Genomic DNA, 72,089 nt, shown 5'->3' on the forward strand with positions numbered 1-72,089 from the left:
ACAAACTAGAACAGAACTAGAACAGAACTAGAACAGAACTAGAACAGAACTTAAACAGAAGAACAGCTATAACAAACTAGAACAGAACTGAACAGAACTAGAACAGAACTAACTAGAACAGAACTAGAACAGAACTAGAACAGAACTATAACAGAACTAGAACAGACTAGAACAGAACTAGAACTAGAACATTTGAACAGAACTTGAACATAACTTGAACAGAACTAGAACAGAACTAGAACAGAACTAAACAGAACTAGAACAGAACTAGAACAGAACTAGAACAGAACTAGAGCAGAACTAGAACAAACTAGAACAGAACTAGAACAGAACTAGAACAGAACTAGAACAGAACTAGAACAGAACTAGAACAGAACTAGAACAGAACTAGAACAAAACTAGAACATAACTAGAACAGAACTAGAACAGAACTAGAACAGAACTAGACAGAACTAGAACAGAACTAGAACAGAACTAAAAGAATAGAACAGACTAGAACAGAACTAGAAACAACTAGAACAGAACTAGAACAGAACTAGGAACAGAACTAGAACAGAACTAGACAGAACTAGAACAGAACTAGAACAAACTAGACAGAACGAACAGAACTAGAACAGAACTAGAACAGAACTAGAACAGAACTAGAACAAACTAGAACAGAACTAGAACAGAACTAGAACAGAACTAGAACAGAACTAGAAACAGAACTAGAACAGAACTAGAACAGAACTAGAACAGAACTAGAACGGAACTAGAACAGAACTAGAACAGAACTAGAACAGACTAGAACGGAACTAGAACAGAACTAGAACAGAACTAGAACAGAACTAGAACAGAACTAGAACAGAACTAGAACAGAACTAACAAAGAACTAGAACAGAACTAGAACAGAACTAGAACAGAAACTAGAACAGAACTAGAACAGAACTAGAACAGAACTAGAACAGAACTAGAACAGAACTAGAACAGAACTAGAACAGAACTAGAACAGAACTAGAACAGAACTAGAACAGACTAGAACAGAACTAGAACAGAACTAGAACAGAACTAGAACAGAACTAGAACAGAACTAGAACAGAACTAGAAACAGAACTAGAACAGAACTAGAAAGAACTAGAACAGAACTAGAACAGAACTAGAACAGAACTAGAACAGAACTAGAACAGAACTAGAACAGAACAGAACTAGAACAGAACTAGAACAGAACTAGAACAGAACTAGAACGAAACTAGAACAGAACTAGAACAGAACTAGAACAGAACTAGAACAGAACTAGAACAGAACTAGAACAGAACTAGAACAGAACTAGAACAGAACTAGAACAGAACAAAAAAATCTAGAACAAAAAATCTAGATCTGAATTTTAGCTCTTGTGCCAGTCTGTTTTCACTAATTTCTAAGCTCTAATCCAATATTTTGTTACTATTTTGTTTGTTTGTCTTTCGCAGTTGTTATTAAAGAAAAAAATATAAAATGGTGGAAAAGAAAATATTTTTGAAATATATTTCATCTTCGTTCGTGTTACCCTTTCTTTTTTACTGACTTATTTTCTTATTTTCATATTTTTCTAAGGCAACGAAACTCATCATCAACAACGCATTTTGAAAGTGAAATACAGGAATGTGGAGGCTGTTAAATGTCTAGTGAGGTAGAGTAAATATTTGCATATTTTTGAGTTTAAATTAAATTTGGGAAAAAGAAAATCTTATTGCCAACAATATAGCAAATTGTAAGACAGAGAAATGAAAACATTATGGTATTTAACTTGCATAAAAGAAATAGAAAAATCAAGGCCATTTGAAAAGCTTTAATATTTATTTTACAACTTTAGTAAATTTTAAGCAAATAAATAAATTTTTGGGCATATTGTTTTAAATTTTGTTATATTAAATAATTAAAAAAATATTTTACTAGAAAAAGGAATGTTTTTTATAATGAGCATTTTCTATAGAATTATAAAATATAAATTTTTTGTTAATATTTTCTTATATAAACTCTTTAATTGCAGAATTTATCCACAGCTCAGTGCGCTACATTGAAATGTCGAATACTCATTTACAGAGTGTGGACGATGAAACGTTTCAGGGACTTAGGTTGAAACTTTAAAATTAATCGACAACGAATTACAGGATATATCGGAAAGGAGTTTTAGGTAAGTGGAAATGAAAATTACCGGATTTAGCAGAAATACTGCATAAATATTATATATATATATATATATCTGTATAAATATTTCTTGATAACATTGTTTGTGAAAAAAAAATTTTTCCTAAATGATTTTCTTCTCCATTATAATGGGTTTAGATTCTCACAGCGTATACTTAATATTTATGATAGTATATAAATAAAAAATAATCATACGTACCGTGTTATGATAACTTTCTAAACTTTGGTACTAGTTCAGTTCTAGTTCAGTTCTAGTTCAGTTCTAGTTCAGTTCTAGTTCAGTTCTAGTTCAGTTCTAGTTCAGTTCTAGTTCAGTTCTAGTTCAGTTCTAGTTCAGTTCTAGTTCAGTTCTAGTTCAGTCTAGTTCAGTTTGTTCAGTTCTAGTTCAGTTCTAGTTCAGTTCTAGTTCAGTTCTAGTTCAGTTCTAGATCAGTTCTAGTTCAGTTCTAGTTCAGTTCTAGTTCAGTTCTAGTTCAGTTCTAGTTCAGTTCTAGTTCAGTTCTAGTTCAGTTCTAGTTCAGTTCTAGTTCAGTTCTAGTCAGTTAGTTCAGTTCTAGTTCAGTTCTAGTTCAGGTCTAGTTCAGTTCTAGTTCAGTTCTAGTTCAGTTCTAGTTCAGTTCTAGTTCAGTTCTAGTTCAGTCTAGTTCAGTTCTAGTTCAGTTCTAGTTCAGTTCTAGTTCAGTTAGTTCAGTTCTAGTTCAGTTCTAGTTCAGTTCTAGTTCAGTTCTAGTTCAGTTCTAGTTCAGTTCAGTTCAGTTTTAGTTCAGTTCTAGTTCAGTTCTAGTTCAGTTCTAGTTCAGTTCTAGTTCAGTTCTAGTTCAGTTCTAGTTCAGTTCTAGTTCAGTCTAGTTCAGTTCTAGTTCAGTTCTAGTTCAGTCTAGTTCAGTTCTAGTTCAGTTCTAGTTCAGTTCTAGTTCAGTCTAGTTCAGTTCTAGTTCAGTTCTAGTTCCGTTCTAGTTCAGTTCTAGTTCAGTTCTAGTTCAGTTCTAGTTCAGTTCTAGTCAGTTCTAGCAGTTCTAGTTCAGTTCTAGTTCAGTTCTAGTTCAGTTCTAGTTCAGTTCTAGTTCAGTTCTAGTTCAGTTCTAGTTCAGTTCTAGTTCAGTTTCTAGTTCAGTTCTAGTTCAGTTCTAGTTCAGTTCTAGTTCAGTTCTAGTTCAGTTCTAGTTAAGTTCTAGTTCAGTTCTAGTTCAGTTCTAGTTCAGTTCTAGTTCAGTTCTAGTTCAGTTCTAGTTCAGTTCTAGTTCAGTTCTAGTTCAGTCTAGTTCAGTTCTAGTTCAGTCTAGTTCAGTTCGTTCAGTTCAGTTCTAGTTCAGTTCTAGTTCAGTTCTAGTTTAGTTCTAGTTCAGTTCTAGTTCAGTTCTAGTTCAGTTCTAGTTCAGTTCTAGTTCAGTTCTAGTTCAGTTCTAGTTCAGTTCTAGTTCAGTTCTAGTTCAGTTATAGTTCTAGTTCAGTTCTAGTTCAGTTCTAGTTCTGTTCTAGTTCGTTCTAGTTCTGTTTCTAGTTCTGTTCTAGTTCTGTTCTAGTTCTGTTCTAGTTCAGTTCTAGTTCAGTTCTAGTTCAGTCTAGTTCAGTTCTAGTTCAGTTCTAGTTCAGTTCTAGTTCAGTTCTAGTTCAGTTCTAGTTCAGTTTTCCACAAAATAGCTGATATTTCATAAAAAATACTGTTTTCGTTCTAGTCAAGTTCTTGTTCAGTACTATTTCAGCTCTAGTTCTAGTGTGCTTGTCAAAAATATGTCCTAAATGATTTTTTTCTCCATTATAAATATGTATATTTATGGAGTTAGAATCTCACTGCGTACCGGGGTATGAAACATTATAAACAGCAATTCTAGTTCGGTTAACTTTTATTTTCTGATTTTACAAAAATACCGATTTGACAAAAACACTGATTTGATCTTTGGATTTTCCAAAAAAAAAAAAAAATACAGTTTTTTGACAAAGATACTGGTTTTCCACAAAAAAAGCTGCATTTTCCAAAAAAGAAAACTGGTTGCAAAGAAAATGCTGTTTTTTGACAAATTACTATTTTTTCACAAAAATGTACTTTTTCCAAATTTAAACAAAAATACCGTATTTTCACAAAAAAAAAAAATTATTTTTTTCCCAAAAATATTTTTTTTTTTTTTTTCAAAAATAGTGGCTTTCACAAAAATACTGGTTCTTGAGAAGAAATCCTAGTTTTGCAAAAAAACTGGGATTTCAAATAATACAGTTTTTCACAACAAATACTGGTTTCTCACAAAAATATTTATTTTTCACTTTGTGCCGCGAAATCAGCTGTTTAATCATAATTTTGTATATTTCTGAACTAAAACAATTGCATTCTTAAAAATTTAATCATTTATCAGCACATTTGTACCGCTTATTGATTTCTTAAACAAGAAGATATAACTACTTTTTTACACATTTTTTCAATTTAGTTTTATTTTATACATTTCTCCCCACCGAAAATTTTTCACTCTCTAAGTAACATTACTTATATCTTATATTTTCCTTCTTTGGTTTAGAGTTAATAGAAAATTGCAAGTATTATCCTTTTAGTTTTTCAATGATCAAATTTAAGTCATGTTATTTTGTTGGTTGGTTACTTGGACCATTGGTGTAATAGTTTTTTTCTTTTTGTTTGCTGCTCGTTTGCCGCCCGGTTGCTTGGTACTTGGTCTCTATATTTTGGAAAGATGTGTGTTTAGGATTTTTGTGTCCGTCGCACAAGTTTTAAGAAAATGTTGTTCGTTAAATCCCATTAATATTTATAAGCTGCTTTATGGCTTTATATATAGTATATGTATGTATATAGTTTTTTCGACTTTTTCCTCTGCTTCTGTTTTCTTATTCAATGTATTATTTTTAGGTCACTGTGTGTAGCATTTTTTGGGTGTGTGTTTTTTCCGTCTACATATTTCTCTTTTTGTGGTTAAACAGTTTTTTTTGGTTATGTGTGTGTTTAGTTAGTTGATTTTCTTGTTTGATTTAAGTTTATTATCTATAAATTTTTATAATATTTATTTACTGGCAATAAATTGTGCTAGAAAATTGTATAATCGTGTCCTGATTTTTGTCTAATTAAGGATGCTTGTTAAGCAGAATGTTAAGAAAGAAAAGTATTAAAGTTTTTAATAGGTTCAGAAGATTTCTTTTTAAATTGACGATTTAAACAAATTAGTAAATAATTGGTTTAAGATATTTTGTTATACTTTGTTAACAAGATTCTAGATTTTGTAAATTAAATTACAGAAAAAAAATTTTAAAATTAAATAATTGGTTTAAGATCTTCTGTATAATTTGTTAACAAGGTTTAGATTTTGTAAATTAAATAACAGAAAAAGTTTTTAAAATACATTTTTGGCGGAAAAAATTATTTTTTGTGGAAAAATCAGCATATTTATAAGGTAAATTTTGCTATACATAGTTCAGTTCTAGTTCAGTTCTAGTTCAGTTCTAGTTCAGTTCTAGTTCAGTTCTAGTTCAGTTCTAGTTCAGTTCTAGTTCAGTTCTAGTTCAGTTCTAGTTCAGTTCTAGTTCAGTTCTAGTTCAGTTCTAGTTCAGTTCTAGTTCAGTTCTAGTTCAGTTCTTCAGTTCTAGTTCAGTTCTAGTTCAGTTCTAGTTCAGTTATTTCAGTTCTAGTTCAGTTCTAGTTCAGTTCTAGTTCAGTTCTAGTTCAGTTCTAGTTCAGTTCTAGTTCAGTTCTAGTTCAGTTCTAGTTCAGTTCTAGTTCAGTTCTAGTTCAGTTCTAGTTCAGTTCTAGTTCAGTTCTAGTTCAGTTCTAGTTCAGTTCTAGTTCAGTTCTAGTTCAGTTCTAGTTCAGTTCTAGTTCAGTTCTAGTTCAGTTCTAGTTCAGTTCTTGTTCTTCTAGTTCAGTTCTAGTTCAGTTCTAGTTCAGTTCTAGTTCAGTTCTAGTTCAGTTCTAGTTCAGTTCTAGTTCAGTTCTAGTTCAGTTCTAGTTCAGTTCTAGTTCAGTTCTAGTTCAGTTCTAGTTCAGTTCTAGTTCAGTTCTAGTTCAGTTCTAGTTCAGTTCTAGTTCAGTTCTAGTTCAGTTCTAGTTCAGTTCTAGTTCAGTTCTAGTTCAGTTCTAGTTCAGTTCTAGTTCAGTTCTAGTTCAGTTCTAGTTCAGTTCTAGTTCAGTTCTAGTTCAGTTCTAGTTCAGTTCTAGTTCAGTTCTAGTTCAGTTCTAGTTCAGTTCTAGTTCAGTTCTAGTTCAGTTCTAGTTCAGTTCTAGTTCAGTTCTAGTTCAGTTCTAGTTCAGTTCTAGTTCAGTTCTAGTTCAGTTCTAGTTCAGTTCTAGTTCAGTTCTAGTTCAGTTCTAGTTCAGTCTTGTTCAGTTCTAGTTCAGTTCTAGTTCAGTTCTAGTTCAGTTCTAGTTCAGTTCTAGTTCAGTTCTAGTTCAGTTCTAGTTCAGTTCTAGTTCAGTTCTAGTTCAGTTCTAGTTCAGTTCTAGTTCAGTTCTAGTTCAGTTCTAGTTCAGTTCTAGTTCAGTTCTAGTTCAGTTCTAGTTCAGTTCTAGTTCAGTTCTAGTTCAGTTCTAGTCAGTTCTAGTTCAGTTCTAGTTCAGTTCTAGTTCAGTTCTAGTTCAGTTCTAGTTCAGTTCTAGTTCAGTTCTAGTTCAGTTCTAGTTCAGTTCTAGTTCAGTTCTAGTTCAGTTCTAGTTCAGTTCTAGTTCAGTTCTAGTTCAGTTCTAGTTCAGTTCTAGTTCAGTTCTGGTCAGTTCTAGTTCAGTTCTAGTTCAGTTCTAGTTCTGTTCTAGTTCAGTTCTAGTTCAGTTCTAGTTCAGTTCTAGTTTATGTTTAGTTTCTAGCGCAAATTCTATTTTTTATTTTTAAGTACACGTACTGTCTATAAAATTTTAGTTAAATGAGCAATAGTTGTTCTCGTTTTCCTTTTTTGCACTAAAACCATATGCATGTATGTGTGTGCAAATACACTGCCGAATGTCTGTGTTACATTCACGCAAGTAGAAAATCGCTTATATCTCTATTTGCTTGTCTGTGTGTGGAACTGTTGAGGAAAAGCTTTTTCAGCATCTATCTACTCTATGGTATATTTAGTTTAGTCAAGTGGAAACAAACATTTCGTTATTGAATTCTTACCGGATCAGTTATTTGCAAGTTGCAGAAAATGTATCCCTTATGTACATAGTATGTATGTACAGATGTAGGTAAAATTCTGGTATTCTTGTATTTTGTGGAATTTTAATATCAAGTTGTTGCGACTTAAATGATGTTAATTAGTATGAAATATTGAATGCTGTAATGACTGAGGGTTTTAAAAATTACCTTTATGTGAAAAGTTACAGAGTAAAATATGTATACATATATGTAAGTAAATGATTTAATGATTTTCGTTAGTAAGACCTGGTTATTTAAGGGCTTTTGTGGTAGGAGTTAGAGCTTATAGTATTTGTCTCGATAAGTACTTAATTAGGGATTAATATGTTCAGTCACAATTCAATAATTTTTCAGTTTTTGTTTGGGTCTGCTATCCTCATCAAGGTAACTCGACAAAACTGAATAGATGATGACGAACAAATAAAAAATTTTTTAAATTATAGTAACAATATTCTATTTTAATTTTGCTTAAAAATTGTAAATAAAAATTTTATAATTTGTTGAACAAAAAACCGCCAAACAAAAAGTTATTTAAACAACTGTCATAACCATAAGTCTACAGTCTATTGTAAATGATATTTTTTAAACATCAACTAACTTTTCAATTAAATTAATTCATTAAACAAACAAATTTTCCAACTTAATTATGGGCTTAAAAAAGAATAAAAACAAGTAAGAAATTATAGTCGGGCGGGGCCGACCATATGATACCCTACACCAGTTATGAATATTAAATGTGATTTATTTTTCATAATAAAGCATTTATCTTCAATATTCCCTTGTTCCGATACATTTAAGCAATTTATGGATGAAAAACTAATTTTCTGAAAGAGGCTTTATATGGGGGCTAGGGGCAAATATGGACCAAGCCCGATAAAATTTTGTGAATATATTTATATTGACATAATATTTTATTGTGCTGAATTTCATCGCGATATTTGTGTTTATAAGCTAATTTGGGACATTCAAGTAATTTTCTGAAGGGGACTTTGTATGGGAGCTAGGGTCAAATGTGGCCCGATCTTTATGAAATTTGGCAGGGTCATCAAGACTTCTATAAAACTTAGTTGTGCCGTATTTTACCGATATATCTGTATATTTAACATAATTATGAGCTCAGAAGCCCTTTCGGGGGGTTCTGTTCTATGGGGGCTAGGTGAAATAATGGACCGATTTTAACCATTTTCAATAGGCTTCGTCCTTAGGTCAAATTAAACGTGCGTGCCAAATTTCATCCAATTATCTTGAAAATTGCGACCTGTACCTTGCGCACAAGGTTTACATGGACAGCCAGCCAGCCAGCCAGCCAGACGGACGGACATGGCTTAATCGACTCAGAAAACGATTCTAAGCCGATTGGTATACTTTAAGGTGGGTCTAGGACGAATATTTTTGTATGTTACAAACATCAGCACAAATCCAATATACCCTCCCCACTAAAGTGGTGTAGGGTATAAATATAATTCACTAAAATTCCAACGAAATTTTTACAAAAATTTTCTGAAAAAAAAAAAATCAGTGATTTACACTATTTAACAGAAAATCTCAAAAACAGAATACAAAATTGTGACAAAATTATTAAAAACTAATTTTCACTTCAACAAATTTTGTACGAAATCAAATAAAACCAATTTCTGAATGATGGACTAAATGCTTGACTGCTTGTTTGAGCAAAGTCCAAAACAATAACACACCACATTCAATGTTATTTAAACTACAACAATTAAAATGATAATAACAATTATTATGATTTTGCCCTAAAGGTCGATGCTATTACTAATAAAAGTTTGTGTAAATGTATTTTAAAATTAAACAATGTTCGAACTATGTACACTCATACATTCACTTGTCTAATCAAAGAACAATCAAATGATCCCAAATTATGGGTTTCAAATTATAATAATAACAATGCATTTGAAAAAGTCAACACGTTCTAATGTACAGTTTATCTGACAGTTCATCTAGTCTGTTATTTTGCAACAATTAATTTTCATTATTAAAATACAATAGAAAGTTGAATATTATTACATTTGAAATTATACATTTGTATGTATGTAAGTAAATGAATATGAACAGCACATACATGACTGAATTCGTATTCATGTATTAGCAATAATAACTATAAAATCATGTTGTAAATACATTTTACAGAAAAACTGATTAAATTTAATTTGTCTATTATTATCATAAATTTAATGTAAACATTTGCCATTGTTCTTTAAATACGAACAGTTTTGGGTTTGTATGCTGATATGAAAATTGTTATCTTTAATAAACAAGATTTCTGATTCTTGACTTTAGTCGGAAACGGAAAATAATGTTAGAATTTTGTGTATTGTTTTACAGTAATTCCTGCCATGAATGTCAAACAAGTTCAATAAAATATAAACAAACAATTTTTTTATAATAATGAACTAAAACTTTAGTAGAACTGAACTAGAACTGAAACTAGAACTGAACTAGAACTGAACTAGAACTGAACTAGAACTGAACTAGAACTGAAACTAGAACTGAACTAGAACTGAACTAGAACTGAACAAGAACGAACTAGAACTGAAACAAGAATGCACTGACACGAACTGAACTAGACTGAACTAGAACTGAACTAGAACGAAACTAGAACTGAACGAACTAGAACTGAACTAGAACTGAACTAGAACTGAACTAGAACTGAACTAGAACTGAACTAGAACTGAACTAGAACTGAACTAGAACTGAACTAGAATGAACTAGAACTGAACTAGAACTGAACTAAACTGAACTAGAACTGAACTAGAACTGAAAAGAACTGAACTAGACTGAACTAGAACTGAACTAGAACTGAACTAGAACTGAACTAGAACTGAACTAGAACTGAACTAGAACTGAACTAGAACTGAACTAGAACTGAACTAGAACTGAACTAGAACTGAACTAGAACTGAACTAGAACTGAACTAGAACTGAACTAGAACTGAACTAGAAAACTGAACTAGAACTGAACTAGAACTGAACTAGAACTGAACTAGAACTGAACTAGAACTGAACTAGAACTGAACTAGAACTGAACTAGAACTGAACTAGAACTGAACTAGAACTGAACTAGAACTGAACTAGAACTGAACTAGAACTGAACTAGAACTGAACTAGAACTGAACTAGAACTGAACTAGAACTGAACTAGAACTGAACTAGAACTGAAACTAGACTGAACTAGAACTGAACTAGAACTGAACTAGAACTGACTAGAACTGAACTAGAACTGAACTAGAACTGAACTAGAACTGAACTAGAACTGAACTAGAACTGAACTAGAAACTGAACTAGAACTGAACTAGAACTGAACTAGAACTGAACTAGAACTGAACTAGAACTGAACTAGAACTGAACTAGAACTGAACTAGAACTGAACTAGAACTGAACTAGAACTGAACTAGAACTGAACTAGAACTGAACTAGAACTGAACTAGAACTGAACTAGAACTGAACTAGAACTGAACTAGAACTGAACTAGAACTGAACTAGAACTGAACTAGAACTGAACTAGAACTGAACTAGAACTGAACTAGAACTGAACTAGAACTGAACTAGAACTGAACTAGAACTGAACTAGAACTGAACTAGAACTGAACTAGAACTGAACTAGAACTGAACTAGAACTGAACTAGAACTGAACTAGAACTGAACTAGAACTGAACTAGAACTGAACTAGAACTGAACTAGAACTGAACTAGAACTGAACTAGAACTGAACTAGAACTGAACTAGAACTGAACTAGAACTGAACTAGAACTGAACTAGAACTGAACTAGAACTGAACTAGAACTGAACTAGAACTGAACTAGAACTGAACTAGAACTGAACTAGAACTGAACTAGAACTGAACTAGAACTGAACTAGAACTGAACTGAACTAGAACTGAACTAGAACCTGAACTAGAACTGAACTAGAACTGAACTAGAACTGAACTAGAACTGAACTAGAACTGAACTAGAACTGAACTAGAACTGAACTAGAACTGAACTAGAACTGAACTAGAACTGAACTAGAACTGAACTAGAACTGAACTAGAACTGAACTAGAACTGAACTAGAACTGAACTAGAACTGAACTAGAACTGAACTAGAACTGAACTACTAGAACTGAACTAGAACTGAACTAGAACTGAACTAGAACTGAACTAGAACTGAACTAGAACTGAACTAGAACTGAACTAGAACTGAACTAGAACTGAACTAGAACTGAACTAGAACTGAACTAGAACTGAACTAGAACTGAACTAGAACTGAACTAGAGAACTGAACTAGAACTGAACTAGAACTGAACTAGAACTGAACTAGAACTGAACTAGAACTGAACTAGAACTGAACTAGAACTGAACTAGAACTGAACTAGAACTGAACTAGAACTGAACTAGAACTGAACTAGAACTGAACTAGAACTGAACTAGAACTGAACTAGAACTGAACTAGAAACTGAACTAGAACTGAACTAGAACTGAACTAGAACTGAACTAGAACTGAACTAGAACTGAACTAGAACTGAACTAGAACTGAACTAGAACTGAACTAGAACTGAACTAGAACTGAACTAGAACTGAACTAGAAACTGAACTAGAACTGAACTAGAACTGAACTAGAACTGAACTAGAACTGAACTAGAACTGAACTAGAACTGAACTAGAACTGAACTAGAACTGAACTAGAACTGAACTAGAACTGAACTAGAACTGAACTAGAACTGAAACTAGAACTGAACTAGAACTGAACTAGAACTGAACTAGAACTGAACTAGAACTGAACTAGAAACTGAACTAGAACTGAACTAGAACTAGAACTGAACTAGAACTGAACTAGAACTGAACTAGAACTAGAACTGAACTAGAACTGAACTAGAATTGAACTAGAACTGAACTAGAACTGAACTAGAACTGAACAATAATTGATACAAAACTGAACTTGAATCTAACTGGACAAGATCCCATATAATATACAGCTCTGGATTTGAACTAGAACTGAACTTGTGTATATGTGGGCGGAAATATACAAATACTACTAAATGCATATACATACTTATGTATATAAATATGTATTTACACAAAATATACAAAAAACACTTGTACAACTATCTATGTATATTGACATTATAATTTTAAAATGTTTAATACAAAATCCATTTAAATTTTTTTTCCAACATCAAACGCTTGTACATACATATGTGTGTACATATATTCTAGAGTGTGATATAAAAATAGACAAGTTAAAATTGGAATTTATATAAAACTTTTATTTTTAGTTAGACAAATTTTTTAAATGTGAATTCATATTTAAATGTACATATACATACATATGTAAAATTTCTCTTTTTGACAAATAAACCACCTAACATTTTAAAGAACGGAAGGGAAATTTTAAGAGTTCTGTGTGTAGAAAAAACCGTGGCTGAATTTTATTTAAAAAGTAATTAATTTATAATTTGTTAAAAATTATTCTTAACAAAAAAATTATTTTTTACATTTAAATGTTTATTGGGTCTTGATTTCATGTTACATGAAAATATTTTATTTTTATAAAAAGGAATGATATTTTATTCATAAATTATTCTTTTAGAAATAAAATTTTTGAAAAAAGGGAAATTGTGTATGTGTTTGTTTTGAATGTAGATGATATCAGGATTTATACAAATTCTAACAATTAAGATTTATTTGTACGGAATATTTTTTATTTTGCTATCCAAGGGTATCGATTATATATGTATTTGTGCTATATAACATTTTTAAAAATATATTTTAATATTTTAAGGCATAAATCCTTTAAATCCATACAAATGTTTCAACTTAAAATAATAAAATGAAATAACATTACAAACAGAATAAATTAATGTACAAATCAATCAAGCATAGTCAATACAAAAACAATAGTATTTTTAAAAAAATAGATTTTATTTTAATAAAAAAAGTCACTTTTTGTATAAAAAACATAACCTAATCTTTGAGCATAATAATTTCCTACATTAAGGTTCATTGATTTGCAAAATGTTGTTCTAATATCAGAACTCAACTAAAATCGCATAAACTCTCTACAAGCAATTGAACTTTAAACAAGCATAATCAAGCATTTCCTGAGATTTTTTCCCCTAACTGCAACATTAAGTTGCAGTTGCAACTATAGCTGAATTTAAACCACTGCTGCCATGCCAAAAACAGCTATGAAAAATAAAATAAAACAGCGCACCAGCCACCAATAGAGTAGTATAGTTAAGCAAACATAACAACAAAGATATTTATTGCATTTGATAATGTTGCCTCATGATGTTGCTTTAGTTTCTAATGCTGTTGAAGCTGCACTTTATATTGGTTGTTGTTGAGTATGAAACTTAATAGCAACGATTGAAATGCCATTGCTTCAATGCTCTTTAACAACAATTGTTAAATTGGCAATGTTTAGTGCGGCATGCTTCAATGGTTGCAAAAACACACACATACATACATGCTGACTTGTTTAGAAACAGGAATCATCTTTCCACGAATTGTTAAAAATGTGTGCGTAGATGTTGAGGTAAATAAAAAAGTCTAACAAGTTTATTACTGCAATTGTTGTATGAATTTTTCGTAAGGACTCAGCTGTAGTTCAGTTCTAGTTCAGTTCTAGATCAGTTCTAGTTCAGTTCTAGTTCAGTTCTAGTTCTAGTTAGTTCTAGTTCAGTTCTAGTTCAGTTCTATTTCAGTTCTAGTTCAGTTCTAGTTCTAGTTCAGTTCTAGTTCAGTTCTAGTTCAGTTCTAGTTCAGTTCTAGTTCAGTTCTAGTTCAGTTCTAGTTCAGTTCTAGTTCAGTTCTAGTTCAGTTCTAGTTCAGTTCTAGTTCAGTTCTAGTTCAGTTCTAGTTCAGTTCTAGTTCAGTTCTAGTTCAGTTCTAGTTCAGTTCTAGTTCAGTTCTAGTTCAGTTCTAGTTCAGTTCTAGTTCAGTTCTAGTTCAGTTCTAGTTCAGTTCTAGTTCAGTTCTAGTTCAGTTCTAGTTCAGTTCTAGTTCAGTTCTAGTTCAGTTCTAGTTCAGTTCTAGTTCAGTTCTAGTTCAGTTCTAGTTCAGTTCTAGTTCAGTTCTAGTTCAGTTCTATCAGTTCTAGTTTCAGTTCTAGTTCAGTTCTAGTTCAGTTCTAGTTCAGTTCTAGTTCAGTTCTAGTTCAGTTCTAGTTCAGTTCTAGTTCAGTTCTAGTTCAGTTCTAGTTCAGTTCTAGTTTCAGTTCTAGTTCAGTTCTAGTTCAGTTCTAGTTCAGTTCTAGTTCAGTTCTAGTTCAGTTCTAGTTCAGTTTCTAGTTCAGTTCTAGTTCAGTTCTAGTTCAGTTCTAGTTCAGTTCTAGTTCAGTTCTAGTTCAGTTCTAGTTCAGTTCTAGTTCAGTTCTAGTTCAGTTCTAGTTCAGTTCTAGTTCAGTTCTAGTTCAGTTCTAGTTCAGTTCTAGTTCAGTTCTAGTTCAGGTCTAGTTCCAGTTTTCTAGTTCAGTTCTAGTTCAGTTCTAGTTCAGTTCTAGTTCAGTTCTAGTTCAGTTCTAGTTCAGTTCTAGTTCAGTTCTAGTTCAGTTCTAGTCAGTTAGTTCAGTTCTAGTTCAGTTCTAGTTCAGTTCTAGTTCAGTTCTAGTTCAGTTCTAGTTCAGTTCTAGTTCAGTTCTAGTTCAGTTCTAGTTCAGTTCTAGTTCAGTTCTAGTTCAGTTCTAGTTCAGTTCTAGTTCAGTTCTAGTTCAGTTCTAGTTCAGTTCTAGTTCAGTTCTAGTTCAGTTCTAGTTCAGTTCTAGTTCAGTTCTAGTTCTAGTTCAGTTCTAGTTCAGTTCTAGTTCAGTTCTAGTTCAGTTCTAGTTCAGTTCTAGTTCAGTTCTAGTTCAGTTCTAGTTCAGTTCTAGTTCAGTTCTAGTTCAGTTCTAGTTCAGTTCTAGTTCAGTTCTAGTTCAGTTCTAGTTCAGTTCTAGTTCAGTTCTAGTTCAGTTCTAGTTCAGTTCTAGTTCAGTTCTAGTTCAGTTCTAGTTCAGTTCTAGTTCAGTTCTAGTTCTAGTTCAGTTCTAGTTCAGTTCTAGTTCAGTTCTAGTTCTAGTTCCGTTCTAGTTCCAGTTCTAGTTCAGTTCTAGTTAGTTCTAGTTCAGTTCTAGTTCTGTTCTAGTTCAGTTCTAGTTCTGTTCTAGTTCTGTTCTAGTTCTGTTCTAGTTCTGTTCTAGTTCTGTTCTAGTTCTGTTCTAGTTCTGTTCTAGTTCTGTTCTAGTTCAGTTCTAGTTCTGTTCTAGTTCTGTTCTAGTTCTGTTCTAGTTCTGTTCTAGTTCTGTTCTAGTTCTGTTCTAGTTCTGTTCTAGTTCTGTTCTAGTTCTGTTCTAGTTCTGTTCTAGTTCTGTTCTAGTTCTGTTCTAGTTCTGTTCTAGTTCTGTTCTAGTTCTGTTCTAGTTCTGTTCTAGTTCTGTTCTAGTTCTGTTCTAGTTCTGTTCTAGTTCTGTTCTAGTTCTGTTCTAGTTCTGTTCTAGTTCTGTTCTAGTTCTGTTCTAGTTCTGTTCTAGTTCTGTTCTAGTTCTGTTCTAGTTCTGTTCTAGTTCTGTTCTAGTTCTGTTCTAGTTCAGTTTAAAGTACCTCCCGCATATCGAAATATTATACTACTGCGGTTTTATTTTACATTTCGTTGTTATAAAAAAGGGTTTTATAGCATATTCTCTTAAAAATAGGCTATATTAAACTAAATGTGTGTTCGACACCAAAAAGGACTCTTCCACACATGTAAGTGGCTTTGTATGTGTTACAATATTTAGTCTATTGTATTCGTATACTGTTATTAACTTTATTTTATGACAACAACTACCATTTTTAACCCAATTTAATGTTTGTTGCACAGCGGCTGGTTGTAAAATGAAAAACCCGTATGTGTAAATGTAATGGAGTGTTGAATATGTGTGTGTGTTTATTTTGAAAAAAAGTTGTGTAAATTTCATTTGTTTTTACAACCATTGAACGTTTTGAAAGTAAAACCGCAAATATTAGTTTTTGTGTTTGATTATAGCCAGTTCTGTGAGTGTTTACTTGTTAAATGTCGCGGTTGAAATAATTGTTGTAGGCTGTGGTGGAAATACATTTATGCTTGTAGACATATACATAAGTAAATACCTACATACATATACAAATGTTGGTAACTGTAAAATTACATAAAAACATATGTAGAATAAATAAGTATAATTACTCTTACCTTAAGGTTAACATTTAGTTTCAAATTTTCGAAGCATATTTAGGTTTAATAAAATTCTCTAACATGGCTCGTTATGAAACCTTTACAATTTAACTTATACAACGATTAATAAAAGAAAATTTAACTGGAGCTAGTAATTGTTTCCTTTTTACATATTAATACTTTTCTCGGATTTATGAGCCAATTTAATTGTATTTTGAAATCCTTTTCAAAACTTTCTTCCTTTGTTTCAATTTCCCCTAAAACTTTTGAAATGTTTGAGTGTAATGTTTGTTCTATGTATGTTTTAAAATTTAATTAACCATTTATGTATGGTGTTAATTAAGTTTAAATAGTTTTGTTTTAATATTGTTATTCATACTTAATATCAATTTACTAGGTTTCCTGTTTCAAACATATTAGTTAAATTTTCGATTGTTCATTGCCCAAAACCGCAATTTAATTTTGTTCAATTGTCTTTTAATTTTATTTAAATCACTTTAATATAATTACAACATTTTTGGAAAATTTGTGTAATAAAATCAAATTTAAGTTTTATCCCACAAATATCATGTCGAACACACACATTTAAATATTAGAGCCAACAAGGCTAAAGTACTTAAGTCGTTCTCAGTATGAAATTGTGTACAATTCTAGTTTTGCTTTAGTACTGTTCTAGTTTTGTTTTAGTTCTGTTCTAGTTCTGTTCTAGTTCTGTTCTAGTTCTGTTTCTAGTTATGTTCTAGTTATGTTCTAGTTCTGTTCTAGTTCTGTTCTAGTTCTGTTCTAGTTCTGTTCTAGTTCTGTTCTAGTTCTGTTCTAGTTCTGTTCTAGTTCTGTTCTAGTTCTGTTCTAGTTCTGTTCTAGTTCTGTTCTAGTTCTGTTCTAGTTCTGTTCTGTTCTAGTTCTAGTTCTGTTCTAGTTTCTAGTTCTAGTTCTAGTTCAGTTCTGTTCTAGTTCTGTTCTAGTTCTGTTCTAGTTCTGTTCTAAGTTCTGTTCTAGTTCTGTTCTAGTTCTGTTCTAGTTCTGTTCTAGTTCTGTTCTAGTTCTGTTCTAGTTCTGTTCTAGTTCTGTTCTAGTTCTGTTCTAGTTCTGTTCTAGTTCTGTTCTAGTTCTGTTCTAGTACTGTTCTAGTTCTGTTCTAGTTCTGTTCTAGTTCTGTTCTAGTTCTGTTCTAGTTCTGTTCTAGTTCTGTTCTAGTTCTAGTTCTAGTTCTGTTTCTAGTTCTGTTCTAGTTCTGTTCTAGTTCTGTTCTAGTTCTGTTCTAGTTCTGTTCTAGTTCTGTTCTAGTTCTGTTCTAGTTCTGTTCTAGTTCTGTTCTAGTTCTGTTCTAGTTCTGTTCTAGTTCTGTTCTAGTTCTGTTCTAGTTCTGTTCTAGTTCTGTTCTAGTTCTGTTTCTAGTTCTGTTCTAGTTCTGTTCTAGTTCTGTTCTAGTTCTGTTCTAGTTCTGTTCTAGTTTCTGTTCTAGTTCTGTTCTAGTTCTGTTCTAGTTCTGTTCTAGTTCTGTTCTAGTTCTGTTCTAGTTCTGTTCTAGTTCTGTTCTAGTTCTGTTCTAGTTCTGTTCTAGTTCTGTTCTAGTTCTGTTCTAGTTCTGTTCTAGTTCTGTTCTAGTTCTGTTCTAGTTCTGTTCTAGTTCTGTTCTAGTTCTGTTCAGTTCGGTTCTAGTTCTGTTCTAGTTCTGTTCTAGTTCTGTTCTAGTTCTGTTCTAGTTCTGTTCTAGTTCTGTTCTAGTTCTGTTCTAGTTCTGTTCTAGTTCTGTTCTAGTTCTGTTCTAGTCTGTTCTAGTTCTGTTCTAGTTCTGTTCTAGTTCTGTTCTAGTTCTGTTCTAGTTCTGTTCTAGTTCTGTTCTATTCTGTTCTAGTCTGTTCTAGTTCTGTTCTAGTTCTGTTCTAGTTCTGTTCTAGTTCTGTTCTAGTTCTGTTCTAGTTCTGTTCTAGTTCTGTTCTAGTTCTGTTCTAGTTCTGTTCTAGTTCTGTTCTAGTTCTATTCTAGTTCTGTTCTAGTTCTGTTCTAGTTTTGTTCTAGTTTTGTTCTAGTTCTGTTCTAGTTCCGTTCTAGTTCTGTTCTAGTTCTGTTCTAGTTATTAAAGGCTAATTAAAAATATGTTTTTTTCATTTTTTTAGCACGATGACCCATAGTTTAATGACGCTGGATATATCGGGGAACAAAATGCAACAAATACCATATGAGGCATTACAAAAAACTACACTCACTCACCAGGCTGGTGGCACAAAGGTAAGTCAATTTTAATGAGTAGAAATAAAGTGTCAAAGCATTCATCTGAAGTGAAAATTATCGAAATTGTTAGAACCTTAAAAACTTACGTTCGGTTGTGTGATGTAAAAATATTAGAGCAGAGATAGGCAGTGAGAGAGAGTTAGCTCTCCAAATTGTTTGCTTTCTTCTGTACACAAGTATGCGTTTAGTTACTTATATGAGAAGAGAAATAGCTTTCAGCCTATCTCTGCGCTATAGCGAGGAAATTTATATGTCTCTTGACATCATGTTTAATATTGAGTTCTCTAAACTCCCTGGCAAATGTTGAATTGATTTAAAATTATTTTCTATTCTACTTCTTATACTTTTAGAAATCACATAACTTCCTTGGATGTCAATTGGGAGGCTCAGTACGATACTCTGCGTTCTCTGCATTTAGCTGGTAATGATATCACCGAAGTCTCACCAACCTCGCTTCACGAATCCACAAGCGGTCTTAATCATCCCTCCTCGGCAGCCATACAAACCATAACGAGAGATGAAAATCTCAAGGGATCACATATAACCTCTAATACAATACCCGGCATGGGTCACTTAGGCAGCAGCCATCTAGCGGGAAAACCCTTCAATCGTTTACAAAAACTCCTCTGGCTAGATTTGTCGAACAATAGAATCTATCACATTACCCCGAATTTTCTACCCAGAAGTCTGATAACTATAGATTTATCGGGAAATCTATTGGCCACATTTCCCCATCAACTGTTCGAACATTTATACGACTTACGTATTATATCTTTGAGAGATAATCTCTTGCGCAGTGTACAAAATAAGGAGCTAAGGCAAGTGCGCATGCATTTAGAGAAATTGGATATGGGTCAGAACTTAATAGATGTCTTGGATACGGATTGTTTTCAAACCAATTACTCGGATGTACATATAAGGGCATTGAATTTGGAAAAGAATTATATTAGAGAATTACCGCCAACCGTATTTAAGGAGATAGGCATAGTGCATCTGGTATTGGCCTTTAATGTTATCGAACGTATACACATGCAAGCCTTTGAGGGTATAGAGGACAGTTTAGAGTATTTGGATTTGGAAAGGAATTATTTGAATTCAGTGCCGGGAGCTTTAAGAAAATTGAATAAGTTGAAGTATTTATATCTAACTTCCAATAATATTTGTCAATTACAAAATCTACCAGAGAATACGGATCACTTGAGAGTGTTGTCTTTATCGGGCAATAATTTTACCATGATTCCTGTAGTGGGTTTAAAGAATTACACCAATCTGTCTTATTTGAATATGGGTTACAATTCCATAACGGATATACCCGAGGGCATATTTTTGGTGGATGGCTGGGGCTCTAATCTGCAGACTATATTATTAAGGAATAATAAGATTACTCATTTGCATTTGGGCTCCTTTGCAGGATTGGATCAGATACAGGAAATATCTTTAAGTTTCAATGACATTAATATCCACCATCCCATGGTTTTTGAGAATGTCTCGAAATCTTTGAAAATATTGGAATTATCTTTTGCGGTGTTTCCAGCGCGCAGTATGGAATCCATAGATCCTTTAGATGCTTTATATCCTTTGTCACAACTTATGTGGTTGGGTTTGGACAACAATAATCTTAAGACTCTAAATAATGAATCATTTTCGAATATGAGAGAGCTTTCCTATATCAATTTGGGTTTTAACCAGTTGAAATCTTTGCCCAAAGGTTTATTCATACCAGATGTACATTCTCATTTGGTGGAAATAGATTTGGGCTATAATTCTTTGGAACGCATAGCAGCTCGAACATTTTATAATTTGGGTGATTTGCAAACTCTCAACTTACAATCGAATAAAATTAAAATCATAGAGAAAGATGCCTTTTACAATTTGGAATTTCTAAGATATATCGATCTTTCCTTTAATAAAATATCCAACATATCGCATCAGGCCTTTACCATATTACCCAATTTGGCTTCTTTGGATTTAATGTTTAATAATCTGTGTTCCTTCTCCCTGAAATCGTTTCATTTTGTGTCCAACACCACTACACCTTTAAAGCTGAATTTAACCTATAATCGTATAGCCTATTTTGAGGATATATTGACGTCTTATATGTATATCTATCATCTGGATATGAGCAATAATTTAATCTCACGCACCGATAGTTTTACCAATTTGGCCAATACCTTAAGATTCCTGAACTTGGCCAACAATGATATACAATCTTTAGCCAATCATGCTTTTGGTGATTTGGAATTTTTGGAAATTCTCAATCTAGCAAATAATAACATTACTTCCTTGCGCCGCCGAAGTTTCCAGGGTTTGAATTCTTTGCAAGAATTGGATTTAAGTTTTAATAAATTGGATCAACTGCAAGTGGAACAGTTTTCAAATCTGCGCAAATTAAGGATATTAAAGATAAATGCCAATAAACTCAAAGCCTTGCCAAGGGAAGTGTTCATGAATACCCGCCTTGAATACTTAGATATTTCCGACAACCAGTTGACCGTTTGGCCAGTGCCTGCTTTTTCCGATGTGGGCTTTACTTTGCGCAGCATACAAATGTCCTCCAATATGCTGGAATATTTGGATTCCAGTATGTTTATCAATTCCCAATTTCTCTATGACATCAATTTGAGTAACAACAAAATCACCGTCTTACCCGACAATACCTTCAGTTTTCTCAACAATCTTACCAATCTAGATCTATCCGCAAATCCCCTAGTCACCACCAATCTAAAAGAAATATTTCTGCATACACCCCGTCTACGTCGCCTTAAAATCTACAATATGGGTCTTTATATACTACCACAACTTAACTTGCCACTACTCTCATATCTAGATGTCAGCGGTAATTATCTTCAAGAACTTTCCTCTCTACACGAAATGCGCCAATTAAGATTTGTTAACATCTCTCACAATAAAATCGTTAATGCTTCCTGTGCTGTAGAACATTTACCCAATTCGGTGAGAGTTCTGGACTTAGCCCACAATCCTTTAAGAAGAATCTCCATACACGATATGGCCACTTTGAGACACTTATCCGATCTCAATCTACTAGATGTAAAAATCATCAATCCTTTAGCCTTTAGTAAACTGAAATCCTTAAGGAAACTAACACTAACAGCTCACTCTAATTTAGCTGATATAGTCTCTCGCATCCCAGGACTACAAGAACTACGACTACACTGCCTGGACTCGAATATAGGTCCTCAACTATTTCAAAAACTCGCCAATAACACCAAACTTCAACTGGTTGAACTGTACGGCATGAATGTTCAGACCATATCACCCGATGCTCTAGAGGGTTTGGCGCGCAACCAAAAACTACAAGTGAAAATATCTCATACTAAAATCTCCGATCTGCCTCCGGGTATTTTCTATACACTAAGATCAGTGCCTCATTTATCTATAGATATTTCTCATAATAAAATCAATGCCTTGGCGGCGGATAGTTTCTATCCCAATAAAACCTATTGGGATACAGTGGGTACACGCAGCATTATGGGCGGTTTGGATACATCACACAATCCTTTGGAGTGTGAATGCGGTCTGGTGTGGTTCGGTCATTGGCTGAGACGATGGCTGCGTGAATCGGCTCAGATAAAGGTCATACAGAAGGATGACATGAAGAAAATGGTGCAGGTGAGTAAAATTTTAACAAATTTTAGTAAAAAAGTTAATTTTTTGTAAAAATTTAAGTTTTAAGAAAAATTTTTATTTATAGAATTTTTAACAAAAACTTGAAATTTTGGTTAAAAAATTTAATTTATTCGTAAAAGAGGAATTTTTAGTTAAAAATTGAATTTTTAGTAAAAAAAAATTGAATTTTTAGTAAAAATAAAATTTTTAGTAAAAAATTAAATTTTTAGTAAAAAATTTAATTTTAGTAAAAAATTAAATTTTTAGTAAAAATAAAATTTTTAGTAAAAAATTTAATTTTTAGTAAAAAATAAAATAGAATAGACTTGATTATAGACCGGACTACAGAATAGACTAGATTATAGACTAGACAACAGACTAGACTATAGACTAGACTATAGACTAGAATATAGAATAGACTATAGACTAGACTATAGTCTAGTCCATAGACTAGACTATGGTGTAGTCCATAGACTAGACTATAGTGTAGTCCATAGGAAATATAGTGTATTCCATGAACTGGACTATACTGTAGTCCATAGACTAGGCTATAGTGTAGTCCATAGACTAGACTATAGTTAGTCCATAGACTAGACTATAGTGTAGTCCATAGACTAGACTATAGTGTAGTCCATAGACTAGACTATAGTGTAGTCCATAGACTAGAATATAGTGTAGTCCATAGACTAGACTATAGTGTAGTCTATATACTAGACTATAGTGTAGTCCATATACTAGACTATAGTGTAGTCCATATACTAGACTATAGTGTAGTCCATATACTAGACTATAATGCAGTCCATAGACTAGGCTATAGTGTAGTCCATAGACTAGACTGTAGTGTAGTTCATATACTAGACTATAGTGTTATCCATAGACTAGACTATAGTGTAGTCGATATACAAAACTATAGTGCAGTCCATAGACTAGGCTATAGTGTTCATAGACTAGACTATAGTGTAATCCATAGACTAGAGTATAGTGTATTTCGTAGACTAGACTATAGTGTAGACCATAGACTAGGCTATATTGTAGTCCATAGACTAGACTATAGTGCAGTCCATAGTCTAGACTATAATGTAATCCATAGACTAGACTATAGTGTAGTCCATAGAATAGACTATAGTGTAGTCCATAGACTAGTCTATAGTGTAGTCTATAGACCAGTCTATAGTGTAGTCCATATACTAGACTTTAGTGTAGCCCATAGACTAGACTTTAGTGCAGTCCATAGACTAGACTATAGTGTAGTCCATAGACTAGACTATAGTGTAGTCCATAGAGTAGACTATAGTGTAGTCCATAGACTAGACTATAGTGTAGTCCATAGACTAGACTATAGTGTAGTCCATAGACTAGACTATAGTGTAGTCCATAGACTAGACTATAGTGTAGTCCATAGACTAGACTATAGTGTAGTCCATAGACTAGACTATAGTGTAGTCCATAGACTAGACTATAGTGTAGTCCATAGACTAGACTATAGTGTAGTCCATAGACTAGACTATAGTGTAGTCCATAGACTAGACTATAGTGTAGTTCATAGACTAGACTATAGTGTAGTCCATAGAGGGACGAAGCCTATTGAAAATGGTTAAGAGCGGTCCATTATTTCAACTAGCCCCCATACAACTGAACCTCCGAATAGGGCTTTTAAACCTTGTAATCAAACTACAGGTCGCAATTTTGGAGATAATTCAATGAAAGTTGGCACATGATCTTTTATGGTACCGTAGACGAAGCTTATTGAAAATAAGATAAGATCGGTCAATTATTTCACCTAGCCCCCATTCAACTGAACCCGCCGAATAGGGCTTTTAAGTTCATAATTATGTTTAATATACTCATATATCGACAAAAAGCTGCAAAAACCAAGTTGTATACAAGACCTGATGACCCTCACGAATTCCATAATAATAGGTTCTCATATGACCCTAGCCCCTATGAAAAGCCCCCATCAAAATTTCACTTAAATGTCCACAATTTTATTCAACAATAAACGGCTTAAGTATGTATATCTAAGGCAAGGTACAATTCAACTTAAATGCTTTATTATGTCAACTAATTCACATTATATTTTTGTCAAAGGTGTAGGGTATTATATGGTCGGCCTCGCCCGACTATAATTTCTTACTTGTTTTGTATTGTTTTAATTTTTGATTTTTTCTATTTAATCTGATTTCTTAAAATTATTTTAATTTTTATTTTCTTTTCTTTTTAATTTTTTTAAAGCTTCCCCTAAGTTCAACTGATTTACGCGTAAGCGTTTTTATGTTTATTTCAATATATTTTTGTTTAATTATTTAATATTATTAAAAAAAACATATTTTTTTTTTTAATTTTACAGAGAGCACGTGCCAATACCTGCCATGATCCCACCACTGGCAAACAATTACCCATATTGGAGATCTTTCCCGAAGACTTACTATGTCAAGCCAGTGCTTTAAGTAGTTCCAGTGAAAAGCTCTTTCTGATATCGTTTGTGGTAATTATAGTGCCGTTATTTGGTATGACACTTTGATAATCTTAAAATTATTGGAAAAAGTATTATAAATAGAGCTTTAAGTTGAGAAAAAAACTAAAGAACAAAAAGCTTTTCTTTTAAGAGAACTATTAAAGTGTAAATTAAACTAAAGGGAAAGTTGTAAGAAATTCATATAAAGTTCAGAAGGAAACCTAAGATTTTAAGTGAAAACCCCAATGTATTTATTGTAAAAATTAGTTTAACAGAGAAGGGAAACCAATGCTACAGTGTACAGTTTATAAAATTTAAAACAAAATTAAATGAAAAATTGTTAAAGTTTTATACCCCCAATTAAATAATAAGTAAAGTTACACACGATATTATTTATAATAAAATTAAGTAATGTTATTGCCATTTAAGGAATTTATTTCATAAGTAAATTAAATTATTATGATTATTATTAAAAATAATAATAATAATACCTAAAAATTTAATTATAGAAATAATAGTAAAATTATTATTGCAACAGTAATAAAAAGGGCCATTGATTCCTAAAATACTTATTGTATTGTAAAACAATATACATTTAAATATATATAAATATAATTAAATATATTATTGTAATAACTACACACTTAAATATAATTAAAAGTAATTAGTTTATAAATAATTATAAAAATTTAGTTATCAAAAAATGAATAAAACAAGAAATTAGCCAAGCATACAATAATAACAACAGCAACAATATATTTAGATTTAAATAACAACAAATTACAATTTGCAAGAAATATATTTAACAATAATAAAAAACAACAACAAGATAACTATTATTAAACAAAGTAAACTACAGTTTTCAAATTTAAATATATCGAGAGAAAAACTATATTTTTGCTGGTCACAGCACTAATTCTTTCAGAATGATTGCTGTCAGCTAGACTATAGTGTGTTTTTGTGCAGAAAAAGTTAATTAAAGTGCAATAAGTTTAGGAAATATTAAGTTTTAAAATTAAGGAAATTAAATTATTTTTTTTTTTAACTTTTTCAAATTTCTTATCAATAATTTTATGAAAAGTTTTTACACTTTCATTATTCTGCAGCAAATGAGAATTTTTTGTATAAAAAAGTTTCAGGAACAATTTGTTCAGTTCTGTTCTAGTTCTGTTCTAGTTCTGTTCTAGTTCTGTTCTAGTTCTGTTCTAGTTCTGTTCTAGTTCTGTTCTAGTTCTGTTCTAGTTCTGTTCTAGTTCTGTTCTAGTTCTGTTCTAGTTCTGTTCTAGTTCTGTTCTAGTTCTGTCTAGTTCTGTTCTAGTTCTGTTCTAGTTCTGTTTCTAGTTCTAGTTCTGTTCTAGTTCTGTTCTAGTTCTGTTCTAGTTCTGTTCTAGTTCTAGTTCTGTTCTAGTTCTGTTCTAGTTCTGTTCTAGTTCTGTTCTAGTTCTGTTCTAGTTCTGTTCTAGTTCTGTTTCTAGTTCTGTTCTAGTGTCTGTTCTAGTTCTGTTCTAGTTCTGTTTCTAGTTCTGTTCTAGTTCTGTTCTAGTTCTGTTCTAGTTCTGTTCTAGTTCTGTTCTAGTTCTGTTCTAGTTCTTGTTCTAGTTCTGTTCTAGTTCTGTTCTAGTTCTGTTCTAGTTCTGTTCTAGTTCTTCTAGTTCGTTCTAGTTCTGTTCTAGTTCTGTTCTAGTTCTGTGTCTAGTTCTGTTCTAGTTCTGTTCTAGTTCTGTTCTAGTTCTGTTCTAGTTCTGTTCTAGTTCTGTTCTAGTTCTGTTCTAGTCTGTTCTAGTTCTGTTCTGTTCTAGTTCTGTTCTAGTTCTGTTCTAGTTCTGTTCTAGTTCTGTTCTAGTTCTGTTCTAGTTCTGTTCTAGTTCTGTTCTAGTTCTGTTCTAGTTCTGTTCTAGTTCTGTTCTAGTTCTGTTCTAGTTCTGTTCTAGTTCTGTTCTAGTTCTGTTCTAGTTCTGTTCTAGTTCTGTTCTAGTTCTGTTCTAGTTCTGTTCTAGTTCGTTCTAGTTCTGTTCTAGTTCTGTTCTAGTTCTGTTCTAGTTCTGTTCTAGTTCTGTTCTAGTTCTGTTCTAGTTCTGTTCTAGTCTGTTCTAGCTCTGTTCTAGTTCTGTTCTAGTTCTGTTCTAGTTCTGTTCTAGTTCTGTTCTAGTTCTGTTCTAGTTCTGTTCTAGTTCTGTTCTAGTTCTGTTCTAGTTCTGTTCTAGTTCTGTTCTAGTTCTGTTCTAGTTCTGTTCTAGTTCTGTTCTAGTTCTGTTCTGTTAGTTCTGTTCTAGTTCTGTTCGTTCTAGTTCTGTTCTAGTTCTGTTCTAGTCTCTTCTAGTTCTGTTCTAGTTCTGTTCTAGTTCTGTTCTAGTTGTTCTAGTTCTGTTCTAGTTCTGTTCTAGTTCTGTTCTAGTTTCTGTTCTAGTTCTGTTCTAGTTCTGTTCTAGTTCTGTTCTAGTTCTGTTCTAGTTCTGTTCTAGTTGTTCTAGTTCTGTTCTAGTTCTGTTCTAGTTCTGTTCTAGTTCTGTTCTAGTTCTGTTCTAGTTCTGTTCTAGTTCTGTTCTAGTTCTGTTCTAGTTCTGTTCTAGTTCTGTCTAGTTCTGTTCTAGTTCTGTCGTTCTAGTTCTGTTCTAGTTCTGTTCTAGTTCTGTTCTAGTTCTGTTCTAGTTCTGTTCTAGTTCTGTTCTAGTTCTGTTCTAGTTCTAGTTCTGTTCTAGTTCTGTTCTAGTTCTGTTCTAGTTCTGTTCTAGTTCTGTTCTAGTTCTGTTAGTTCTGTTCTAGTTCTGTTCTAGTTCTGTTCTAGTTCTGTTCTAGTTCTGTTCTAGTTCTGTTCTAGTTCTGTTCTAGTTCTGTTCTAGTTCTGTTCTAGTTCTGTTCTAGTTCTGTTCTAGTTCTGTTCTAGTTCTGTTCTAGTTCTGTTCTAGTTCTGTTCTAGTTCTGTTCTAGTTCTGTTCTAGTTCTGTTCTAGTTCTAGTTCTGTTCTAGTTCTGTTCTAGTTCTGTTCTAGTTCTGTTCTAGTTCTGTTCTAGTTCTGTTCTAGTTCTGTTCTAGTTCTGTTCTAGTTCTGTTCTAGTTCTGTTCTAGTTCTAGTTCTGTTCTAGTTCTGTTCTAGTTCTGTTCTAGTTCTGTTCTAGTTATGTTCTAGTTCTGTGCTAGTTCTGTTCTAGTTCTGTTCTAGTTCTGTTCTAGTTCTGTTCTAGTTCTGTTCTAGTTCTGTTCTAGTTCTGTTCTAGTTCTGTTCTAGTTCTGTTCTAGTTCTGTTCTAGTTCTGTTCTAGTTCTGTTCTAGTTCTGTTCTAGTTCTGTTCTAGTTCTGTTCTAGTTCTGTTCTAGTTCTGTTCTAGTTCTGTTCTAGTTAGTTGTTCTAGTTCTGTTCTAGTTCTGTTCTAGTTCTGTTCTAGTTTGTTCTAGTTCTGTTCTAGTTCTGTTCTAGTTCTGTTCTAGTTCTGTTAGTTTGTTCTAGTTCTGTTCTAGTTCTGTTCTAGTTCTGTTCTAGTTCAGTTCTAGTTTGTTCTAGTTCAGTTCTAGTTCAGTTCTAGTTCAGTTCTAGTTCAGTTCTAGTTCAGTTCTAGTTCAGTTCTAGTTCAGTTCTAGTTCAGTTCTAGTTCAGTTCTAGTTCAGTTCTAGTTTCAGTTCTAGTTCAGTTCTATTCAGTTCTAGTTCAGTTCTAGTTCAGTTCTAGTTCAGTTCTAGTTAGTTCTAGTTCAGTTCTAGTTCAGTTCTAGTTCAGTTCTAGTTCAGTCTAGTTCAGTTCTAGTTCAGTTCTAGTTCAGTTCGTTCAGTTCTAGTTCAGTTCTAGTTCAGTTCTAGTTCTAGTTAGTTTCTAGTTCTAGTTCAGTTCTGTTAGTTCTAGTTCAGTTCTAGTTCAGTTCTAGTTCAGTTCTAGTTTGTTCTAGTTCAGTTCTAGTTCAGTTCTAGTTCAGTTCTAGTTCAGTTCTAGTTCAGTTCTAGTTCAGTTCTAGTTCAGTTAGTTCAGTTCTAGTTCAGTTCTAGTTCAGTTCTAGTTCAGTTCTAGTTCAGTTCTAGTTCAGTTCTAGTTCAGTTCTAGTTCAGTTCTAGTTCAGTTCTAGTTCAGTTTTAGTTCAGTTCTGGTTCAGTTAGAGTTTTGTTTTTCAGTCTTTTGTTTTTTAATTTATTTAATTAAAAATAAAATATTTAGTTTAAAAAGACAATCGTGATACTAATTGTAGAACATAAAAAAAACTATTAACTAATAGTTAAAATTTAAACTAAATAAAACAATATATAAAATATACTAAAATAAATTAATTTAAGCAAATAACACTCTATAAATAGAAGTAGAAACTAAAAAATAAAGAATTTAGCATTATGTATAAAAAATAAAATAATTACAATAATTATTTTTTTTAATTTTGAAAATTCTGTTTCAGTTCTTTTGTAAAGAAATTGTATTGTAGACATATTTAACAATTGTTTTAATTTCTTTAGCATTATTTTGTAGTTTCAGTTTTCTATTACCTAACTGTTTGTATATAATATACATATATATTTGAAAAAAACCATATTAACAAAAAGTCCAATTTTTAAAACAAAACTAACAATAACAACAATTAAAACATAATTAACAATATACTGAAATATTTAAATTAAAAGAACTGATGCATTTATAATAAATTGATTGATATTATTACAGATTTTAACTTATAATCAATGATTTAATTCAGAAGTGTTCAATATTGGTAATTTAAAGTTAACTTGATTTTTCGATTGGAATAATAAACAAAATTCTAAGATAGAAGGACCGTTAAAGCTTAAATTTAAATGTGAAACAATAAAAGGTAGCATACCTTTATGGGCAGTTGAACATATTATTATTTATTACTTTTATTTCAAATAATTTCATTAGTTTGCTTTCACACAAATTTTGCAGCCCTAAAAGTATGCCACACAAACGCTTATGTCCAATGGTCCTTCGAGCTTTGGTTCGATATCTAATATTAATTATTTTGAAGTTTGTACAAGTTGCTTTATTGAAGTTCAGTTTATTCCTTTATTTATTCTAAATTATTTTCTCTTATTTTGGCATTTTTTAAATATTTTTAAATTAATTATAAATTTCATTTATTTTAATATTATTTTTATGAAATTTAACAAAGTTTTACATCAAAGCAAACACTTATATTGCATTTAGTTGATTTTCTATTAAAAAATATTTTTTAGTAATTAAAGGAAAACACTTTGTAAATAATATGACACAATATAATGAAAAATAAATTACACGAATTTTTAACCAAAACAAAAACAAATATAAAATAAAATAAAATATATATATAATTAAAACGAAATGAAAGCATGTGAATAATAATTATAAAATAATAATGAAAAGGAAAGAAGAAAAAAACATAAAAACAAGAAAAATAAAATGAAAAATATTAAACAAAAATTGCCAAGTGGTTTTTATTCAAATGGGGCCTGCAATAACACACTAAACAACTCTAACTAAAGGTTTGTATAAAACAGAAAGAGCCATACATTGAACCATGATTTAGTCCTATTTCTATTTAAGATTAGTAATACCATAAACCATTAAGTTGATTTGCACAAAAATATAACTTAAATTTAACTAAAATTCAAATTCCTTTGCCTACATTAAGGCTTAACCAAAAAAATTAAATAAACACATAATTTAAGCCGAAAAAAACACAACAACAACATTCAAAAATGAACTCTAGAAATAAGTTAAATATATATGATTCTTTTGAAGAACAGATTAACAAGAAAAAAACACATATCAAACAAATAACACATAACATTTTTCCTTTTAACTATTTCTGTTTTAAACTCTTGTATTTTATTTTAGCTAAGCATACTTTTGGGGAGGCTTTATACACACACACAAAAGAGGACATTTTTAAAACATTTTTTGAGGTTTCTTTATAGCATAATGTATGCATGTCTGAGTGGTAGAGAGTAAAATTCCATATACTAAAGCCATAATGACAAGAGTAAAAAGGTTATGAACAAATCCTTTTAGGCTGGAAAAATAAAAACCAACCTATGAGTGTTGGAAGGCTTAAACATACGTTATATTTAATGTTTTTATACACTTACGGTTTTTTGTTAAAAAAAAAAATATCTCATGAGTTTAATTTGTGTATGAACTTAAAATTAACAAACATTTAATTTGTTTCGCTTTTGCTTTTTAATGCGATTTAGCATGAGTTGAAATATTTAAGCGTCTCGTCACCGAAAAACGGGCTATATGAAAAGTGGAATTCGTTAGCTCATTTGTCTGACCTTTTGAGTATGTGAGAAATGTATATTTTTGGTTAAGGATTTAACAAAATATCAGGCTTATTTTGTACTTTGTGGTTTTCTAGAATGAAATTTAAAGGATTAAAGGAAAAGCATATACTCAGGGATATAAAAGCTTATTTAGAAATATATACATTAAGAGCGATTAAAACAAAATAAAGATGTTAGTGTTTGAAACAAAAATAAATGAAAAGGGAACATAAAATAAATTAGTACTGAACTAGAACTGAACCAAAATGAAACTAAAACTGAACTAGAAACTGAACTAAAACTGAACTAGAACTGACCTAGAGCTGAACTAGAACGTGAACTAGAACTGAACTAGAACTGAACTAGAACTGAACTAGAACTGAACTAGAACTGACCTAGAACTGAACTAGAACTTGAACTAGAACTGAACTAGAACTAAACTAAACTAGAACTGAACTAGAACTGAACTAGAACCTGAACTAGAACTGAACTAGAACTGAACTAGACTGAACTAGAACTGAACTAGAACTGAACTAGAACTGAACTAGAAGAAACTGAACTAGAACTGAACTAGAACTGAACTAGAACTGAACTAGAACTGAACTAGAACTGAACTAGAACTGAACTAGAACTGAACTAGAACTGAACTAGAACTGAACTAGAACTGAACTAGAACTGAACTGAACTGAACTAGAACTGAACTAGAATTAAACTAGAACTGAACTAGAACTGAACTAGAACTGAACTAGAACTGAACTAGAACTGAACTAGAACTGAACTAGAACTGAACTGAACTAAAACTGAACTAGAACTGAACAAGAACTGAACTAGAACTGAACTAGAACTGAACTAGAACTGAACTAGAACTGAACTAGAACTGAACTAGAACTGAACAGAACTGAACTAGAACTGAACTAGAACTGAACTAGAACTGAACTAGAACTGAACTAGAACTGAACTAGAACTGAACTAGAACTGAACTAGAACTGAACTAGAACTAACTAGAACTGAACTAGAACTGAACTAGAACTGAACTAGAACTGAACTAGAACTGAACTAGAACTAACTAGAACTGAACTAGAACTGAACTAGAACTGAACTAGAACTGAACTAGAACTGAACAAGAACTGAACTAGAACTGAACTAGAACTGAACTAGAACTGAACTAGAACTGAACTAGAACTGAACTAGAACTAACTAGAACTGAACTAGAACTGAACTAGAACTGAACTAGAACTGAACTAGAACTGAACTAGAACTAAACTAGAACTGAACTAGAACTGAACTAGAACTGAACTAGAACTGAACTAGAACTGAACTAGAACTAAACTAGAACTGAACTAGAACTGAACTAGAACTGAACTAGAACTAGAACTGAACAAGAACTGAACTAGAACTGAACTAGAACTGAACTAGAACTGAACTAGAACTGAACTAGAACTGAACTAGAACTAAACTAGAACTGAACTAGAACTGAACTAGAACTGAACTAGAACTGAACTAGAACTGAACTAGAACTAAACTAGAACTGAACTAGAACAGAACTAGAACTGAACTAGAACTGAACTAGAACTGAACTAGAACTGAACTAACTGAACTGAACAAGAACTGAACTAGAACTGAACTAGAACTGAACTAAAACTGAACTAGAACTGAACTAAAACTGAACTGAACTAGAACTGAACTAGAACTGAACTAGAACTGAACTAGAACTGAACTAGAATTGAACTAGAACTGAACTAGAACTGAACTAGAACTGAACTAGAACTAAACTAGAACTGAACTAGAACTGAACTAGAACTGAACTAGAACTGAACAGAACTGAACTAGAACTGAACTGAACTAGAACTGAACTAGAACTGAACTAGAACTGAACTAGAACTGAACTAGAACTGAACTAGAACAGAACTAGAACAGAACTAGAACTAAACTAGAACTGAACTAGAACTGAACTAGAACTGAACAAGAACTGAACTAGAACTGAACTAGAACTGAACTAGAACTGAACTAGAACTGAACTAGAACTGAACTAGAACTGAACTAGAACTGGACTAAACTGAACTAGAACTGAACTAGAACTGAACTAGAACTGAACTAGAACTGAACTAGAACTGAACTAGAACTGAACTAGAACTGAACTAGAACTGAACTAGAACTGAACTAGAACTGAACTAGAACTGAACTAAACTGAACTAGAACTGAACTAGAACTGAACTAGAACTGAACTAGAACTGAACTAGAACTGAACTAGAACTGAACTAGAACTGAACTAGAACTGAACAGAACTGAACTGAACTGAACTAGAACTGAACTAGAACTGAACTAGAACTGAACTAGAACTGAACTAGAACTGAACTAAACTGAACTAGAACTGAACTAGAACTGAACTAGAACTGAACTAGAACTGAACTAGAACTGAACTAGAACTGAACTAGAACTGAACTAGAACTGAACTAGAACTGAACTAGAACTGAACTAGAACTGAACTAGAACTGAACTAAAACTGAACTAGAACTGAACTAGAACTGAACTGAACTAGAACTGAACTAGAACTGAACTAGAACTGAACTAGAACTGAACTAGAACTGAACAAGAACTGAACTAGAACTGAACTAGAACTGAACTAGAACTGAACTAGAACTGAACTAGAACTGAACTAGAACTGAACTAGAACTGAACTAGAACTGAACTAGAACTGAACTAAAACTGAACTAGAACTGAACTAGAACTGAACTAGAACTGAACTAGAACTGAACTAGAACTGAACTAGAACTGAACTAGAACTGAACTAGAACTGAACTAGAACTGAACTAGAACTGAACTAAAACTGAACTAGAACTGAACTAGAACTGAACTAGAACTGAACTAGAACTGAACTAGAACTGAACTAGAACTGAACTAGAACTGAACTAGAACTGAACTAGAACTGAACTAGAACTGAACTAGAACTGAACTAGAACTGAACTAGAACTGAACTAGAACTGAACTAGAACTGAACTAGAACTGAACTAGAACTGAACTAGAACTGAACTAGAACTGAACTAGAACTGAACTAGAACTGAACTAGAACTGAACTAGAACTGAACTAGAACTGACTAGAACTGAAAGAACTGAACTAGAACTGAACTAGAACTGAACTAGAACTGAACTAGAACTGAACTAGAACTGAGCTAGAACTGAACTAGAACTGAACTAGAACTGAACTAGAACTGAACTAGAACTGAACTAGAACTGAACTAGAACTGAACTAGAACTGAACTAGAACTGAACTAGAACTGAACTAGAACTGAACTAGAACTGAACTAGAACTGAACTAGAACTGAACTAGAACTGAACTAGAACTGAACTAGAACTGAACTAGAACTCTGGTAGAAAAGAAAGAACCCTACCGTTTCTCAACAAAATTCCTTTGGTTCCGAGAGACCATCCAACAAAACTTAACATTGAATATCACACTTCTCATAATTCATCACAAAACTAAACATTTTATTTAGCATTTAAAGAATAGTTCATAACTAGAAATAAAATAATTTCATAATAAACTTTCAAACTGGCCCCCAAGCAATAGTTAAACAAATTTTCACACATAAGTGGTAAGTAATTGCTTAGGGAATGTAATAATTAAGTGACAACGGGGATTCTAGTGGAAGTAGCATATAAAAACCGCTTAAAGAGAGACAACAAACAACAACTCGGTTTACCCCCCATACAAGTGGCCACAACTACTGCTGTTTAGAGCTACTAACCAAAAGAGCTAATGTCAAGATAGACAGAATAGGAAGTTGATAAAAGAGTACGATGATGAAAACTAAAGGGGATAACTAAAGTAATATATAAAATCAGACTTGTTAAGTGACCCTCATATGTGACCTTACTATGTTAGAAATGTGTTAGTAGTAAATATATGGATATACTAGTAGCAAACTTGGAAAACATGAAAAGTAGCTGTAAAGAGGTCTTAAACAATGTTGAAAGTACTTAGTTGCCTCAACAAAAGGAAGTTGTAGCTTATGAAGAGGTAAGTTAAGTATAGGAAAAATGTTAAAGAAAAACTTTTACGATGAGCACTTAATAAGAAAAACAGCAGGTGATATAAATAACATTATAAAGTACAAGTTTGTTTAACTTTTTTTCTGATATATTTTTTAAAAAAGTTATATTGTGTAAAGTAAAAGTTCATTCCTGCTGCAATAAGCCTTTAAGGTGTGCAATAGATTAGTTCAATTTGAAAATCATAATGGTGTAAACGATGCTTTTCATAAATAGTTCAGTTCTAGTTCTGTTCTAATTCTGTTCTAGTTCTGTTCTAGTTCTTTTCTAGTTCTGTTCTTGTTCTTTCTAGTTCTGTTCTAGTTCTGTTCTAGTTCTGTTCTAGTTCTGTTCTAGTTCTGTTCTAGTTCTGTTCTAGTTCTGCTATAGTTCTGTTCTAGTTCTGTTCTAGTTCTGTTCTTAGTTCTGTTCTAGTTGTTCTAGTTCTGTTCTAGTTTTGTTCTAGTTCTGTTCTAGTGTTCTAGTTCTGTTCTAGTTAGTTCTAGTTCTGTTAGTTCTGTTCTAGTTCTGTTCTAGTTCTGTTCTAGTTCTGTTCTAGTTTCTGTTCTAGTTTCTGTTCTATGTTCTAGTTCTGTTCTAGTTCTGTTCTAGTTCTGTTCTGTTCTAGTTCTGTTCTAGTTTAGTTCTAGTTCGTTCTAGTTCTGTTCTAGTTCTGTTCTAGTTCTGTTCTAGTTCTGTTCTAGTTCTGTTCTAGTTCTTTGTTCTAGTTCTAGTTCTGTTCTAGTTCTGTTCTAGTTCTGTTCTAGTTTCTGTTTCTAGTTCTGCTCTAGTTCTGTTCTAGTTCTGTTGGAGTTCACTTTTAGTTTACTTCTGCTTCAGTTTTAGTTTCAAAAGAATCATCATAACACTCTTATTTATTGTCAATCATGTTTTTAACCCAATTATTCCATTTAATGCCAAACAAATTAAATTTTCTTTTCAACTAATTAAGGATTACAATCATTTCACAACGATTATTAAAGCATTAATTTTAATTATTTGCAAAATTGAAATTAAAATTTTTGCAAAATTCCTCTAAACAGCTTTAAAAAGCTTCAACATTTAAGGATTTCACGCGTGTGTTGTGTTCGTATATATACATTCACTGTAATTCTATTCAAATGCTAAAAATGAACAATAAATTTTTAGGTTTATTCACAATTGTTTTGTACGCTTATTATTGTGCAAATAAAATTTAAAATTATCATCACGATTATCAATTGTTGTCGAACAATGACTGTGGCAATTATATATTTAAGTAAATGCAATTAAATTGTTAAATATATAGAAAAATCTAAATATTTTTAAGCGGCTAAATAAAAAATCATATAAACACTTTACCCAACAGTGGCAGTTGTTTATGAAAAATTGTCCCTGGGCGTCGATTAGCTACTTAAACCAATTTTATTTAAACGTTGCTCTAAAATTCTCTTAATCATACTAAATGACCAAAAATGTCATAGACGATATTGTTTTAGGGGCTAGGAGGGCTCAACAACTTACCAAATATTGTTGTTACGGCTGTCATGCTGTTTTAGCTTGTTATTGTATACGATATAAGGAAAAAATACATATATGTATATGCATATGTATGTGTGCGTGTACTTGTGTGTTAAAATTCACAGGATCATGATTTTAGGCTTATACAGTTTTATGTTGTATGAAGCATGTAATTACATTTAATTTATGTGTTAATTCACATACATAACAACAAAAACAACATTATTATTTGTATTTGTACCTATAACAACAGCAGCAGCCTTTGGGGAAAAATTTAAAACGACAATTTATGAGATCAATGGGAACCACATCTCATACATACATACCTACATTTGAAAATGTGGAAAACACTGTGTTGGGGGCGCGAATGTAGAACAGAAAAAATCAACAGCCTAGAGTATAAAATTAAATATTTTTTTTTTTTGGATGTATTTAAATTTTTTTTTTTGGGCAAAATTTAAAGATACACAAAGAAAAACTTAAACACTGTCAAAATTGTTTTCAGCAGTAAATTGATTCAAAGATCATTTCAAATTATACAAATTTTATCATTATTACCCCAACTTACCTAATGCATAAAGACAATTTCAAAAATTAAATCCTTTTTGTTTATTTCAGTTCAGAATTGTTTCTCTTTTTCCTTTATATTTTCTAATTTACTTCCAAACTTCAAATGGCATTTTTGTTAAACAATCTATTGGGGCATTTACCTGCCATTTAATAAAAGCAACATTTCCTACAATATCCGGTTGTCTGCAAAACCAATTACTTGTTTTTTTTTTTTGTTTTCTATTTTACCGTTTTACACCCACATACAACACTTAATGCAAAAATCGTTAACTTAGGTTGCTTACTTACGACTTGAAATTTTTTTTTTCTTTCCAGAAACTAACTAACAAACTTGTTATGTTTTGAGGGAGTCTATAGAGGGATTATCTCCCAAATGAATGTGAAGTTGTATTGTACACAACAATCATTTCCGCTTATTAAACCATTTTTGCATGTCGTAAACTTACTTAAGAGTGTTACTACACAACTCTACTCTTAGTCTTTTAAGGCCACATACTACCGGTATGTTCGTTACAACATACCTACCAGAATTCCTGGCTTATTTGAGAGTAAAAATATTTTTGTTTCAGTAGAAGAAAATGTGTAAGTCAATGAGTCAATGTACTCTTGGTATGTAGCTAACTATGTTTGTATATGTGTGGCTGTTCCTGTGTATTTTAGTGGTTTGATCATTTGTTGTAGACCACGTATTCTCAAAAGCATACATTTCACTGAGGTAAAAAAATGGAGTGTATAGACGTGCATTCCAATGTTGCAAAAGTATGTTTAGTTCTAGTTCAGTTCTAGTTCAGTTCTAGTTCAGTTATAGTTCAGTTTCTAGTTCAGTTCTAGTTCAGTTCTAGTTCAGTTCTAGTTCTGTTCTAGTTCAGTTCTGTTCAGTCTAGTTCAGTTCTAGTTCAGTTCTAGTTCTGTTCTAGTTCTGTTCTAGTTCTGTTCTAGTTCTGTTCTAGTTCTTTCTAGTTCTGTTCTAGTCTGTTCTAGTTCTGTTCTAGTTCTGTTCTAGTTCTGTTCTAGTTCTGTTCTAGTTCTGTTCTAGTTCTGTTCTAGTTCTGTTCTAGTTCTGTTCTAGTTCTGTTCTAGTTCTGTTCTAGTTCTGTTCTAGTTCTGTTAGTTCTGTTCTAGTTCTGTTCTAGTTCTGTTCTAGTTCTGTTCTAGTTCTGTTCTAGTTCTGTTCTAGTTCTGTTCTAGTTCTGTTCTAGTTCTGTTCTAGTTCTGTTCTAGTGTCTGTTCTAGTTCTGTTCTAGTTCTGTTCTAGTTCTGTTCTAGTTCTGTTCTAGTTCTGTTCTAGTTCTGTTCTAGTTCTGTTCTAGTTCTGTTCTAGTTCTGTTCTAGTTCTGTTCTAGTTCTGTTCTAGTTCTGTTCTAGTTCTGTTCTAGTTCTGTTCTAGTTCTGTTCTAGTTCTGTTCTAGTTCTGTTCTAGTTCTGTTCTAGTTCTGTTCTAGTTCTGTTCTAGTTCTGTTCTAGTTCTGTTCTAGTTCTGTTCTAGTTCTGTTCTAGTTCTGTTCTAGTTCTGTTCTAGTTCTGTTCTAGTTCTGTTCTAGTTCTGTTCTAGTTCTGTTCTAGTTCTGTTCTAGTTCTGTTCTAGTTCTGTTCTAGTTCTGTTCTAGTTCTGTTCTAGTTCTGTTCTAGTTCTGTTCTAGTTCTGTTCTAGTTCTGTTCTAGTTCTGTTCTAGTTCTGTTCTAGTTCTGTTCTAGTTCTGTTCTAGTTCTGTTCTAGTTCTGTTCTAGTTCTGTTCTAGTTCTGTTCTAGTTCTGTTCTAGTTCTGTTTTCTAGTTCTGTTCTAGTTCTGTTCTAGTTCTGTTCTAGTTCTGTTCTAGTTCTGTTCTAGTTCTGTTCTAGTTCTGTTCTAGTTCTGTTCTAGTTCTGTTCTAGTTCTGTTCTAGTCTGTTCTAGTTCTGTTCTAGTTCTGTTCTAGTTCTGTTCTAGTTCTGTTCTAGTTCTGTTCTAGTTCTGTTCTAGTTCTGTTCTATTCTAGTTCTGTTCTATTCTAGTTCTGTTCTATTCTAGTTCTGTTCTAGTTCTGTTCTAGTTCTGTTCTAGTTCTGTTCTAGTTCTGTTCTAGTTCTGTTCTAGTTCTGTTCTAGTTCTGTTCTAGTTCTGTTCTAGTTCTGTTCTAGTTCTGTTCTAGTTCTGTTCTAGTTGTTCTAGTTCTGTTCTAGTTCTGTTCTAGTTCTGTTCTAGTTCTGTTCTAGTTCTGTTCTAGTTCTGTTCTAGTTCTGTTCTAGTTCTGTTCTAGTTCTGTTCTAGTTCTGTTCTAGTTCTGTTCTAGTTCTGTTCTAGTTCTGTTCTAGTTCTGTTCTAGTTCTGTTCTAGTTCTGTTCTAGTTCTGTTCTAGTTCTGTTCTAGTTCTGTTCTAGTTCTGTTCTAGTTCTGTTCTAGTTCTGTTCTAGTTCTGTTCTAGTTCTGTTCTAGTTCTGTTCTAGTTCTGTTCTAGTTCTGTTCTAGTTCTGTTCTAGTTCTGTTCTAGTTCTGTTCTAGTTCTGTTCTAATTCTGTTCTAGTTCTGTTCTAGTTCTGTTCTAGTTCTGTTCTAGTTCTGTTCTAGTTCTGTTCTAGTTCTGTTCTAGTTCTGTTCTAGTTCTGTTCTAGTTCTGTTCTAGTTCTGTTCTAGTCTGTTCTAGTTCTGTTCTAGTTCTGTTCTAGTTCTGTTTTAGTTCTGTTCTAGTTCTGTTCTAGTTCTAGTTCTGTTCTGTTCTAGTTCGTTTTAGTTCTGTTCTAGTTCTGTTCTAGTTCTGTTTAGTTCTGTTCTAGTTCTGTTCTAGTTCTGTTCTAGTTCTGTTCTATTTCTGTTCTAGTTCTGTTCTAGTTCTGTTCTAGTTCTGTTCTAGTTCTGTTCTAGTTCTGTTCTAGTTCTGTTCTAGTTCTGTTCTAGTTCTGTTCTAGTTCTGTTCTAGTTCTGTTCTAGTTCTGTTCTAGTTCTGTTCTAGTTCTGTTCTAGTTCTGTTCTAGTTCTGTTCTAGTTCTGTTCTAGTTCTGTTCTAGTTCTGTTCTAGTTCTGTTTTAGTTCTGTTCTAGTTCTGTTCTAGTTCTGTTCTAGTTATGTTCTAGTTATGTTCTAGTTCTGTTCTAGTTCTGTTCTAGTTCTGTTCTAGTTCTGTTCTAGTTCTGTTCTAGTTCTGTTCTAGTTCTGTTCTAGTTCTGTTCTAGTTCTGTTCTGTTCTAGTTATGTTCTAGTTTGTTCTAGTTCTGTTCTGTTCTAGTTCTGTTCTAGTTCTGTTTTAGTTCTGTTCTAGTTCTGTTCTAGTTCTGTTCTTGTCCTGTTCTAGTTCTGTTCTAGTTCTGTTCTAGTTCTGTTCTAGTTCTGTTCTAGTTCTGTTCTAGTTCTGTTCTAGTTCTGTTCTAGTTCTGTTCTAGTTCTATTCTAGTTCTGTTCTAGTTCTGTTCTAGTTCTGTTCTAGTTTTGTTCTAGTTCTGTTCTAGTTCTGTTCTATTTCTGTTCTAGTTATGTTCTAGTTATGTTCTGCATTTTACTTCTTAAGTAGTTGCATATTTTTCAAAATGTTTGTCCTCTAAGCCAATATTATTGTATTTTGTCTGTTTGCTTTTTTTTTTGGTTGACTGAAAGTCTATGCGTCCTTTGGAAGTTGTCTATTGCAAGTGTCTGTTAATGCATGTAACTGCGTTATACTATAAACTAGTACTATGAATGCAGCAGTTCTTTAGTTAGTAAAGAAATTAATGTTTGAAAACATTTGTTCTAGTTAAAGGTATGTTTGCCTACAGTGGGTAAATAAAGTTGTAGCTATTTTTAAGAAAAAACTAACAAACAGCTTGTTAACTACAGAATCCTTATATGTAAGTGTTGAATTCATGTAAGATGAAATTCAAAAGAAACATAACCTTTAAAGAAACCCCAATTTATAAATTTCATTTCCCACCGTATTTGGTACTTTCCTACGAAAACATATTTTCATTTTGTAAAAGTGCAAACAAGATGAGAAAAAAATCCAACACAAATACCGAAAATAAAGATTGAAATAGTCTGATTTCTACCTTTCAATTGTATAACAAACATTACAGCAACAACTAGTAAAATACTATTACTATTGCAACTACTACTGACACACTTATGTATGGCTTGTAGCCATTTCCTGCGTTTTTTTTCTTCTATTTTTTGGTAACTTTTCTGCTCCCCCCATTTATTGTCTATTCTAAGGCAATATATTTGTTGGTATTTTCCTTTTTACTTTACGTTTCTAAGGATTAAATCGTTTTCTCATTGGATTTTATGTATTTCCTTGGTATAAACAAAAATGTTGATATTGTATAGCATACATATGGGCGTAACTAGATTTCTTGTTACGATTAATATAAAACGAGTTAGTATACAAACGTTTAAACATACACATGGAATAGAAATAAAATGAAGATGGAATAGAAATAAAACTAGTTTAAACGAATTGAGAATTGAACTTTATATATTCGTTTTCATTTTAATCCGTTTTTTTTTTTGCTTCTGTTATTATTTCCTTTAAGTCTGCAAGCAAAACTGCTAAATTTTGATTATCATGAAAACCCAATTTGCGTACGTCAATTTTGAAAATACATTTTAATTGAATAATGTTTCAAAAAGAATGTAGATTATATGTACATTTATAAAATTGGATTTATTTTTATAAAAAATAGGTTTACCTATCTTTTTAAAAGGGGAAATATGAAATCTTTATAGAGTAAATTTATAATTTCGTTTGTTAATAAAAAGAAAAACTTAATATATTGCAACATCGTGTAGAAAACCTCATCCTTCTTCCAATTAGCCCTAACTAAATATTCATGGTAACAAAATATAGTCAATAGATTCAAACAATTGTTTTCACGACAAGTAAAATGTAAACAATTTCGCTAAAAATAAAGTATAAAAAAAATAAACATATATTTTTTGTAAAACTAATTTATCTGACAATTCAGTTTTTTATACATGAAGTCTGGATGACAAAACAAAAAATCCAATAACAATACATATTGGTGTTTTCAGCTATTGTTTTCAAGTGCTGAAATTTAGTAATGTGTTACAGGTTTCACTTTTCACGATTTGAATAACATAAATAAAATGTGAAATAAAACTATATGTAATAAAAAGCTAATAAAATAACATTGATGGGTCAGCACTGAACAGAATACATGCTACATATTTGCACAACGGAGCCTAGTTAAGTCTGTAGACTGGTCTGTGGTAAAGTCTAGTTTATAGTCTAGTCTATAGTCTAGTCTATAGTCTAGTCTATAGTCTAGTCTATAGTCTAGTCTATAGTCTAGTCTATAGTCTAGTCTATAGTCTAGTCTATAGTCTAGTCTATAGTCTAGTCTATAGTCTAGTCTATAGTCTAGTCTATAGTCTAGTCTATAGTCTAGTCTATAGTCTAGTCTATAGTCTAGTCTATAGTCTAGTCTATAGTCTAGTCTATAGTCTAGTCTATAGTCTAGTCTATAGTCTAGTCTATAGTCTAGTCTATAGTCTAGTCTATAGTCTAGTCTACAGTCTAGTCTATAGTCTAGTCTATAGTCTAGTCTACAGTCTAGTCTATAGTCTAGTCTATAGTCTAGTCTATAGTCTATAGTCTAGTCTATAGTCTAGTCTATAGTCTAGTCTACAGTCTAGTCTACAGTCTAGTCTATAGTCTAGTCTATAGTCAAGTCTATAGTCAAGTCTATAGTCTAGTATATAGTCTAGTCTATAGTCTAGTCTATAGTCTAGTCTATAGTCTAGTCTATAGTCTAGTCTATAGTCTAGTCTATAGTTTAGTCTATAGTCTAGTCTATAGTCTAGTCTATAGTCTAGTCTATAGTCTAGTCTATAGTTTATTCTATAGTCTAGTCTATAGTCTAGTCTATAGTCTAGTATATAGTCTAGTCTATAGTCTAGTCTATAGTCTAGTCTATAGTCTAGTCTAGTCTATAGTCTAGTCTATAGTCTAGTCTATAGTCTAGTCTATAGTCTAGTCTTTAGTCTAGTCTATAGTCTAGTCTAGTCTATAGTCTAGTCTATAGTCTAGTCTATAGTCTAGTCTATAGTCTAGTCTATAGTCTAGTCTATAGTCTAGTCTATAGTCTAGTCTATAGTCTAGTCTATAGTCTAGTCTATAGTCTAGTCTATAGTCTAGTCTATAGTCTAGTCTATAGTCTAGTCTATAGTCTAGTCTATAGTCTAGTCTATAGTCTAGTCTATAGTCTAGTCTATAGTCTAGTCTATAGTCTAGTCTATAGTCTAGTCTATAGTCTAGTCTATAGTCTAGTCTATAGTCTAGTCTATAGTCTAGTCTATAGTCTAGTCTATAGTCTAGTCTATAGTCTAGTCTATAGTCTAGTCTATAGTCTAGTCTATAGTCTAGTCTATAGTCTAGTCTATAGTCTAGTCTATAGTCTAGTCTATAGTCTAGTCTATAGTCTAGTCTATAGTCTAGTCTATAGTCTAGTCTATAGTCTAGTCTATAGTCTAGTCTATAGTCTATAGTCTAGTCTATAGTCTAGTCTATAGTCTAGTCTATAGTCTAGTCTATAGTCTAGTCTATAGTCTATAGTCTAGTCTATAGTCTAGTCTATAGTCTAGTCTATAGTCTAGTCTATAGTCTAGTCTATAGTCTAGTCTATAGTCTATAGTCTAGTCTATAGTCTAGTCTATAGTCTAGTCTATAGTCTAGTCTATAGTCTAGTCTATAGTCTAGTCTATAGTCTAGTCTATAGTCTAGTCTATAGTCTAGTCTATAGTCTAGTCTATAGTCTAGTCTATAGTCTAGTCTACAGTCTAGTCTATAGTCTAGTCTATAGTCTAGTCTACAGTCTAGTCTATAGTCTAGTCTATAGTCTAGTCTATAGTCTAGTCTATAGTCTAGTCTATAGTCTAGTCTATAGTCTAGTCTACAGTCTAGTCTACAGTCTAGTCTATAGTCTAGTCTATAGTCAAGTCTATAGTCAAGTATAGTCTAGTATAGTCTAGTCTATAGTCTAGTCTTTAGTCTAGTCTATAGTCTAGTCTATAGTTTAGTCTATAGTCTAGTCTATAGTCTAGTCTATAGTCTAGTCTATAGTCTAGTCTATAGTTTATTCTATAGTCTAGTCTATAGTCTAGTCTATAGTCTAGTATAGTCTAGTCATAGTCTAGTCTATAGTCTAGTCTATAGTCTAGTCTAGTCTATAGTCTAGTCTATAGTCTAGTCTATAGTCTAGTCTATAGTCTAGTTTAGTCTAGTCTCTAGTCTAGTCTAGTCTATAGTCTAGTCTATAGTCTAGTCTATAGTCTAGTCTATAGTCTAGTCTATAGTCTAGTCTATAGTCTAGTCTCTAGTCTAGTCTATAGTCTAGTCTAATGTCTAGTCTATAGTCTAGTCTATAGTCTAGTCTATAGTCTAGTCTATAGTCTAGTCTATAGTCTAGTCTATAGTCTAGTCTATAGTCTAGTCTATAGTCTAGTCTATAGTCTAGTCTATAGTCTAGTCTATAGTCTAGTCTATAGTCTAGTCTATAGTCTAGTCTATAGTCTAGTCTATAGTCTAGTCTATAGTCTAGTCTATAGTCTAGTCTATAGTCTAGTCTATAGTCTAGTCTATAGTCTAGTCTATAGTCTAGTCTATAGTCTAGTCTATAGTCTAGTCTATAGTCTAGTCTATAGTCTAGTCTATAGTCTAGTCTATAGTCTAGTCTATAGTCTAGTCTATAGTCTAGTCTATAGTCTAGTCTATAGTCTAGTCTATAGTCTAGTCTATAGTCTAGTCTATAGTCTAGTCTATAGTCTATAGTCTAGTCTATAGTCTAGTCTATAGTCTAGTCTATAGTCTAGTCTATAGTCTAGTCTATAGTCTAGTCTATAGTCTAGTCTATAGTCTAGTCTATAGTCTAGTCTATAGTCTAGTATAGTCTAGTCTATAGTCTAGTCTATAGTCTAGTCTATAGTCTAGTCTATAGTCTAGTCTATAGTCTAGTCTATAGTCTAGTCTATAGTCTAGTCTATAGTCTAGTCTATAGTCTAGTCTATAGTCTAGTCTATAGTCTAGTCTATAGTCTAATCTATAGTCTAGTCTATAGTCTAGTCTATAGTCTAGTCTATAGTCTAGTCTATAGTCTAGTCTATAGTCTAGTCTATAGTCTCTATAGTCTAGTCTATAGTCTAGTCTATAGTCCAGTCTATAGTCTAGTCTATAGTCTAGTCTATAGTCTAGTCTATAGTCTAGTCTATACTCTAGTCTATAGTCTAGTCTATAGTCTAGTCTATAGTCTAGTCTATAGTCTAGTCTATAGTCTAGTCTATAGTCTAGTCTATAGTCTAGTCTATAGTCTAGTCTATAGTCTAGTCTATAGTCTAGTCTATAGTCTAGTCTATAGTCTAGTCTATAGTCTAGTCTATAGTCTAGTCTATAGTCTAGTCTATAGTCTAGTCTATAGTCTAGTCTATAGTCTAGTCTATAGTCTAGTCTATAGTCTAGTCTATAGTCTAGTCTATAGTCTAGTCTATAGTCTAGTCTATAGTCTAGTCTATAGTCTAGTCTATAGTCTAGTCTATAGTCTAGTCTATAGTCTAGTCTATAGTCTAGTCTATAGTCTAGTCTATAGTCTAGTCTATAGTCTAGTCTATAGTCTAGTCTATAGTCTAGTCTATAGTCTAGTCTATAGTCTAGTCTATAGTCTAGTCTATAGTCTAGTCTATAGTCTAGTCTATAGTCTAGTCTATAGTCTAGTCTATAGTCTAGTCTATAGTCTAGTCTATAGTCTAGTCTATAGTCTAGTCTATAGTCTAGTCTATAGTCTAGTCTATAGTCTAGTCTATAGTCTAGTCTATAGTCTAGTCTATAGTCTAGTCTATAGTCTAGTCTATAGTCTAGTCTATAGTCTAGTCTATAGTCTAGTCTATAGTCTAGTCTATAGTCTAGTCTATAGTCTAGTCTATAGTCTAGTCTATAGTCTAGTCTATAGTCTAGTCCATAGTCTAGTCTATAGTCTAGTCTATAGACTAGTCTTCAGACTAGTCTATAGTCTAGTCTATAGTCTAGTCTAGTCTAGTCTATAGTCTGGTCTATAGTCTAGTCTATAGTCTAGTCTATAGTCTAGTCTATAGTCTAGTCTATAGTCTAGTCTATAGTCTAGTCTATAGTCTAGTCTATAGTCTAGTCTATAGTCTAGTCTATAGTCTAGTCTATAGTCTAGTCTATAGTCTAGTCTATAGTCTAGTCTAGTCTAGTCTATAGTCTAGTCTATAGTCTAGTCTATAGTCTAGTCTATAGTCTAGTCTATAGTCTAGTCTATAGTCTAGTCTATAGTCTAGTCTATAGTCTAGTCTATAGTCTAGTCTATAGTCTAGTCTATAGTCTAGTCTATAGTCTAGTCTATAGTCTAGTCTATAGTCTAGTCTAGTCTAGTCTATAGTCTAGTCTATAGTCTACTCTATAGTCTAGTCTAGTCTATAGTCTAGTCTATAGTCTAGTCTATAGTCTAGTCTATAGTCTAGTCTATAGTCTAGTCTATAGTCTAGTCTATAGTCTAGTCTATAGTCTAGTCTATAGTCTAGTCTATAGTCTAGTCTATAGTCTAGTCTATAGTCTAGTCTATAGTCTAGTCTATAGTCTAGTCTATAGTCTAGTCTATAGTCTAATCTATAGTCTAGTCTATAGTCTAGTCTATAGTCTAGCCTATTGTCTAGTCTACAGTCTAGTCTATATTATAGTCTATAGTCTATTCTATAGTCTAGTCAATAAGATAGTTTGCAATCTAGTATATATTGCATTTGATTGTCTAGTCTATTTTCTAGTCTCCTCTACAGTTTAGTCTATTTGTAGTCTATAATCTAGTCTATTGCCTCGTCTATATTCTAGGCTCTAGTGTAGTCTATAGTATAGCCTATAGTCTAGTCCATGGTCTAGTCTATACTCTAGTATATAGTCTAGTCGGTATTCTAGTTTATAGTCTAGTCTATTATATGGTCTATTGTCTAGTCTATAATCTAGTCTATAGTCTCATCTATAGTCTAGTCTATACTGGTATATTCTATAGTCCAGTCAGTAATCGATTTTTTTTTTTTGTCTGGTTTATCTTCCTGTGTACAGTCTAGTTAATAGTTCTATAGCAATTTAAAATATTTTCATCCTTCATTGGTGAAATGTGACGGTACATTCGATGCATGTAAATATTCCCATTTTTATATTTTTATTTTTAACAAATTTCTATATCATGTGCATTGTTTTTCCAAAGTATTTGTGATGTTGAAACATTGATATTTTGTTTTTGCTCTTCATAGATGTGTTAGATTTTCTATACATTCCTGTTTATTTTCAGTTTTTATTGTATTTAGTTTTTGACAAGGACCACAAGTACTTTGTGAAATTTTGCAACTATTTTTGAGTGGATATTGTTTTTTTCTGGCTCGCCTTTGTTTTTTGTATTCCAGTACAATGTTGACATGTGAAAAACAGATTTTGGTGGCATTTGTTTTGATTTTTTTGTTCAAGCTACAAAAAATCGTTAATAAAAATCACTAAATTTAAATTGTTTTTAGAATAATTGAAAGCATTGAAATGGAACAATTTAAATTATTGTCAAAAAAAATTAATTGAATAACGTTAAAGGGTGGTAAATTACAAATGAAAATTCGTTAGAAGGTTGCAACATATTGGGATATGTGGTGTTATGAAATTTTAATTGGCTCAAACTTTTACAGAATATTCTTTGGAATGTTCACTAAAGCAGTTTAAAATCGTGTCCGTCATCTACTCTATACTCTAGTCTATAGTATAGTCTATAGGCAAGTCTATAGTCCAATGTTCTCTATAGTCTAGTCAATAGACTAGACGGTAGTCTAGTATATAGTCTAGTCTACAGACTAGTCAGTAGTCTAGCATATAGTCTAGTCTATAGTTTAGTTGTAGTCTAGTCTATAGTCTCGTCTACAGTCTAGTCTATGGTCTAGCCGATAGCCTAGTCGATAGTCTAGTCTATAGTCTAGTCTATATTCTAGTCTATAGTCTAGCATATAGTCTAGTCTATAGTTTAGTTGTAGTCTAGTCTATAATCTCGTCTACAGTCTAGTCTATGGTCTAGCCGATAGCCTAGTCGATAGTCTAGTCTATAGTCTAGTCTATATTCTAGTCTATATTCTAGTCTATAGTCTAGTCTATAGTCTAGTCTATAGTCTAGTCTATAGTATAGTCTATAGTCTAGTCTATAGTCTAGTCTATAGTCTAGTCTATAGTCTAGTCTATAGTCTAGTCTAGTCTAGTCTACAGTCTAGTCTATAGTCTAGTCTATAGTCTAGTGTAAAGTCTATTCTATAGTCTAGTATATAGTCTAGTCCATAGTCTAGTCTATAGTATAGTCTAGTCTAGTCTAGTCTATAGTCTAGTCTATAGCCAAGTCTACAGTGTAGCCTATAGTCCAGTCTATAGTCTAGTCTATAGACTAGTTTATAGTCTAGTCTATAGTCTAGTGTAAAGTCTATTTTATAGTCTAGTATATAGTCTAGTCCATAGTCTAGTCTATAGTATAGTCTATAGTATAGTCTAGTCTATAGTATAGTCTATAGTATAGTCTAGTCTATAGTGTAGTCTGTAGCCAAGTCTACAGTAGAGTCTACAGTGTAGCATATAGTCCAGTCTATAGTCTAGTCTATAGACTAGTTTATAGTCTAGTCTAGTCTAGTCTGTAGTCTAGTCTGTAGTCTAGCCTGTAGTCTAGTCTGTAGTCTAGTCTGTAGTCTAGTCTGTAGTCTAGTCTGTAGTCTAGTCTGTAGTCTAGTGTATGGGGTAGTGTATAGTCTAGTCTATAGTCTTATCTGAAGTCTAGTCTATAGTCTACTTTAACTAACTGACGAACTAACTACTACTAACTAACTAACTAACTAACTAACTAACTAACTAACTAACTAACGAACTAACTAACGAAACGAAACGAAGAACGAAGAACGAAAACGAACGAAACGAACGAACGAACGAAACGAACGAACGAACGAACGAACGAACGAACGAACAACGAACGAACGACGAACGAACGAAGAACGAAGAACGAAACGAACGAAAGAACGAACGACGAACGAACGAACGAACGACGAACGAACGAAAACGAACGAACGACGAAACGAGAACGAACGAACGAACGAAACGAAACGAACGAAGAACGAACGAACGAACGAACGAACGAAGAACGAACGAACGAACAGAACGAACGAACGAACGAACGAACGAACGAACGAACAACGAACGAACGAAACGGACGACGAACGAACGAAACGAACGAACGAACGAACGAACGAACGGAACGAACGAACGAACGAACGAACGAACGAACGAACGAACGAACGAAGAACGAAACGAACGAACGAACGAACGAACGAACGAACGAACGAACGAACGAACGAACGAAAGAACGAACGAACGAACGAACTAACGAACGAACGAAACGAACGAACGAACGACGAACGAACGAACGAACGAACGAAAGAACGAAAACGAACGAACGAACGAGAACGAAGAACGAAACGAACGAACGAACGAACGAACGAAACGAACGAACGAACGAACGAACGAACGAAACTAACGAACGAACGAACAACGAACGAACGAACGAACGAACGAACGAACGAACGAACGAACGAAGGACGAACAACTAACGAAACGAAACGAACGAACGAACGAAGAACGAACGAACGAACGAACGAACGAACGAACGAAACGAACGAACGAACGAACGAACGAACCAACGAACGAACGAACGAACGAAAACGAACTAAAACTAACGAACTGAACGAAAACGAACTAACGAACGAACGAACTAACTAACTAAAACTAACTAACTAACTAACTAACTAACTAAGTACCTAATAACTAACTAACTAATTAATATAGAAAAATTTATTACAATTTAATTCTTTTCTGCCATAAATTAGTGACAAACAAAGCCCCCAGTACATGTCTGGGGAAAACCCTCTGCCTTCTTTTAAAAAAAAAGCTAAAACCTAAAATTTTCCTTATTAAAATTTAAACCAAAATTTGTTAAAATGTCAGTAGAAACACCAACAAATAATGAAGGAAGCAAAAAAATCATTGCACAAAATGACTAGCGTGTCAGGCATGCATGGCAACAAAAGTACATGTCGTTGTGTGAAAAGTTTCAAGCAGTGCCTAAAATAGGCAATTACTAATATAGACTCTAATAACCTCTACAGCAGCAACAACACCACATACATACTAATGTTAACAGTCGGATTGAAGTAAAAGAAAAAATTCAAACTATAAAAGTTTATTTTTGCAGCAGTCACACCGGAAGAAAATAAGGAGAAACGAAACAAAACAACATACATCATGCAGCAGCTAAACCACTGAAGCGGCAAAATGCAACAAAATAAAAATTTCAAACATTTATTACATATATTACTAACCCACCACTAATACATTAAAAACTAAGTTTCTAGTTAAATATATTCATACATATGTATGTATGTGAATAAAGTTAAGATCGCTTGCTAGAGGAGAAGCAAAAATTTCTTTATTTAGTATTAATAAGCAAACAGCAGATATGTATGTATGTTTATGCATACAACAACAGCACACAGTAGGTTTATGCCGTATATAAAATTTTGTTCTTATATTTTGAAAATTGAGCAGTTCTATTTTGCGAATCCTTATAAGCTTGCAACAACCATCAACAGCCAAAATTCTGTGTGTGCCAGAATTTAGCCTTTTTTTTCTACTTTTTGAGGAGTTAACATTGAAACCACAACGTTGTTTGCCATTACTGTTTGCTAAAAGTGTAAAATTTATATATTTCAATGCAATTATATAAACCAGCTGATGCATGTTAAAATGCTACATAATAAGCAGCATTGGTTACAGCAGCAGCACTAGTCAATACCCATACACATACTATTTGCCAAAGCTAAAGCAGTTTTTCAAAATTGGGCTTTTTCAACAGTAGTGATTAACCCTTGGAAGGCGAAGATTGAAAACTATACATATTTACACATTAATATTTTATATAAAATAATGGTCCCATACAAAATTGATTGCTTCTAAACGAATCTATTCTGGCTCAAAATATACTTGTAAGTCAACGCAATACTTTCGAAAATGTTACCTCTATAAAGGGTTAATTATTAACTAAAAATCAAGCAACTTTTAATAACAGCAGCAACGACTTATGATGTCCCATTTCGATGAACTACGAAAGTGGATTTCTTATTTCCAAAGTTCTTCTAAAAACTGTTCAAAGGTTTTGCATTAGTTTCTCTCTTACTTTTTAACACAAAAATACATCTAAAAGGAAAGTGCAGTAAGCAAAACTATAAGCAGAGAAGCTCGCTACGAACATACATACATCAGCTTAGGGAACAAATATAGTTGAAGTTTATAAGCTTACAAAAACGAAGGACTGGCGAGCAAGTAGACTCATGAATATCGTTAGGATATCTCTCATAAGCATTTCCATAATAAATCAATACTATATACATACAAATATATACTGCCCTCCCTATTACATCTGTGTAGGGTACAAAAAAAGTAAGCATTCTTCATATTTCTATTTTAAGGATTCAAAGCCTGGTTGGTTGGCTGTCTCTCGCCTAAATATAAGTAATGAATAAAGTGAAATGATGTATATGTATTTAACAAATGCCTGAAAATGCCAGGAACAAGGACATATTTATGTATGTACATAAATTTACTATGTATAACCTACAAGTACACATACTCATATAGTCAGAGATATGTTTAGCATAAGTGTAGGTATAAATGTAGTACATACTTATTTTTTTGGAATACAAAACATGGCAGGAAGTACGCTTGTTACCAATTAAGCTAATCCGTCAGATAATTAGAAATGTAGCTTATAGATGTATGTGTAAAATATACATATACATATGTATACTGTATGAGCAATTAATGCAACAACAATATCTACAATATGAGCTATTGCTTGCAACTAGAACTGAACTAGAACTGAACTAGAACTGAACTAGAACTGAACTAGAACTGAACTAGAACTGAACTAGAACTGAACTAGAACTGAACTAGAACTGAACTAGAACTGAACTAGAACTGAACTAGAACTGAACTAGAACTGAACTAGAACTGAACTAGAACTGAACTAGAACTGAACTAGAACTGAACTAGAACTGAACTAGAACTGAACTAGAACTGAACTAGAACTGAACTAGAACTGAACTAGAACTGAACTAGAACTGAACTAGAACTGAACTAGAACTGAACTAGAACTGAACTAGAACTGAACTAGAACTGAACTAGAACTGAACTAGAACTGAACTAGAACTGAACTAGAACTGAACTAGAACTGAACTAGAACTGAACTAGAACTGAACTAGAACTGAACTAGAACTGAACTAGAACTGAACTAGAACTGAACTAGAACTGAACTAGAACTGAACTAGAACTGAACTAGAACTGAACTAGAACTGAACTAGAACTGAACTAGAACTGAACTAGAACTGAACTAGAACTGAACTAGAACTGAACTAGAACTGAACTAGAACTGAACTAGAACTGAACTAGAACTGAACTAGAACTGAACTAGAACTGAACTAGAACTGAACTAGAACTGAACTAGAACTGAACTAGAACTGAACTAGAACTGAACTAGAACTGAAACTAGAACTGAACTAGAACTGAACTAGAACTGAACTAGAACTGAACTAGAACTGAACTAGAACTGAACTAGAACTGAACTAGAACTGAACTAGAACTGAACTAGAACTGAACTAGAACTGAACTAGAACTGAACTAGAACTGAACTAGAACTGAACTAGAACTGAACTAGAACTGAACTAGAACTGAACTAGAACTGAACTAGAACTGAACTAGAACTGAACTAGAACTGAACTAGAACTGAACTAGAACTGAACTAGAACTGAACTAGAACTGAACTAGAACTGAACTAGAACTGAACTAGAAGAACTAGAACTGAACTAGAACTGAACTAGAACTGAACTAGAACTGAACTAGAACTGAACTAGAACTGAACTAGAACTGAACTAGAACTGAACTAGAACTGAACTAGAACTGAACTAGAACTGAACTAGAACTGAACTAGAACTGAACTAGAACTGAACTAGAACGGAACTAGAACTGAACTAGAACTGAACTAGAACTGAACTAGAACTGAACTAGAACTGAACTAGAACTGAACTAGAACTGAACTAGAACTGAACTAGAACTGAACTAGAACTGAACTAGAACTGAACTAGAACTGAACTAGAACTGAACTAGAACTGAACTAGAACTGAACTAGAACTGAACTAGAACTGAACTAGAAACTGAACTAGAACTGAACTAGAACTGAACTAGAACTGAACTAGAACTGAACTAGAACTGAACTAGAACTGAACTAGAACTGAACTAGAACTGAACTAGAACTGAACTAGAAAGAACTGAACTAGAACTGAACTAGAACTGAACTAGAACTGAACTAGAACTGAACTAGAACTGAACTAGAACTGAACTAGAACTGAACTAGAACTGAACTAGAACTGAACTAGAACTGAACTAAACTGAACTAGAACTGAACTAGAACTGAACTAGAACTGAACTAGAACTGAACGAGAACTGAACTAGAACTGAACTAGAACTGAACTAGAACTGAACTAGAACTGAACTAGAACTGAACTAGAACTGAACTAGAACTGAACTAGAACTGAACTAGAACTGAACTAGAACTGAACTAGAACTGAACTAGAACTGAACTAGAACTGAACTAGAACTGAACTAGAACTGAACTAGAACTGAACTAGAACTGAACTAGAACTGAACTAGAACTGAACTAGAACTGAACTAGAACTGAACTAGAACTGAACTAGAACTGAACTAGAACTGAACTAGAACTGAACTAGAACTGAACTAGAACTGAACTAGAACTGAACTAGAACTGAACTAGAACTGAACTAGAACTGAACTAGAACTGAACTAGAACTGAACTAGAACTGAACTAGAACTGAACTAGAACTGAACTAGAACTGAACTAGAACTGAACTAGAACTGAACTAGAACTGAACTAGAACTGAACTAGAACTGAACTAGAACTGAACTAGAACTGAACTAGAACTGAACTAGAACTGAACTAGAACTGAACTAGAACTGAACTAGAACTGAACTAGAACTGAACTAGAACTGAACTAGAACTGAACTAGAACGGAACTAGAACTGAACTAGAACTGAACTAGAACTGAACTAGAACTGAACTAGAACTGAACTAGAACTGAACTAGAACTGAACTAGAACTGAACTAGAACTGAACTAGAACTGAACTAGAACTGAACTAGAACTGAACTAGAACTGAACTAGAACTGAACTAGAACTGAACTAGAACTGAACTAGAACTGAACTAGAACTGAACTAGAACTGAACTAGAAACTGAACTAGAACTGAACTAGAACTGAACTAGAACTGAACTAGAACTGAACTAGAACTGAACTAGAACTGAACTAGAACTGAACTAGAACTGAACTAGAACTGAACTAGAACTGAACTAGAACTGAACTAGAACTGAACTAGAACTGAACTAGAACTGAACTAGAACTGAACTAGAACTGAACTAGAACTGAACTAGAACTGAACTAGAACTGAACTAGAACTGAACTAGAACTGAACTAGAACTGAACTAGAACTGAACTAGAACTGAACTAGAACGAACTGAACTGAACTAGAACTGAACTAGAACTGAACTAGAACTGAACTAGAACTGAACTAGAACTGAACTAGAACTGAACTAGAACTGAACTAAACTGAACTAGAACTGAACTAGAACTGAACTAGAACTGAACTAGAACTGAACTAGAACTGAACTAGAACTGAACTAGAACTGAACTAGAACTGAACTAGAACTGAACTAGAACTGAACTAGAACTGAACTAGAACTGAACTAGAACTGAACTAGAACTGAACTAGAACTGAAAGAACTGAACTAGAACTGAACTAGAACTGAACTAGAACTGAACTAGAACTGAACTAGAACTGAACTAGAACTGAACTAGAACTGAACTAGAACTGAACTAGAACTGAACTAGAACTGAACTAGAACTGAACTAGAACTGAACTAGAACTGAACTAGAACTGAACTAGAACTGAACTAGAACTGAACTAGAACTGAACTAGAACTGAACTAGAACTGAACTAGAACTGAACTAGAACTGAACTAGAACTGAACTAGAACTGAACTAGAACTGAACTAGAACTGAACTAGAACTGAACTAGAACTGAACTAGACTAGAACTGAACTAGAACTGAACTAGAACTGAACTAGAACTGAACTAGAACTGAACTAGAACTGAACTAGAACTGAACTAGAACTGAACTAGAACTAACTAGAACTGAACTAGAACTGAACTAGAACTGAACTAGAACTGAACTAGAACTGAACTAGAACTGAACTAGAACTGAACTAGAACTGAACTAGAACTGAACTAGAACTGAACTAGAACTGAACTAGAACTGAACTAGAACTGAACTAGAACTGACTAGAACTGAACTAGAACTGAACTAGACAATGAACTAGAACTGAACTAGAACTGACTAGAACTGAACTAGACACTGAACTAGAAACTGAACTAGAACTGAACTAGAACTGAACTAGACTGAACTAGAACTGAACTAGAAACTGGAACTAGAACTGAACTTGAAGACTGAACTAGAAACTAGAACTGAATAGAACTCGACTAGAACTGAACTAGAGCTGAACTAGAACTGAACTAGAACTGACTAGAACTGAACTAGAACTGAACTAGGAATTGACTCTAGAACTGAAGTCCTGAACTGAACTAGAAACTGAACTAGGATGACTAGAACTGACTAGACTGAACAGAACTGAACAGAACGGAATAGAACTGAACTAGAACTGAAACTAGAAACTAACTAGAACTGAACTAGAACTGAACTAGAACTGAACTAGAACTGAACTAGAACTGAACTAGAACTGAACTAGAACTGAACTAGAACTGAACTAGAACTGAACTAGAACTGAACTAGAACTGAACTAGAACTAACTAGAACTGAAACTAGAACTGAACTAGAACTGAACTAGAAACTGAACTAGAACTTGAACTAGAACTGAACTAGAACTGAACTAGACTGAACTAACTGAACTAGAACTGAACTAGAACTGAACTAGAACTGAACTAGAACTGAACTAGAACTGAACTAGAACTGAACTAGAACTGAACTAGAACTGAACTAGAACTGAACTAGAACTGAACTTATACTATATTTTAATTGCTTGAAAAAATCTTTCGCTTTAAAATTTTTGGGATTCGTGAATCTGTCATTATTTTCTTGCTGTGGATGTTCCCTACAAAGTATATACATATGTACATATGTAACGCAACACAAAGGTTTACTTTTCACAATATATCACGTGACACATGATTTTCTTCATAGAAAACTTAACTGCTAAAACCATATACAAAGTTTGCAATTGTTTTTTCGACAGTGCAAAATTTTATGAACATTTCACCACACTTACAGTAACTTAAAAAAACCCTGCAGAATAATGGAACCAAAAGAAAGGTTAGTCAATTGTCTAGTGTATAGTCTAATCTATAGTCTAGTCTATAGTCTAGTCCATAGTCTACAGTCTAGTCCATAATCTAGTCCATAGTCAACAGTCTAGTCTGTAGTCTAGTCTATAGTCTAGTCTATAGTCTAGTCTATAGTCTAGTCTATAGTCTAGTCTATAGTCTAGTCTATAGTCTAGTCTATAGTCTAGTCTATAGTCTAGTCTATAGTCTAGTCTATAGTCTAGTCTATAGTCTAGTCTATAGTCTAGTCTATAGTCTAGTCTATAGTCTAGTCTATAGTCTAGTCTATAGTCTAGTCTATAGTCTAGTCTATAGTCTAGTCTATAGTCTAGTCTATAGTCTAGTCTATAGTCTAGTCTATAGTCTATTCTATAGTCTAGTCTATAGTCTAGTCTATAGTCTAGTCTATAGTCTAGTCTATAGTCCTAGTCTATAGTCTAGTCTATAGTCTAGTCTATAGTCTATAGTCTAGTCTATAGTCTAGTCTATATTCTAGGCTATGGTCTAGTCTATAGTCTAGTCTATAGTCTAGTCTATAGTCTAGTCTATAGTCTAGTCTATAGTCTAGTCTATAGTCTAGTCTATAGTCTAGTCTATAGTCTAGTCTATAGTCTAGTCTATACTAGTCTATAGTCTAGTCTATAGTCTAGTCTATAGTCTAGTCTATAGTCTAGTCTATAGTCTAGTCTATAGTCTAGTCTATAGTCTAGTCTATAGTCTAGTCTATAGTCTAGTCTATAGTCTAGTCTATAGTCTAGTCTATAGTCTAGTCTATAGTCTAGTCTATAGTCTAGTCTATAGTCTAGTCTATAGTCTAGTCTATAGTCTAGTCTATAGTCTAGTCTATAGTCCAGTCTATAGTCTAGTCTATAGTCTAGTCTATAGTCTAGTCTATAGTCTAGTCTATAGTCTAGTATATAGTCTAGTATATAGTCTAGTCTATAGTCTAGTCTATGTCTAGTCTATAGTTAGTCTATAGTCTAGTCTATAGTCTAGTCTATAGTCTAGTCTATAGTCTAGTCTATAGTCTAGTCTATAGTCTAGTCTATAGTCTAGTCTATAGTCTAGTCTATAGTCTAGTCTATAGTCTAGTCTATAGTCTAGTCTATAGTCTAGTCTATAGTCTAGTCTATAGTCTAGTCTATAGTCTAGTCTATAGTCTAGTCTATAGTCTAGTCTATAGTCTAGTCTATAGTCTAGTCTATAGTCTAGGCTATAGTCTAGTCTATAGTCTAGTCTATAGTCTAGTCTATAGTCTAGTCTATAGTCTAGTCTATAGTCTAGTCTATAGTCTAGTCTATAGTCTAGTCTATAGTCTAGTCTATAGTCTAGTCTATAGTCTAGTCTATAGTCTAGTCTATAGTCTAGTCTATAGTCTAGTCTATAGTCTAGTCTATAGTCTAGTCTATAGTCTAGTCTATAGTCTAGTCTATAGTCTAGTCTATAGTCTAGTCTATAGTCTAGTCTATAATCTATAGACTAGTCTATAATCTATAGTCTAGTCTATAGTCTAGTAGTCTATAGTCTAGTCTATATTCTGTAGTCTAGTCTATAGTCTAGTATATAGTCAAGTCTATAATCTATAGTCTATTCTTGTATTCTATAGTCTAGCCTATTGTTTAGTCTATAGTCTGGTCTACAATCTATAGTCTAGTCTATAATCTATAGTCTAGTCTATAATCTATAGTCTAGTCTATAATCTATAGTCAAGTCTATAGTTTAGTCTCTAGTCTAGTATATAGCCCAGTCAAGTCTAGTATATATTCTAGCCTATAGGCTATAGATAGCTTTCTCTATAATCTATTCTATAGTCTGGTTAGGGATCCATTTTGTCTCCTGATAAACCTCCTGGAAGGTTGACTAACATATTCATACTACTTTTGTTGCATCGCTGTACTCTGCTCGTCAACATTTTTTATTCCTCTAAGCAATGACATTATAAAATTTATTAAATTTTCTTTAATTTTCTTATTTTTGATAAAATTTCATGGTTTGAACCTTATTAATATGGGTGTACCAAACCATATACACACATTTATATATTCTCACACATATGCAGCATTTGTTGCAGTTACATCATTCTGCAGTTTACAAACGCCTGATTGCTTTGTTGCTACATTCATTATTTGACGAGAGTGTTGACAGCTTGTTAGTGGTGGCAGATGATATTGTTCCCTTTTTCAAATAAAACCGCAAATTTTAATTTTTTTTTTATAAATAAGCATAAAAATATATTGCATGATTTTATGGCAAAAACCCACAAAAGTTTATTAGAGGTAAAAATCATTCATATGGAAATATTATTAAAATTTTGTTATATTTTTTTTTTAATATAAAATAATTTGCTGAAAAATAAGGAAGACATTAAGAAAAATGTGTGCGGGAGCGTATCTAAATTTTAATACTTGTGTTGGTAAATTTGTTGAAGGTGGTTAAATTTTATAGCCGCATCATTTTGTTGAATAAAATAAAAAAATAAGCTTAAACATTTTCCAATTAATTTTCTATTAATAGGTACATTAAATTTGTTAATACGATTTCATGACTAAATATGCAGTATGGTATCTAAGATTGGTAATAAAATATGGTATAAAGTGGGAAATAATAAAAATGATTTAAAATATTTTTTATATGTAATTAATTTTTGAAATGTATTTCTATCTTTAACTAATGTATTTACCTCCTCAGAGTCCCTTTGGATTGTAGTATTTGTTTCTATGAAATTATTTCTTACCTTTGAGAGTGCTTTAAACCCTTTGGCGCTTGCTAGTTTCTTTTAATTTTCTTTTTTTGTCCTTTTTTCTTGCAGTTGTTGGTCCAAATGTACGGTCAAAATTAAATTATGTGCTTAGTTTACTGTTGTATATTAAAGGATTTTTGTACATTAGCATTTCCTTCTTTTACACCCTACTCCATTATACATAATAGGAAGGGTATTATGCGAGTGAGCTTCTTTGTAACAAGACGGCTCAGGACCACTCATCCCTCTGTCCTTCTAAGCCTTATTTGAACTACAGGTCAATGAAATAGACAACAGATTATACTATAGACCAGACTATAGACTAGACTATAGACTAGACTATAGACTAGACTATAGACTAGACTATAGACTAGACTATAGACTAGACTATAGACTAGACTATAGACTAGACTATAGACTAGACTATAGACTAGACTATAGACTAGACTATAGACTAGACTATAGACTAGACTATAGACTAGACTATAGACTAGACTATAGACTAGACTATAGACTAGACTATAGACTAGACTATAGACTAGACTATAGACTAGACTATAGACTAGACTATAGACTAGACTATAGACTAGACTATAGACTAGACTATAGACTAGACTATAGACTAGACTATAGACTAGACTATAGACTAGACTATAGACTAGACTATAGACTAGACTATAGACTAGACTATAGACTAGACTACAGACTAGACCATAGACTAGACCATAGACTAGACCATAGACTAGACAATAGACTAGATTATAGACTAGACAATAGACCAGATTATAGACTAGACTATAGACTAGACTATAGACTAGACTTTAGACTAGACTATAGACTAGACTATAGACTAGACTATAGACTAGACTATAGATTAGACAATAAACTAGACTATAGAATAGACTATAGTCTTGACTATAGATAGACTAGACGATAGACTAGACTATAGACTGTCATAGACTACTATAGACTAGTCTATAGACTAGACTATAGACTAGACTATAGACTAGACTATAGACTAGACTATAGACTAGACTATAGACTAGACTATAGACTAGACTATAGACTAGACTAGACTAGACTAGACAAGACTATAGACTAGACTATAGACTAGACTATAGACTAGAGCTATAGACTAGACTATAGACTAGACTATAGACTAGACTATAGACTAGACTATAGACTAGACTATAGACTAGACTAGATTAGAACTATAGACTAGACTATAGACTAGACTATAGACTAGACTATAGACTAGACTATAGACTAGACTATAGACTAGACTATAGACTAGACTATAGACTAGATATAGACTAGACTATAACTAGACTTATAGACTAGACTATAGACTAGACTATAGACTAGACTATAACTAGCACTATAGACTAGACTATAGACTAGACTATAGACTGACTATATAGACTAAGACTATAGACTAGACTATAGACTAGACTATGACACTAGACTATAGACTAGACAATGACTAGACTATAGACTAAACTATAGACTAGACTATAGACTAGACTATACCGAGACTAGACCTACTTAGACTAGACTATAGACTAGGACTATAGACTAGACTATAGACTTAGACTTATGACTAGACTAGACATATAGACTAGACTATAGACGATATACTATCGGACTAGACTATAGACTAGACTAGCTACTATGACTAGACTATAGACTAGACTATAGACTAGACTATAGACTAGACTATAGACTAGACTATAGACTAGACTATAGCTAGACTATAGAAGACTATAGACTAGACTATAGACTAGACCTATAGACTAGACTATAGACTAGACTATAGACTAGACTATACTAGACTACTAGACTATAGACTAGACTATAGACTAGACTATAGACTACTATAGACTAGACTATAGACTAGACTATAGACTAGACTATAGACTTATACAGACTATAGACTAGACTATAGACTAGACTATAGACTAGACTATAGACTAGACTATAGACTAGACTATAGACTAGACTATAGACTAGACTATAGACTAGACTATAGACTAGACTATAGACTAGACTATAGACTAGACTAGACTAGACTATAGACTAGACTATAGACTAGACTATAGACTAGACTATAGACTAGACATAGACTAGACTATAGATACTATAGACTAGACTATAGACTAGACTATATACTAGACTATGACTAGACTGGTTTATAGTCTATACTCCAGTCTGTAGTCTGGTTTATATATAGTCCATCCTGTAGTCTAGATTATACTTTTAATTCATCATATAATCGTGCATGACCGACTATATTTCCGTACTTGTTTTCTCTCTTTTATTTGTATATCTTTCATGGTCATGTCTGTGTTTTCAAATTGTCTTGAAAATATTTTTGTCAAAATATATACAACTCAGAGAAAAAGCCACATACACACATGTACATATAATCTTATGTAACGCTTTTATCTGTGTTTTTCCTTTTCCTGTTGCTTTTATAGTTACAAATACTCTAACATGTTTAAGCAATGCTCTCACAGTAAAACATCTTTTATGTGTTGAACATACTTTTGAGTGATTGTGAAGATGTTTGGAAAAGACTTTTATTATACAAAGGATTTTTCTATATACGAGATTGTAGGTTTATTTGTGAGTGTATGTTTGTGTTTTCTCTTGTCAACAATTTAGGTTTTTTTTGTTGGTCAAGTGAAAGACGTATGTGTTAGATAATGAAATTTTGTTGTTGGTTTTCATTTCCTTTTACTTTTAGTTTTTTTTTTTAGCAAAAGGATCTGAACAGAAATGAGTTAAAGCATGTCTTTTATATGAAATTAAATTTGTACAGATTTGTTTAAAGACATTTCTTATTCTGACAAATTTGTCTTGTTATTAGCATTCCTAAGCAAATTATATTAAGTGAAGATTTATAGAGAATTTAAATTTTTATAAGTGACTAAAAACTAAGTGACACTAATACATGTATAAATTTGTATATAGAAATTTGAATTTTTATATAAAAAAACTTCAATTATTTGCAAATACTTGAAATGTGTTAAAAATAAACAAAAACCTACAAATATCCAAGAATTATTATATAAAATTTAAAGTTTTCTTACTATTTTCAGTCTATACTTTATTGTTTCATATAAACTTATAGTTTTTGTTGTATATACAAAGTAAATTAAAATAAATTTTTATACAAACAATTTTTATATATTTTAACTTTTTGGTTTTATAAAATCTTCTTTTGCAAAATATTTAACTTTTAAAGCTCTTAAGTAGATTCATTTCCCTCTGAGACCAATATGTCAAGTGTTGTACTATTGCAAAAGAATATGTATGTATGCATGTGTATGTATAGATACATAAATATACAATAAATTATAGCCCAGTAGCGCCTTTAGATTCCAAAGGTTTCTTTTATATATTTAACTTTTTTTCAAAATCACCTTTAAGAGCCTCTGTAATTTTGTTAACTTGCCATCAAATTTTAAAGTTAACACAGATTTTCTCCAAGTACGGTTTAATTAAAATTAATCATACGCACTGAAAGCCAGCGGTACAAAATCAACACATATTCTAAACAAATTCAACTGATTTATGTTTTTAAACTGAAGTATCACTCAGATATAGCATATGAATATCTGAGTTTAATTGAAGTTTATAGCCCTCTCAGACCTCTTGTCAATCATTCGAAACTACAGGGATATGTAAAATCATACATTACTACATTTGTTTGCATTAAATTTGTTTAATGTTTTATTTACTGTAAGTATGTGGGTAGAAGTTAAAGTATACTTTTTTGTCTATTTACTACATTATATACGTGTTGCTGGTCAAGATCATATGTGTCTATGATGAAATGAACACATATGTATGTATTTATCAGTATTGCAATTAAGAATTTAATAGGAAGACTTTTCAAAAAATTAACTAATACTAAGAGGATACTAGATACTAGAACTGAACTAGAACTGAACTAGAACTGAACTAGAACTGAACTAGAACTGAACTAGAACTGAACTAGAACTGAACTAGAACTGAACTAGAACTGAACTAGAACTGAACTAGAACTGAACTAGAACTGAACTAGAACTGAACTAGAACTGAACTAGAACTGAACTAGAACTGAACTAGCACTGAACTAGAACTGAACTAGAACTGAACTAGAACTGAACTAGAACTGAACTAGAACTGAACTAGAACTGAACTAGAACTGAACTAGAACTGAACTAGAACTGAACTAGAACTGAACTAGAACTGAACTAGAACTGAACTAGAACTGAACTAGAACTGAACTAGAACTGAACTCGAACTGAACTAGAACTAGAACTGAACTAGAATTTTGGTACAAAATATAAGTGATCACAGATTTTCATTGTTTTGGCCCTAACTCTTCTAGTTTAGCTAGAAAATGGACTTTATGTTTTCACTCAAAAAACTGAATTTTGATAGGAAATATAAGTGATCAGATATTTTCATTGTTTTGGCCCTAGATCTTCTAGTTTAGCCAGAAAATGGATTTTTATGTTTTCACTAAAAAATGGAATTTTGGTACAAAATATAAGTGATCACAGATTTTCATTGTTTTGGCCCTAGCTCTTCTAGTTTAGCCAGAAAACGGACTTTTATGTTTTCACTCCAAAAACTGAAATTTGATAGGAAATATAAGTGATCACAGATTTTCATTGTTTTGGCCCTAGCTCTTCTAGTTTAGCCAGAAAATGGACTTTTGTGTTTTCACTCAAAAAATGGAATTTTGGTACAAAATATAAGTGATCACAGATTTTCATTGTTTTGGCCTTAGCTCGTCTAGTTTATCCAGAAAATGGACTTTTATGTTTTCACTCAAAAAATGGAATTTTGATAGGAAATGGACTTTTATGTTTTCACTCAAAAAATGAATTTTGGTAGGAAATAAAAAAAAAATGAATTTTGGTAGGAAATATAAGTGATCACAGATTTTCATTGTTTTGGCCCTAGCTCTTCTAGTTTAGCCAGAAAATGGACTTTTATGTTTCCTAGCTCGTCCAGTTTAGCCAGAAAATGGACTTTTATGTTTTCACTCAAAAAATGGAATTTTGATAGGAAATGGACTTTTATGTTTTCACTCAAAAAATTAATTTTTGTAGGAAATATAAGTGATCACATATTTTCATTGTTTTGGCCCTAGCTCTTCTAGTTTAGCCAGAAAATGGACCTTTATGTTTCCACTCAAAAAACGGAATTTTGTTACAAAATATAAGTGATAACAGATTTTCATTGTTTTGGCACTAGCTCGTCTAGTTTAGCCAGAAAATGGACTTTTATGTTTTCACTCAAAAAATGGAATTTTGGTACAAAATATAAGTGATCACAGATTTTCATTGTTTTGGCCCTAGCCCTTCTAGTTTAGCCAGAAAATGGACTTTTGTGTTTTCACTCAAAAAATGGAATTTTGGTACAAAATATAAGTGATCACAGATTTTCATTGTTTTGGCCCTAGCTCTTCTAGTTTAGCCAGAAAATGGACTTTTGTGTTTTCACTCAAAAAATGGAATTTTGGTACAAAATATAAGTGATCACAGATTTTCATTGTTTTGGCCCTAGCTCTTCTAGTTTAGCCAGAAAATGGACTTTTATGTTTTCAATAAAAAAAATGAATTTTGGTAGGAAATATATGTGATCACAGATTTTCATTGTTTTGGCCCTAGCTCTTCTAGTTTAGCCAGAAATTGAAGTTTTATGTTTTCACTCAAAAAATGGAATTTTGGTACAAAATATAAGTGATCACAGATTTTCATTGTTTTGGCCCTAGCTCTTCTAGTTTAGCCAGAAAATGGACTTTTGTGTTTTCAATCAAAAAATGAATTTTGGTAGGAAATATAAGTGATCACAGATTTTCATTGTTTTGGCCCTAGCTCGTCTAGTTTAGCCAGAAAATGGACTTTTATGTTTTCACTCAAAAAATGGAATTTTGGTACAAAATATAAGTGATCACAGATTTTCATTGTTTTGGCCCTAGCTCTTCTAGTTTAGCCAGAAAATGGACTTTTGTGTTTTCACTCAAAAAATGGAATTTTGGTACAAAATATAAGTGATCACAGATTTTCATTGTTTTGGCCCTAGCTCTTCTAGTTTAGCCAGAAAATGGACTTTTATGTTTTCAATAAAAAAAATGAATTTTGGTAGGAAATATATGTGATCACAGATTTTCATTGTTTTGGCCCTAGCTCTTCTAGTTTAGCCAGAAATTGAAGTTTTATGTTTTCACTCAAAAAATGGAATTTTGGTACAAAATATAAGTGATCACAGATTTTCATTGTTTTGGCCCTAGCTCTTCTAGTTTAGCCAGAAAATGGACTTTTATGTTTCCACTCAAAAAACGGAATTTCGATAGGAAATGGACTTTTATGTTTTCACTCAAAAAATGAATTTTGGTAGGAAATATAAGTGATCACAGCTCTTCTAGTTTAGCCAGAAAATGGACTTTTATGTTTTCACTCAAAAAATGAATTTTGGTAGGAAATATAAGTGATCACAGATTTTCATTGCTTTGGCCCTAGATCTTCTAGTTTAGCCAGAAAATGGACTTTTATGTTTTCACTCAAAAATGGAATTTTGATAGGAAATGGACTTTTATGTTTTCACTCAAAAAATGAATTTTGGTAGGAAATATAAGTGATCACAGATTTTCATTGTTTTGGCCCTAGCTCGTCTAGTTTAGCCAGAAAATGGACTTTTATGTTTTCACTCAAAAAATGGAATTTTGATAGGAAATGGACTTTTATGTTTTCACTCAAAAAATGAATTTTGGTAGGAAATAAAAAAAAAATGAATTTTGGTAGGAAATATAAGTGATCACATATTTTCATTGTTTTGGCCCTAGCTCGTCTAGTTTAGCCAGAAAATGGACTTTTATGTTTTCACTCAAAAAATGAATTTCTGTAGGAAATATAAGTGATCACAGATTTTCATTGTTTTGGCCCTAGCTCTTCTAGTTTAGCCAGAAAATGGACCTTTATGTTTCCACTCAAAAAACGGAATTTTGTTACAAAATATAAGTGATCACAGATTTTCATTGTTTTGGCACTAGCTCGTCTAGTTTAGCCAGAAAATGGACTTTTATGTTTTCACTCAAAAAATGGAATTTTGGTACAAAATATAAGTGATCACAGATTTTCATTGTTTTGGCCCTAGCTCTTCTAGTTTAGCCAGAAAATGGACTTTTGTGTTTTCACTCAAAAAATGGAATTTTGGTACAAAATATAAGTGATCACAGATTTTCATTGTTTTGGCCCTAGCTCTTCTAGTTTAGCCAGAAAATGGACTTTTATGTTTTCAATAAAAAAAATGAATTTTGGTAGGAAATATATGTGATCACAGATTTTCATTGTTTTGGCCCTAGCTCTTCTAGTTTAGCCAGAAATTGAAGTTTTATGTTTTCACTCAAAAAATGGAATTTTGGTACAAAATATAAGTGATCACAGATTTTCATTGTTTTGGCCCTAGCTCTTCTAGTTTAGCCAGAAAATGGACTTTTGTGTTTTCAATCAAAAAATGAATTTTGGTAGGAAATATAAGTGATCACAGATTTTCATTGTTTTGGCCCTAGCTCTTCTAGTTTAGCCAGAAAATGGACTTTTATGTTTCCACTCAAAAAACGGAATTTCGATAGGAAATGGACTTTTATGTTTTCACTCAAAAAATGAATTTTGGTAGGAAATATAAGTGATCACAGCTCTTCTAGTTTAGCCAGAAAATGGACTTTTATGTTTTCACTCAAAAAATGAATTTTGGTAGGAAATATAAGTGATCACAGATTTTCATTGTTTTGGCCCTAGATCTTCTAGTTTAGCCAGAAAATGGACTTTTATGTTTCCACTCAAAAAACGGAATTTTGGTACAAAATATAAGTGATCACAGATTTTCATAGCTCGTCTAGTTTAGCCAGAAAATGGACTTTTATGTTTTCACTCAAAAAACTGAATTTTGATAGGAAATATAAGTGATCACATATTTTCATTGTTTTGGCCCTAGCTCGTCTAGTTTAGCCAGAAAATGGACTTTTATGTTTTCACTCAAAAAATGAATTTTGGTAGGAAATATAAGTGATCACATATTTTCATTGTTTTGGCCATAGCTCTTCTAGTTTAGCCAGAAAATGGACTTTTATGTTTCCACTCAAAAAACGGAATTTTGATACAAAATATAAGTGATCACAGATTTTCATTGTTTTGGCACTAGCTCGTCTAGTTTAGCCAGAAAATGGACTTTTATGTTTTCACTCAAAAAATGAATTTTGGTAGGAAATATAAGTGATCACAGATTTTCATTGTTTTGGCCCTAGCTCTTCTAGTTTAGCCAGAAAATGGACTTTTGTGTTTTCACTCAAAAAATGGAATTTTGGTACAAAATATAAGTGATCACATATTTTCATTGTTTTGGCCCTAGCTCGTCTAGTTTAGCCAGAAAATGGACTTTTATGTTTTCACTCAAAAAATGAATTTTGGTAGGATATATAAGTGATCACAGATTTTCATTGTTTTGGCCCTAGCTCGTCTAGTTTAGCCAGAAAATGGACTTTTATGTTTTCACTCAAAAAATGGAATTTTGGTACAAAATATAAGTGATCACAGATTTTCATTGTTTTGGCCCTAGCTCTTCTAGTTTAGCCAGAAAATGGACTTTTGTGATTTCACTCAAAAAATGGAATTTTGGTACAAAATATAAGTGATCACAGATTTTCATTGTTTTGGCCCTAGCTCTTCTAGTTTAGCCAGAAAATGGACTTTTATGTTTTCAATAAAAAAAATGAATTTTGGTAGGAAATATATGTGATCACAGATTTTCATTGTTTTGGCCCTAGCTCTTCTAGTTTAGCCAGAAATTGAAGTTTTATGTTTTCACTCAAAAAATGGAATTTTGGTACAAAATATAAGTGATCAGATATTTTCACTGTTTTGGTCCTAGCTCTTCTAGTTTGGCCAGAAAATGGACTTTTATGTTTTCACTCAAACAATGGAATTTTGGCAGGAAATATAAGTGATCACAGATTTTCATTGTTTTGGCCCTAGCTCTTCTAGTTCAGCTAGAAAATAAACTATTATGTTTTCACTCAAAAACTGGAATTTTGGTGGGAAATAGAAGTGATCACAGATTTTCATTGTTTTGGCCCTAGCTCTTCTAGTTTAGCCAGAAAATGGACTTTTATGTTTTCACTCAAAGGACTGAATTTTGATAAGAAATATAAGTGATCACCGATTTTCATTGGTTTGGCCCCAGCTCTTCTAGTTTAGCCAGAAAATGGATTTCTGTGTTTTCACTCAAAAAATGGAATTTTGGTACAAAATATAAGTGATCACAGATTTTCATTGTTTTGGCCCTAGCTCGTCTAGTTTAGCCAGAAAATGGACTTTTATGTTTTCACTCAAAAAACTGAATTTTGATAGGATATATAAGTGATCACAGATTTTCATTGTTTTGGCCCTAGCTCTTCTAGTTTAGCCAGAAAATGGACTTTTATGTTTTCACTCAAAAAATGGAATTTTGGTAGGAAATATAAGTGATCACAGATTTTCATTGTTTTGGCCCTAGCTCTTCTAGTTCAGCTAGAAAATAAACTATTATGTTTTCACTCAAAAACTGGAATTTTGGTGGGAAATATAAGTGGTCACAGATTTTCATTGTTTTGGCCCTAGCTCTTCTAGTTTAGCCAGAAAATGGACTTTTATATTTTCACTCAAAAACTGGAATTTTGGTAGGAAATATAAGTGATCACAGATTTTCATTGTTTTGGCCCTAGCTCTTCTAGTTCAGCTAGAAAATAAACTATTATGTTTTCACTCAAAAACTGGAATTTTGGTGGGAAATATAAGTGATCACAGATTTTCATTGTTTTGGCCCTAGCTCTTTTAGTTTAGCTAGAAAATGGACTTTTATGTTTTCACTCAAAAACTGGAATTTTGGTAGGAAATATAAGTGGTCAACGATTTTCATTGGTTTGGCCCTAGCTCTTCTAGTTTAGCTAGAAAATAGACTTTTATGTTTTCACTCAAAAAATAGAATTTTGGTGGGAAATATAAGTGATCACAGATTTTCATTGTTTTGGCCCTAGCTCTTCTAGTTTAGCTAGAAAATGGACTTTTATGTTTTCACTCAAAAACTGGAATTTTGGTACAAAATATATGTGATCACAGATTCTCATTATTTTTGCCCTAGCTAGAACTGAACTAGAACTGAACCAGAACTCAACTACAACTGAACTAGAACTGAACAATAACTGAACTAGAACTGAACTAGAACTGAACTAGAACTGAACTAGAACTGAACTAGAACTGAACTAGAACTGAACTAGAACTGAACTAGAACTGAACTAGAACTGAACTAGAACTGAACTAGAACTGAACTAGAACTGAACTAGGACTGAACTAGAACTGAACTAGAACTGAACTAGAACTGAACTAGAACTGAACTAGAACTGAACTGGAACTGAACTATAACTGAACTGGAACTGAACTAGAACTGAACTAGAACTGAACTAGAACTGAACTAGAACTGAACTAGAACTGAACTAGAACTGAACTAGAACTGAACTAGAACTGAACTAGAACTGAACTAGAACTGAACTAGAACTGAACTAGAACTGAACTGGAACTGAACTATAACTGAACTATAACTGAACTGGAACTGAACTAAAACTGAACTGAGGAAAGAAATCATTAAAGGTTTAAAAAAAAATTCTTCCTCATTAATATAAATCATACGCACCGATGAACAGAAATGTAAAATATACACAATGTGCATCTAATTCTAAAGGACAAATTGTAGTGATAAGAATGTTCGCGTAGATAAAAACGAATTTAAGTTTAAGTTTTAATGACATATCTTATAGTGTGAGTTCACAGATATTAAATTTTTTTTTGAAACATTTCCGAGTTTTTACTATATTATTTCCACTATTCGAAAGCACCTAATATCATACAAATCCTTAACTTTGAATTTTAATTTGAATTTTTATTATTTTACAAATATATATTTCTTTTAAAGAGTTCCTAGAGAAGGAATACATGATTCGTTACACATTTTAACTCATTTTAATTGCTATAATTTTTGTCTACTTAAAATCTTGGTATTGACTTAAACCGTAAAAAGATGCTATTTTTTAATTAAAACTCTTCTGCTGTCTGATGTTGGAGATTCATTTAATCGCATTCGCAGGAATCAAACAAATTAAAAAGTCCTTTTTTGCTCTTCAACATTATCTGCGTGAATATTTATTTATTTATTTTCGTATTTATTTGTATAAGTAAAATAAATAAATATATATTGGCCTTAATTTATGGCTTAAATGTGCAGAAATCAACCAGTGATTTATGGCGCTGATGACTGTAGCTGATGACTTGGCGGATTCGGGAAAAAAGTTATACAATAAGGTCATTGGATTGTTGTAAATGTTTGAGATGGCATAAGTTGTTTTGTGTGTGTATGTACTTGTTTATATTGGTATGGGTAAATAAAAGAAATTTTCCACAGCTTTGAGTTTTAATCAAATTGTTAATGTAAGTAGATATTTTATTTTACCTTATGACCTTTATCTTTATCTTTTACTTTTTCATTGTTCTTTGTTCTTGCTATAATTTAAACAGTATATACACTTAAATTGCCATCTATTATTTGTCTGCCTGAATTTTCTAAGGCTTTTGCGTTTTTTGCGTATATTTAAATAGTCTGTTTAATTTTATTTTTTAAGTTCTTACATTCAGATTTCTGGTTTTTCTAAAGATAAGTTCAAATTCAAACAAAAACTATTTTTTTTTTTGGCAAAATAAAAATTAAATGCACAATCTTATTGAAGATTAATTAATTATTTTAACTATTTTTTTCTTTTATTTTAAATAAAAATTAATCATCTTTATAATGGAGTAAATGTTTCATTTAAAATATTTAAATTGTTTCTTATTTATAGATTTTTATGTGGGATGTGCATTACGGATAATGCGGAAATTCGAGAAGAAAAAGTCATAGCAAAATAGTATAAACAAGTAAACAGTGTAGTCCGCAAAACCCAATTAGTTACGAAAACTAGAACTGAACTAGAACTGAACTAGAACTGAAATAGAACTGAACTAGAACTGAACTAGAACTGAACTAGAACTGAACTAGAACTGAACTGAACTGAACTAGACTGAACTAGAACTGAACTAGAACTGAACTAGAACTGAACTAGAACTGAACTAGAACTGAACTAGAACTGAACTAGAACTGAACTAGACTGAACTAGAACTGAACTAGAACTGAACTAGAACTGAACTAGAACTGAACTAGAACTCACTAGAACTGAACTAGAACTGAACTAGAACTGAACTAGAACTGAACTAGAACTGAACTAGAACTGAACTAGAACTGAACTAGAACAGAACTAGAACTAGAACTGAACTAGAACTGAACTAGAACAGAACTAGAACTGAAAGAAAACTGAACTGACTAGAACTGAAACTAGAACTGAACTAGAACTGAACTAGAACTGAACTAGAACTGAACTAGAACGAAACTAGAACTGAACTAGAACTGAACTAGAACTGAACTAGAACTGAACTAGAACTGAACTAGAACTGAACTAGAACTGAACTAGAACTGAACTAGACTGAACTAGAACTGAACTAGAACTGAACTAGAACTGAACTAGAACTGAACTAGAACTGAACTAGAACTGAACTAACTGAACTAGAACTGAACTAGAACTGAACTAGAACTGAACTAGAACTGAACTAGAACTGAACTAGAACTGAACTAGAACTGAACTAGAACTGAACTAGAACTGAACTA

General features: G+C 32.4%; 1 protein-coding gene across 1 annotated transcript; it reads left to right on the forward strand.

The window, feature by feature from the left end:
- Positions 1-2,008: 2,008 nt before the first annotated feature.
- LOC119609356 (chaoptin) lies at positions 2,009-25,740 on the forward strand (the record flags this gene model as incomplete). The annotated part of the gene is given in 7 exon segments (XM_037964099.1): positions 2,009-2,095; positions 2,098-2,152; positions 18,552-18,627; positions 18,629-18,663; positions 19,017-22,296; positions 24,526-24,552; positions 24,641-25,740. Coding segments are annotated over 7 exon segments (3,734 nt in total), but the record flags the coding sequence as incomplete, so codon positions are not given.
- Positions 25,741-72,089: the final 46,349 nt, after the last annotated feature.

The sequence above is a fragment of the Lucilia sericata genome, unplaced genomic scaffold, assembly GCF_015586225.1.
Source record: "Lucilia sericata isolate MDLA Ls3-8-SP2 unplaced genomic scaffold, ASM1558622v1 Contig000964F_arrow, whole genome shotgun sequence".
NCBI classification, from domain to species: domain Eukaryota; kingdom Metazoa; phylum Arthropoda; class Insecta; order Diptera; family Calliphoridae; genus Lucilia; species Lucilia sericata.